The 60,948-nt window shown below is 38.1% G+C and overlaps 1 protein-coding gene across 1 annotated transcript; it reads left to right on the forward strand.

Annotated features, from left to right (window-relative positions):
* Positions 1-18,850: 18,850 nt before the first annotated feature.
* Positions 18,851-59,581, forward strand: RRP15 (ribosomal RNA processing 15 homolog). The gene is made up of 5 exons (XM_036096181.2): positions 18,851-19,046; positions 31,231-31,505; positions 34,041-34,138; positions 37,006-37,207; positions 58,369-59,581. Exons 1-5 carry the CDS (start codon positions 18,902-18,904, stop codon positions 58,510-58,512), a joined length of 864 nt encoding a protein of 287 aa, XP_035952074.1. The 5' UTR covers positions 18,851-18,901; the 3' UTR covers positions 58,513-59,581.
* Positions 59,582-60,948: the final 1,367 nt, after the last annotated feature.

Below are 60,948 nucleotides of genomic sequence, written 5' to 3' on the forward strand. Positions count from 1 at the left end.
TGCTAAGTTCTATTACAGATCTTAACATTTTCCATCCATTTATCTTTTCTCCTGTGCAATGACAAGGCCCTAGTGCAGTGAATTTGGTGAAAGTGAAACCCCTAGTGATCATTTTCTGTCCAGATCCAGGATCATTCTGAAAATGGAAATGTTTTTCTCACACCACTAGGCACCAAGTATTCAGACCAAGATTGGTAGGCTAGACAAATCTCTCCACTGTCTAAACTTCAAGCTTCCTGTTATTACCCATCTGTGAATATTGTCTAGTTTCCTTCTTAAGAAAATTGAATTTCATGTTTTCCACATTGATATGAGTAAGTCCATTTGAAATGACAAAATGAAAAAAGCTTGAAAGAAAAATTAGAAAAGCAAGGAGGCAATGTGCTGTAGCTGACTTCAAAAGTATTTGTTATAATAATGGCCATTTTTTCATTTCTGGTGATAATGACTATAACTGGGTTTGATCAAACACATGACCATACCCATTTTTTTAAAAAAGAAAAGTTCTATCAATACCACAACAACTCCCCAAGGTAGTGGAGTACAAGGAACTGGAAAGTTAACATTTAATTAGAGACTGAAAAAGGCGACCTTGTTAGCCATGGGGAAGCAACAGGGCACAGAAGGAAGAACACAGAGCTAGAAGTCAGTCAAGCACATGAGTGCTGGACAGTTCCTCCTCCTGAGTGGCCTTGGGAGTATCTCAACCAACCTGAGTCTCTTTTATCGAATGCCTTGTCAAGCGTTAAAATTCTATGACTGTGGTGAGCGCTGTGAATTGTGTAAGACTGTTGAATCACAGACCTGTACCACTGAAACAAATAATACATTATATGTTTAAAAAAAAAAAAGAAGATAGTAGGAAGGGAAAAATGAAGGGGGGATCAGAGGGGGAGATGGACCATGAGAGACGATGGACTCTGAGAAACAAACTGAGGGTTCTAGAGGGGAGGGGGGTGGGGGGATGGGTTAGCCTGGTGATGGATATTAAAGAGGGCACGTTCTGCATGGAGCACTGGGTGTTATACACAAACAATGAATCATGGAACACTACATCAAACACTAATGATGTAATGTATGGTGATTAACATAACGTAATAAAATTTTAAAAAAAAGAAAAAAATTCTATGATTAAAAAGAAATAGAATCCCAAGGTTGCCTGTTGTTTTTTTAACCCCCTATGACTTCATATGGTTGTGAGAGGCAACAGAAAAATAAACTCTTTTGCCACGAATGAACCATTTGTCTTTTGGTTGATTTGTTCCTTAATCTCTTTCTCAACTTGGGAGCTCCCTCACCTGACTCACTACATATGGTGATTATTTTTTTTTCTTTCTTTATTTTTTTCAAGATTTTTATTTTTTGACAGAGAGAGACACAGCGAGAGAAAGAACACAAGCCCGGGGAGTGGGAGAAGGAGAAGCAGGATTCCCGCTGAACAGGGAGCCCGCATCGGGGCGGGTGAGCCGAAGGCAGACAGTTAACCACTGAAACACCCAGGCACCCCTAGTGATCATTTTCTGTCCAGATCCAGGATCATTCCGAAAATGGAAATGTTTTTCTCACACCACTAGGCACCAAGTATTCAGACCAAGATTGGTAGGCTAGACAAATCTCTCCACTGTCTAAACTTCAAGCTTCCTGTTATTACCCATCTGTGAAGCAGAGATTCAGAAAACAGAATCCCTGTTTTCTTAGACAAAAAAGCCTGAGGGTGGAACGGTGCATTGGGCTGCATGCTGAGCCCATGTTTTGATCCCAGCAAGCGTAAATAATACCCGTAAATTCAATAAGAAATAAATCACTGAAAACTCTGTAGGGTAACAGCTTCGGTGTTGAGTGCTTAGCATCCCCAGGTGCTGAAGGGAAAGAAGGTTTCAGTGCTAGCGGAGTGCAGTGAAATGGCAGAAAATCTCATGACCAAAATCCTCATATCATAATGTTTAGTAGAGAAGAGTACACACAGCTATGATCCAAATTATATTTAAATATAAATAAATGTATTTTTTTTAAAGATTTTATTTATTTAAGAAAGAGAGAGAGCATGAGCATGGGCAGGGTTGCAGAGGGAAAGGGAGAAGCAGGCTCCCCGCTGAGCAGAGAGCCTGTTGCAGGGCTCAATTCCAGAGCCCAGAGATCGTGACCTGAGCTGAAGACAGAGGTTTAACTGATTGAGTCACCCAGGAGCCTCGGTATTTTTTCTTTAAATGTATCTTTTTCAAAATTCTTACAGTGAAAATTTATTAATTCGTTGTAAAGAATAAACAAATTAAAAAAATGAAAATTAAAAGAGAATACAACAAATTTGATTTTGAAAAACAGAAATATTTAGCAAATCTGGGTAAGTTGAGAAGTGATTCCAGTTTTAATTTGTATTTTTATTTTATTTATTTATTTATTTTAAAATTGTATCCGTATATTGATGACTTTATCTTGTTGTGCCAAAAATTTACATACTTTAGCTAAGCACAGAAGAAGAGATGGGTATTATTGTATTCAAATGGTCCCTCTCTTCATTTTGGTGGGGAGCGAGGGATTTTGTGACACAACAGGGCTAATTAGAAGCAAGAACCTCAGTATCCCTACCATCAGTTTCATAGTACTTAGCATTATTTGAGCGTTCATCTCAGCGCTTTATTGTGCAATTAACAAAAATGGGGGGGCGTGGCTTCGAAATAACTAGTTTACAAACATTATGTCTTTGCAGATAAAGCTGAACATGGTTATCATTCCTGAATCAATGGGATGGTGTTAATGAAATGACAACTACAGAGTCAATAAAAGCAGAACAAATATAAAAGTCTATGTATGGTACAATTCTATTGATAAGAAATTCTAGAAAAGGCAACACTCTCTGTCAGAAAGTGTATCAGTTGTTGCCAGGGGCTGGTGGTGGGCTAAGGGAGTCTAATACAAAGGGTCACAAAGAAGCTTTAGGATGAGGAGATTATTCTATATCCTGATGATTGTGGTGGTAATACAGGTTTATAAAATTACAAGCATTCAAAAACTAGAATGGGTGCATCTAGAATTGGTCATAGTGTAGTGTATGTAAATAATATTTTAATAAACATGAAAGAGGGAGAGAATGGGCAAGACTTGCCTAGACCTGTTCATTTGAGGCAACACCTTAGTAAGGTTCTAGAAAGAAGGCAAATGGCAGCATTTACTATACATGGTAAGAGTTCCATAAGAGGACACCTAAGAGGATCGTTACCTGACATTTTTCTGGTTTATTTCTTGGTTGGTCAATAGGATTTTTTGTCTATCCATTCCCACAAAAATATAATCTCTATAAGAAGAATGCCTTCATTTGTCTTGTTCTTAGTTGTATCTTAAATATCTTAAATATATAGAATACTGTCTGGCATAAAAAGGTAGCCCAAAGTATTTTCTGACTGAATAAAATAAATGAATATATAAGATAATTTCAGGTCCCAGTTGGGCTATGGAGATTCCTTATGATAACTATGGTTTTCAGGTAACGTTTGTCTGAACTAAGTATTTCTTGTAAGTTGAGTATGGAGAATAATTTTGAGACATTAATTTGTGTTTTGCTCTCTACTCCCTCCTTCTTTTCCAGTTGTGGGCAGACAACTAGGCTTTTGTATTTATATTCACCCTGGGACTCTTGCAGGATGGTAAACAAGATGTTTGAAATATGTTGCTCCTCAAGTCTTTGTAAAATCATGCGTTTATTCTAAGAGATTTTGTGTCCCAGGAGTGTTGGGAAAAGTAGGGAATACCTCTAAGAATAACAAAGGAGGGAAGAGGAATATCCTGGGAACCGGGAGCAGGGGAGGTGGGTTACTCCAAGACGGCAGCACAGGAAGGCCATACCGTGTGGAAAACAGTCACCATCAGACCATCAGACCAACTTTCCCAGTTGGGATCATCCCTCCTCGACTGCCATGGGATGTCATACTTGTACAGTGATCTCAGATCTACCAAAGCAGTCTTTGTACAGATACAACTTTGGGTTGTATCTGACTTTTGCTCACCTTCCATAACTGATGATCAGATGAATTCCATCATTATTCATCTCCTTGTTTCCCTCAGTTACCACCTCCAGATCATCCATTTTCACCCAGATACTTGTCCAGTGCTTCTTGGAAGATCCCTTAACTGATCCAGTCTCTCTATTCCCTGTCCTTTCAAACCCTTTTACTCTGCTCTATATCAACCATTAGCTGTCATCAGCAAACTCTCTACATCTTTAACCTCTTCTCTCAGGATTCTTTCCACATGCTATTTAACTGGAACTTGGCTGACCTTAGAAGTTTCTCAGGAATGCTGGTTTTTCTTTTTCCATCTATACCTAAAGTAGCCCAAGAGTTCTTCATGTTCCTCTTTGCCACCCTTGCTTTTCATCTTTTAAAAATACATCTTCCTGAAATGTCTGCTCCCTACTCACCTTACTGTGTCAACCCCAACCCCCAATATCAGCACCTTATTAGTTACTTCAGCCTCCACATCAAACTGTGGCTCTCACTCTCACTGTGTATCAGAATCAACTGGGGGGGGGGGGAACACGTTGGGCTTTTAAAAAATACCAGTGCTGACACCCTATCCCCAGAGATTTGGATGTAGTAACTCTGTAATAAGATTTGACTCTTAGTAGGAAGCAGATCTTCCATCTCAGCCCACTCCTATCCACCCCACAGAAGGAGGCAAAAGTGCTCCAACTCCCCTGCCCAAAGAGATGGAAAACAGATTTAACTCTAGACCTGAGCTTTTAATGAAATCATGAGGGTTGCCAAAAAGGAGCTAGAACATTAGATGGTATGTTTATTTGGAGACATTGGGGGAGCCTGGAGCATTCATTTATTCACTTAATAAGTAGTTATGAAGCATCTAAAAAAAAAAAAAAACCTATGCAATTATTTTTAGGTGCTCCATACTGGGAGGCATTTCTCTGCACATATGATCTGCCATACTGCTGGAAACTGGAGTCTTTGTTTATTTGCTAGCCCTTCCTCTGCCAGGGCTTTTTTCCTAGTCATTCCACTGACCTCTTGACAAATTCCCTCGTAATCACCTCTTTGAAAATATCTAATAGACACATTCCTGACCTCACCTAGCTTGACCTCACAAAAGTATCTAACAAAGGTGATGCTTGCTTCCTTTTTGAAATACTTTCTTCTCTTGCTTTCCTAATTTCCTAATTCTTTCTACTTTCTGGCTATTCATTTTCATGCATTCCCTACTTACCTCTAAATACCAGAGTTCCTGCCAACTGGAGTGGGCCTCTTTTTTCTCCTCTTCCTGGAAAACCTTATTCATTCCTGAGCATTAAAAACCACCAAGATGATATTGTCAAATTTTATACCCCAAATCTCGAGCCCTGGCCTCTCTTTTGAGATCCAGCTATTTAGTCAACATTTTTACCTAGATGTCTAGATCTTAAACCTAACAAGTCCAAATAGAAACAATCTTTCCCACAAAGCTGGTCTTCCCCAGCCTTCCCCATATCAGCAAATGGCATCATCAACCACCCAGCTGTTAAATAAAAAAATCTAGGCATAATATTTTATTCCCTTACTTCATGTGTTCATCCAATCCATCAACAACTGTTTGTTTCCACATCTAAAATATACTCTTAATATATCCATTTAAATTTATCTCCACCCCATTCTTAGCCACCATGATCTCTCACATAGAATTTACAGTAACCTCCTAACTGGTCTGAGCATTTATACTCTGACCCCGACAGTTTCCAACAGAACTAAAAGGGTCATTGAGAAATGAGCTCTGATCCTGTTATTACAGTGTCAGATGGTACCATGATGGGGTGGCTGGATGGCTCCATTGGTTAAGCGTCTGCCTTTGGCTCAGGTCATGATCTCAGGGTCCTGGGATTGAGCCCCATGTGGGGCTCCCTGCTTAGTGGGAAGTCTGCTTGTCTCCCTGCCTTTGCCATTCCCCCTGCCCCTGCTCTCTCTCTCTCTCAAATAAATAAATAAAATCTTTTAAAAAATGGTACCATGGAGATGTATCTTGAAAGAAGTTGCTGTGGCCGATGTCAAAGAGGTTACTGCCTATGTTCTCCTCTAGGATTTTGATGGATTCCTGTCTCACATTGAGGTCTTTCATCCATTTTGAGTTTATCTTTGTGTATGGTGTTAGAGAATGGTCGAGTTTCATTCTTCTGCATGTGGCTGTCCAATCTTCCCAGCACCATTTTTGAAGAGACGGTCTTTTATCCAATGCATATTTTTTCCCGCTTTGTCGAAGATTATTTGAGTTGAGGGTCCATATCTGGGTTCTCTATTCTGTTCCATTGGTCTATATGTCTGTTTTTGTGTCAGTACCATGCTGTCTTAGTCATCACTGCTTTGTAATATAGCTTGAAATTGGGCAGCGTGATGCCCCCAGCTTTGTTTTTCTTTTTCAACATTTCCTTGGCAATTCGGGGTCTTTTCTTATTCCATACAAATTTTAGGATTGTTTGTTCCAGCACTTTGAAAAATGTCATTGGAATTTTGATCATGATGGCATTGAAGGTATAGATTGCTCTGGGTAGCATAGACATTTTAACAATGTTTCTTCTTCTGATCCATGAGCATGGAATGTTTTCCCATCTTTTTGTGTCTCCAAAGGCTAGTGAAACAAAAGCAAAAATGAACTTCTGGGACTTCATCAAGATAAAAGCCTTCTGCACAGTAAAGGAAACAGTCAACAAAACAAAGAGGCAACCCACAGAATGGGAGAAGGTATTTGCAAATGACACTACAGATAAAGGGCTGGTAGCCAAGATCTATAAAGAACTTCTCAAACTCAACACCCAAAACACAAATAATCAAGTCAAAAAATGGGCAGAAGACATGAACAGACACTTCTCCAAAGAAGACATATAAATGGCTAACAGACACATGAAAAAGTGTTCATCATCATTAGCCATCAGGGAAATTCAAATCAAAACCACACTGAGGTACCACCTTACACCAGTTAGAATGGCAAAAATTGACAAGGCAAGAAACAACAAATGTTGGAGAGGTTGTGGAGGAAGGGGAACCCTCTTACACTGTTTCTGGGAATGCAAGTTGGTACAGCCACTTTAGAAAACAGTGTGGAGGTGCCTCAGAAAATTAAAAATAAAGCTACCCTATGACCCAGCAATTGCACTACTGGGCATTTACCCCAAAGACACAGATGTAAAGGCCCATATGCACCCCAATGTTCATAGCAGCAATGTCCGCAATAGCCAAACTGTGGAAAGAGCCGAGATGCCCTTCAACAGATGAATGGATAAAGAAGATGTGGTCCATATATACAATGGAATGTTACTCAGCCATCAGAAAGGATGAGTACCCAACTTTTGCATCAACATGGATGGGACTGGAGGAGACTATGCTAAGTGAAATAAGTCAAGCAGAGAAAGTCAATTATCATAAGGTTTCACTTATTTGTGGAACATAAGGAATAGCATGGAGGACATTAGGAGAAGGAAGGGAAAAATGAAGGGGGGGAAATTGGAGGGAGAGATGAACCATGAGAGACTATGGACCCTGAGAAACAAACTGAGGGTTTTAGAGGGGAGGGGGGTAGGGTGAGGGGTTAGCCCAGTGATGGGTATTAAGGAGGGCACGTACTGCATGGAGCACTGGGTGTTATACGAAAACAATGAATCGTGGATCACTACATCAAAAACTAACGATGTATTGTATGGTGACTAACATAACATAATAAAATAAAATTTAAAAAAAATGGTACCATGGCTCCTCATTTCTCTTGGGATAAAGTTGAATATTTGCCATGACCTACACGGATATGCTTGATCTGGCCCCTTCTTACTGCTGTTACCTTAGTATATGCTACACCTCTCCGGTTCACTATGCTCTACTCCTGCTGGCTTTGTTTCTCAAAGGAGCTTGTTGCCTTCTTATGAAAATATTTCCCCCAGATTGTCACCATCTCAATCACAGCATTCATATCCCAGCTCAAATGTCATCTTCTGAGAGTTTCTCTGACCTCTCTCTAAAGTATCTCACTTTAGCCATCCCCTTATTCCAAACCATTCTCTATTACATTACCACATTTTATTATCTTCCTGATACTTTTCACTAGCTGCAGCTGTTTATTTTATTTTTCATTTACCTATTACTTATGTTTCATTCACACAGAAGGTAAGCATCATAAGAACAAGGAACTTGTCCATCTCATTAGGAATCCCTAGTGCCTAATGCAGAACATGGCACATAGTAAGTCCTCATTAAATATTTGGTGAATAAATAATATGTCTAGGAAGCCTTAACCCTAGGACTTTACCATTGCACAAATAATCACCTATCTTGGATGATGTGGCTGTCCAACATTGGAAGGATGAAAGAAAAAGGCCCAGCTCTTAAGCCCTCTTTCAGCTGTGTCACTGGTCTACTAGGGACACAGGCCAAGTTCGACTGTCATAATGGGAAAGAAGTTAGGATACAATTAGGATGCACTTTCTTAGCAGAAATGAGAATCTAAAAGTCTGGAAAGATCAAAGTAGCCCACTTTTCTCTTCTGCTTGCTTGATCATTCAGAAATGCTGGGCAGATCTTGTCACTGTTGATGAATACTGCCTAAGAAACTGTTAACTCCCATAGTGAGGTGAATTTTTAATGGAAAGGTTTTATGCAAGGTAGAATATGTCTCCTTGATGTATGATAGTACCTGTCTCACTAATGCAGGCTCGGAGACCAAGAGTCCAAGAGCAATTTGTTCAAATGAAATAAAGCATATTACTCTTGCCAGTACTCACCTGTTCTGTTGTTTAACACCAGCCAGATGATGTAATCTGTCCCTTTCTTGTTTACAGGGATGTTTCTAAAAAGGCAATCAAACATTGCCTCAGTCTGGTTAGAAATAAAAAGGTTACTGCCTGGGTCTTAATTGTATCATAAGCAGACGTTCAGTGCTAGAGGAGAGTAAAGATAAAGAGGAAAGCTGTCCTCTTTTGAAGGATGTTCCAAAGGATTCAAAAACATGTATCCTTAAAAATACAGATTGTAAGATTCCGAAGCAGCTATAGGAACAAAAGGAGTCTAGAATACTTGAACTTTGGAGGTAGTTCCACATTTCCTTAAGAGAGCAAAATTCCCTGGTCTGTGAGAAAATGGAGTTCTAGTTACTTGCTCTCTAATGAATTTCAGAAGTCTTAAGACACACATGAAAGATTATTACTAGTAATTTCTTCTGTCCTAAGGGTCAATTTCTGGAGGAGACGCAAATGCCATGCACTCACAAGCATCTAAAATCTCTGAGTCCTCATTTCCCACAAAGGAAGGTTATCAACCTTGCTGTGTTCATAACCTGTCGGCACATAAAAATTTATGTTCATCTTTATATTCTCCCCACTCTGTTACTACTTTAAAAAAATAGCAGAGTTAAGAAAAAAAAACACATTATATTATTGGCATTAGTATTATTAATTTTAGATTATTAATGCTACTAGATAGCTTTGCATTTTAATCTTGAATCACGGATTTCAGATCAAAGGGGAATGATTTGGAAAAACAAAGTCTACTTGGAAATTGATTCCACAATAGCCTAGAAATGTAGGCTGAAAATATTTTTTAGGTTTATTTAGTCCAGCCCCCTCATCTTTAAGTCTGAGAAAACAGAAACACCTTTACCTTTTTAAAAGTAAAGCAAGTTGGCAAAAGTCACATAGTGTATTGCGTGCAAAGATTTTTGGATGCAAGGAACAGAAAACCTGACTTATTACAAACTGACCGAAATGATGATCTAAGTTATGTTACTAATAGTAAGAGGAAGGACATATAGGATGGGAGTACTAGTTTTCTAAGTCTGTCATGACAAAATAACACAGATTGGGTGGCTTAGACAACATAAATTTATTTTCTCATAGTTCTGGAGGCTGCAAGGTGCCAGGAGGGTGGGTTTCTCCTGAGGCTTCTCTTTGGCTCATGGATGGCCACCTTCTCATTTGTCCTCATGGGGTCTTTTCTCCATGTACTTGCCTCTCTCGTGTCTCTTCCTCTTCTTTTAAAAACACCAGTCCTATTGGATTGAGACCCACCCATAGGATCTCATTTAACTTTAAATATCTCTTTTAAGGCCCTATCTCCAAATAGAGTCACACTGCAGTTAGGGCTTCAACATAAGAACTTAGAGGAGCACAATTCAGTCCATAACGTGGTTTTTAGCCTCTGGTTATTTGGCAGCTCAATGATATTATTAAAGTTTAAGAAACTGCCAACTTGTTGGGGCGCCTGGGTGGCTCAGTCATTAAGCGTCTGCCTTCGGCTCAGGTCATGATCTGATTCTGGAATCGAGCCCCTCATCCAGCCCCACATTGAGCCCTGTATCGGGCTCCCTGCTCAGCAGGAAGACTGCTTCTCCTTCTCCCACTCCCCCTGCTTGTGTTCGCTCTCTCGCTGTGTCTCTTTCTGTCAAATAAATAAATAAAATCTTAAAAAAAAAAGTTTAAGAAATTGCTAAGTGGTTTGATCATTTTACATTCTCCTAAGCAGTGTATGAGAGTTCCAGTTGCTCCACATTTTCACCAATATTTGGTATGGTCAGTCTTCTTAATGTTTTCTCTGAAAGGTGTGTGCTCATTGGGGCTTTAATTTATATTTCTTTAGTGACTAATGATGCTGAACACCTCATGTGTTTATTAGTTATTGGTATATCTTCTTTGATGAAGTGTCAGTTTAAATCTTATCCCATTTTAAAATTGGTGGTTGTTGTTGTTTTTTAAGATGGAGTTTTGAGAATTCTTTATATATTCTGGGCACAATCCTTTATCAGATATATGCTTTTTAAATATTTTCTCCAAGTGGCTTGCCTCTTCCTCCCTTCCTTCCTTTCATCCTCCCCCCCTTCCTTTCTTTCTTCCTTCCTTTCTTTCTTCCTTTCTTTCTTTCTTTCTTTCTTTCTTTCTTTCTTTCTTTCTTTCTTTCTTTCTTTCTTTCTTGTCAAATTAACTTTATTTTTAGAGCAGTTCTGGGTTCATAGCAAACATGAAGAGAAGGTACAGAGAGTTCCCATATACTCTCTTCCCCACACATGTATAGCCTCCCCTATCATCAACTAGCTGGCAACAGAGTGCTACATTTGTTGCAATTGATAAACTACACTGACACATCAAAATCACCCAAAGGCCATAGTTCACATTATGGTTCTTCATTTTTGATGTTATACAGTGTATGGATTTGGACAAATGTATAATGACGTGTGTACGTCTTTATGGCATCAGACAGAGTATTCTCACTGCCCTAAAAATCTCCCCTGTGTTCTATTCATCTCCCTCTACCATGCGCATCCCCCAAACCCTGGTGACCACTGTCTTCATAGTTTTGCGTTTTCCAGAAAATCATGAAGTTAGAATCATACGGTATGTAGCTTTTTCACAATGGTTTGCTCTTCTGCTTTCTGATAGAAACTTTATGGTTGTATGTTCTATGTTTAGATCTATTTCATTTTGAGTCTGTTTTTATATATGGTGTGAGGTATGAATTGAATTACAGTTTTTTGCATATGGATATACAATTGATCTAAAAACATTGGCTGGAAATACTATTCTTTCTCTGCTGAATTGACTTTGTATCTTTGTTGAAAATCAGTTTTCCATATATATCTGTGTCTATTTCTTGACTTTCTGTCCTGCTCATTTCATCTATTTGTCTATCTTGACGGCAATACTATACTGTTTTGATTATTATAGGCTTATGGTAATAAGTTTTGAAATCAGATAGTGCTAGTCCTTCAACTTTGCTCTGCTTTTCATAGTTTTTTATTTTCCTATTCTAGGTCCTTTGAATTTTCATATGAATTTTAAGATCAACTTGTCGATTTCTACATAAGAGTTCACTAGAATTTTGATTGGGATTGCACTGAATCTGTATACCAATTTGGGAAGAATTGATAACAATATTGAGTCTTCTGACCCATGAATGTGGTATAAGTTTCCAATTTGGGGGTCTTCTTTAAATTTGCTCAGCAATGCTCAGTAGTCTTCAGCACAGAGGTCTTCCACATCTTTTATACCTAAATATTTAATATTTCTTGATGTTATTGCAAATAGCTTAAGTTCCTCTCCTGTAAGGCAGCCCGCTGTATGTGCAAGCGTCCCGTAGTCTTCCTTGAGTCACCGTGTGGGAACTGGGGCTCAGAGAATTGTCAGGAAAAATAGCAGACACTCTTGCTACTGTGATTGTTCTGGATAATCAATACACTGTCCTTCCTCTTGTACTCAGGAGTCTTGTGTCTTTTACCAGCATTCATGAAACTTTGGCAGGCTACTTGTTAGCTTGCAAATAAAATAAAATCTCATATCCTTCACAGATTTTGACATGAACTGCAACAAACACTCTGTGAACCATGAGGTTTTTCGAATCTGGTTGGTGGAAATATGCACTATTCCTGACCTATGTGTGCACAGGTAACTGTTGCCTCTACTACTTTGGGGTGGTTCTTCCCCTGGTCGTGGGTAGTTTATCACATGCATGCATTGATCAGTAGTCACCAGGATTCTTGAGGGAGGCTCTTCTCAGATCTCCTGAGTTCTCTCTCTTCTTTCTGGTACCCTGCCCTGCCAACTTCAGTTGCCTTGACTCCCTGACTCTTAGCTACATCTTTTCAACTTGGAAAGTCTTCCAGGCTGAGCTTAAATTTTCCCTCCTGGTGGCATGGTTTCGGAACTTTCTCAAAGCAGTATGCTGGGGTCATCATGGGGCTCACCTAGGTTGTTTCCCATCTCTCAGTGATCATTACCTTTCATTATCCGATGTCCAGTTCTTGCAAACCATTGCTCTCTTTATTTTGTCTGTTGTTTGGTTGTTTCAAATGGGAGGATAAATTTGATTCCTGTTACTCCATCTTCACCAGATACAGAAAGCATATGAATTCTTTTATGTAATCACCTTAAAATTGATTTTCTCTCTCATTCACATTCTATTTACTTTTAAATTTTGGCTATTTGTTAAGATATATAGTTTTTGGTTTTTATGTATTAGATCTATTGTTTTTGTTTTCAGAACTCATCCTTATTGATTTTTAAATTTGGACAGTTGTTTCTATAATCCCAATAAATCAGATATTTTTCTCTTTTTTTTTACATTTTGTTTCATATTTAATTATGGAATTAATTTTAGTGTAAGATATGAGCCCCTTATTTTTCTCTGCAAATTGTTAATGTTGCTGAAATAGTGTTGCATAATACCCCTTTTTTATTCTTGATACTTCCTGTATAATATTTTGCATTTTTATATATTCTAGAATTTGTTTCATTTATACTTACTTTTTCTTTTGATTTGTAAATTTTAATTACTGTAACTTTATAATATATTCTAATACCTGAACAGAGAAGCTTTGCCTCAAGACTTCTCTTTTTAAAAAAATATTATTCTCATTTACTTATTCTGAACCTTAGAATTATTTTATCTGGGGTACCTGGGTGGCTCAGTTGGTTAAGTGTCCAATTCTTGGTTTTGGCTCAGGTGGTGATCTCAGGGTCATGGGATTGAGCACACACACCCCCCCCCCCCCCGCCCTAGGGCTCTGTGCTCAGTGGGGAGTCTGCTTGAGATTCTCTCCCTCTGCCCCTCCCCCACTCTCTCTCTCTCAAATAGATAAATAAATCTTTTAAAAAAGAATTATTTTATCTAGATTTCACTCTCTGCCTCTCCTCTCCCAAAGTTAATTCCAATGGGATTTTGGTTGGCATAAATAAATAACTTCAGAATACTTGATCTCTCTTTTAGGAGTATGGTATATCATTTCAATTTTTAAAGTTTTCCTTTATATCTCTCATTAAAGTGACACATCGATTAAATGTTTGTGATTTCTTTTCCTCTGAGACCACAACAGAATTTAACATCGGTGACACTCTCGTCTTTGGGGAAATTTATCCCACCACTGCTCTTCTCATAACTCTATCTTGATCCCTCTTTTTTTTTTTAAGATTTTATTTATTTTTCTGATAGAGAGAGAGCACAAGTAGGCAGAGAGGCAAGCAGAGGGAGAGAGAAAGAGAGAAGCAGGGAGCCTGACATGAGGCTCGATCCCAGGACCCTGGGATCATGACCTGGGCCGAAGGCAGCCACTTAACTGACTGAGCCACCCAGGCGCCCCCTGATCCCTCTTTCTTATGTCTTCTCAAGTAGCAACTCTGATATTCATTAAGATATCTTCTTTCTCTTTATGGACTCCCTTCATAGATTTTTCCCTATGCAGAGAACCATGAACTATCAACCAGAATCTCTTTCCAGAGCCCCTGTCCAAACATTTTTACATTCAGACCTTGCCAACCAGCAGCATCCCTGCTCTGGATACACTGTGCAATTACCCTTCCCTCTTATCTGTTCCATGTCCATTAGTTTAGAGCTCTTCAATGTACTCACATCAGCTAGGCTGCAACAAACCATCCAGAAGAAATTATTTTATTTGTTATCTTCCTATAAATATTGGTGTTTTAACAAGGAATCCTTGTTTTACTTCCCCTGACTCTTCCAAAATTGAGTAACCCTCCATGGAACTTTCTAATAGTGCTGTAGGTAGGCAGCGACAGGATGTGGGTGCTGATAATATTTTCATCACATCACTCATTCTAGCTCTGTATCAGTCGGGGCCAATCAGGAGATGGAAACTACTTAATAATTGGAATATTTGGAAAGTTTAATATAAAGAATGGTTAACTATAACAGAGCATTGCAGTAACAAGGGATTGGCTAGTCAGAAATGAAGAGAACTCTAGGGAATATAGTAATAGCAGATAAAAGGAACAGAGAATACCCCCGGAACTGAAATAAAGTGCCCAAGGAAGGAGTCCCTCACCAATCTCACACACATAACTGAGGTCCAGACCTTGTTGGAAAGGGCATAGCAATGGCTCACTGCTGCTGAGCCGGCAAAACTTGCTGGAAATCTACCCTCCAGAACTTTCTGGAAATTGATGGCCTTTAAGGTGCCAGAGAAAGCTGTTCGTGGGCAGGTGTCCTGCTAGCAGTCCTCTGCTATGACCCTGCATAAGGGGGTTGGCCAGGGAGAGCTGTTGGCGGCTGGGTGCTACTGACCACTGTGCATTGCAGATAGCAGAGGCTGGAGAAGCTACCTGTACTAGAGGAGTTGGGGGCTGGAGACACTACCTGTACTAGAGGAGTTTGGGGGCTGGAGACGCTACCTGTACTAGAGGAGTTTGGGGGCTGGAGCAGCTACCTGTACTAGAGGAGTTTGGGGGCTGGAGACGCTACCTGTACTAGAGGAGTTTGGGGGCTGGAGACGCTACCTGTACTAGAGGAGTTTGGGGGCTGGAGACGCTACCTGTACTAGATGAGTTTGGGGGCTGGAGACGCTACCTGTACTAGAGGAGTTTGGGGGCTGGAGACGCTACCTGTACTAGATGAGTTTGGGGGCTGGAGACGCTACCTGTACTAGAGGAGTTTGGGGGCTGGAGACGCTACCTGTACTAGAGGAGTTTGGGGGCTGGAGCAGCTACCTGTACTAGAGGAGTTTGGGGGCTGGAGACGCTACCTGTACTAGATGAGTTTGGGGGCTGGAGACGCTACCTGTACTAGAGGAGTTTGGGGGCTGGAGACGCTACCTGTACTAGAGGAGTTTGGGGGCTGGAGACGCTACCTGTACTAGATGAGTTTGGGGGCTGGAGACACTACCTGTACTAGAGGAGTTTGGGGGCTGGAGACGCTACCTGTACTAGATGAGTTTGGGGGCTGGAGACGCTACCTGTACTAGAGGAGTTTGGGGGCTGGAGACGCTACCTGTACTAGAGGAGTTTGGGGGCTGGAGACGCTACCTGTACTAGAGGAGTTTGGGGGCTGGAGACGCTACCTGTACTAGAGGAGTTTGGGGGCTGGAGACGCTACCTGTACTAGAGGAGTTTGGGGGCTGGAGAAGCTACCTGTACTAGAGGAGTTTGGGGGCTGGAGCAGCTACCTGTACTAGAGGAGTTGGGGGCTGGAGAAGCTATGGCAGGAGTCTGTAGGGAGACGCACACTAGAACCAGGAAGACAGCTCCTCCTTCTTACAATGTCATTCTAGTGCCCTCTACTGACAAAGCTTAACAACCTGTTGGTAGGCAAAAGATAAGTATTTAAAGGATCCACCTGTTTTTTCACAGAGCAGCCAAAAAGGGTGAAGGTGGAACTGAGAGGTAATAAGCTGACAGCTATCATGGGTATGTTTCTACACATGCTCAAATAAGGGCGCCTGGATGGCTCAGTCAGTTAAGCATCTGACTCTTGATTTCAGCTCTGGTCATGATCTCAGGGTCATGACATCAAACCCCATATCGGCTTCCATGCTGGCTGTGGAGCCTGCTTAAGATTCTCTCTCTCTGTCTCTCTCTCCCCCTCTAACCCTCCCCCTCCCTCTCTTAAAAAAATACTCATAAATATTTAGATGACTTTGGTTATTTCCACCATACCCGGACATTCTACTTGCAAACCTTTCAATTATCTTAGTTCATTGTAAGGGCAGAGATTTTTTTTTTTCTAATTTATGTATTCTAGTGCTTGCCAGAAATTTCCATTGTCTGTTCTCAGCACATATACGTTAAATGCTCAAGGGCAACGGTCTGAGTAGGCAATATAGCTCAGTGGTTGAACAGACCCAGGAGCAGACTACTTAGGTTTGAACGTGATTCTGCCATTTACTGGCTATGACCTTGAGCAAGTATTCCATCTCTTGTGTGCCTCAGCTTCCTCATCTTTATAATAGGAACAATAGTACCTAACTCACTGGCTTATTGTGAAGATTAAATGCGTTAGTACAGGAATCTCCCACTTAATAGTAACAATCCCTTGGGGCACCTGGGTGGCTCAGTTGGTTAAGCGACTGCCTTCGGCTTAGGTCATGATCCTGGAGTCCCAGGATCGAGTCCCGCATCGGGATCCTTGCTCAGCAGGGAGCCTGCTTCTCCCTCTGACCCTCCCCCTTCTCATGTGCTCATTCTCTCTCTCAAATAAATAAATAAAATCTTTAAAAAAAAATAGTAGCAATCCCTTTAGGAAAATGAGATTTCTGCAGGAAAATCTGGAGCCTATTGTATGTTACTTTGAAAAGGAAAAATTTGAATGAATAATAATCAACCAATTCTACCCCTCCAGCAATTTCTTAAATTGCAGCTAAACATAGTAAGTCTCTACTTATAAATAAAACATCATTTTTTTTTTAAGGGGGGGCGGATTGAGGGAGAGACAGAGGGAGAGAGAGTACCTTAAGCAGGCTCCAATGCCCAGTGAAGAGCCTGAGGCTGGGCTGGATCTCACCACCCTGGGTCAAGATCTGAGCCCCTATCAAGAGTCCTACGCTTAACCGACTGAGCCACCCAGACTCTCCAAAATAAACCATCGTATTAAGATGTAAAATGCTCAGAACACCGCTTCTGATCTTCAATAATCTTAACAAATGGTACCTCCTATGCCAGAAGCCCTCCTTACACTGTCATATTTCTCTCTCACCTTTGCTTCCTTCTCTACAATTTTCTTCAATGCTTTCCCAACTTTGTTTTGAACTCAGTGTATAACACTAGGCCAAAACAAGGGTTAAGTATGAAAGTCAGCAGGGCACAGGTTCAACACTAAGTGGCAGGGGAGGATGAACACTGAGCAGGATTGTGAGACCTTCTAACCCCGCCCGTCCCCCCCCCCCCCCAATATCCTAAGGGGCATCTCTAGACACACTTCTTGTGTTGATAATAACTGCACTTTTCAAAAGATTTATGCTGGCATTTGATCTTTACCACTTGTATTTGGAATGTAACTTTTCCTGAACTGTTAAAAAACAAAACAGTTGTTTTGTTTTAAAATGTATTGAGTTTGGTTTATGTAAATATAATCCCCCCCCCCCCCCCCCCGCCAGCAGCTGGAATGTGTGGGATTGAGAAATCCGTACTCCTTTACAGATTTTATATATTAAAAACCAAGAAACATTCTACCAGGAAAACACCAAGCTTAGGGAAAGCCTTTAGAATACTTCTGGCCGACAGAATATGATATAAAGGTTTGCTGAGTCTGACTTACTAAATTTGTCAATAGTTGTATTGTCGTTCCTTAATTCACTCCTTGCAAAAATATTTTTTGATTTCCTACTCTGGGCCAGCTTTGCCAGCCTTAGGGGTAGAATGGTGAATGAGATCTGGTCCCTACTTTCAAGGAGTCAACAATTTAGGAGGAAAATGGAAGGGGCAGATTGCGGTAGCTGCCTGGAGGGGCTGCCGGGGAGGGAGGCAGCAGCACCGCGTGGAAGCCAGAGATCCGCCCACCAGGTCGGCCCCGCGCCGCAGGGCCCAGAGCTAGGTCCGCGGTTCTATAGAAGCAGCGGGGCCGGACGCGTTACACCCCGAACCCAGAGGAAGAAAGCGACAGTCTATTCGTTTTGCGATTGGAAGCCACGGAAAGCGTTAATCAGAGGGAGATTATGTGATAAAATTTTTGAGAAAGATCTTGTGTGTTACGTTGTGAATCTCTGATGCTTTGGTACTTTGCGGAGAGAGGATGACATTGTCGTATTCTCATTAGAGACGCCGCACTCGCTTTCCTGGCCTCCCAGCTGCAGGTGCGGCTGTGGGCCAGTAAGGGATCTTGGAGGAACACCCTAAACCCACATTCAATAAGGCAGCACAGAAGGGAAGCGGCCGTAGGGAGGAAATCAAAGTGGACCGCTCCGGGTTGCGGCAGTGGTCCGGGGGCAAGAGCGAGCGGGCCGGGGAGTCTGCTGAGAACGTAAGTTCACTAATTCCCACCCCCGCACTGGAGCGGATTTCAGGTAGAGACACGGACCACTCCGACCTCCCTCCAATTCACAGTCTGAGGCTCCGGGCCCGGAACTCCGGGCTAGACGGCCCCGCCCCGGAACCTTGTGTCACCGGAACTAAATGCCGAAGTTCCTTTTGTTACCACCGGTCGCAACTCTTACGGGTCGCTTCCGGTGAGGAAACATGGCCGCGGCCGTTCGGGACTCACGTGTGGGTGCAGGGAAAAAGCTGAAAAATTCACTGAAGAAGAAGAAGAAGATGAAAATGGTAGCCAGAGCAGTATCTTCGGAGTTGGAAGATGAGGGCAAAGACACTGCCAACAGTGGAGGTAACGTACTAGGGTTGAGCTGAAAAGAAAGGCCGGGTTGAATTCGCGGGAAGCAGGGAATGCGATTGGCTTTGCTGCAAGTTTTATCTCGGGTGGCATCCAAGGGGCGACTTTGGCCCAGTGAGAAGGCTTGGAGGTGGTGTTTGGGGAAGGGACGCTTTGAACTTCCACATTCTTTTACTAGACATTGTCACCGTCACTGTTACTGATTAAAAGGGATGAAAGCAGCAAAAAGGTTACAATGATAGAAGGCAAAATGAGAGGGTATATTTAAAATTACAAGAGTGGGAAAAGTTTCTTAGGGAACGAGGAGCAAAAGGCCAAAAGAGCTGAGAGGAAGATGAATGGTATACTTGACTTTTCTTGTGTGGTACGTTCGTGACTCTGGGAGTCAGAGACCTGATAGCAGTGAATGAAAGAAGAGGACGTGGTTAAAGTAGAATAAATAAAAGTATCAGTTGATCTCTCAGATGCTTGTTAAAGGAAGGAAAGATATTTTGAGGCCTTCGGCCATGATGTGACCATGCTGCTCCTCTTTACCATCATTCTTGGCATTAGCTTCTTAGGTTATAAGGAATTTGAGATGACCCCTGACCTTCTAATGTTCCAGTTATTGCTCCTTAATACTAGCTAGAGCTTTGTAACAGCCAGAACTATTCTTTTATAATGGACCTCAGATCATGAGAGTTATCTGCTCAAGATGGTCCAGTGGCTTCCCATCTCAGATTAACATCCAGAATCCTTAGACTGTATGATGTAGCTCATAGCTCAGGTCGTTTTTTCTCTCATAGTTTTCTACTCTGCCCCCTACTAACTACTAACTGTAATCTAACCACACTGATATCCTTGGGGTTTAACACATCAAACAGGCTCCCACACCAGGGTTTCATCACTTGCTGGCTTCACTGCCTAGAGTATTTTTCAAATACTTGCATGGCTCTCTCTTCCTGACTTCCTTCAATCTCGGATCTAGTGCTTTATCTGCAAGACTTGACCCTCATCACCCTATGTAATGTACCATCACTACTCTTCTTGCCTCCCTACCTTCACTTTTGACTAATCCTGCTATATTTTTCTCAGTGTTTCCCAAATCATCTGGCATGTTATATAATTGCTGTGTGTTTCTCCCAGCTGAAATGTAAGTTACGTAAGAGTAGAGATGGCTGTATCCCAGTATCTAAAACAGTTCCTGCTGCATAGTGGATTTTTCACAGAAATTTAAGTAAATGAATGGGTAAATCTGGACTTCCAGAACCAAGAAGAAACTGTCATGTGCTAGCTACTGCAGTCCCTAGGTAATTACAGTCCTCATCCGCTTCCAGAGTAATTAAGCAACACAGTCAATTTGTTGAGCAGGAATTAGAACTTCTGATTCTGCTATTTCTTGAACTGAATAGACTAGTTCATGTGGGGTTGTCAGGGAAAGAAGCAGTACTACATTTGAAGCAAAATACCAGTACTGCTTACAAATTTAAGTGGAAATTAGATTTCTCTCTTTAAGTACTGAATAATTCCAAGTTAGAGCTGTTCTGACTTTTCAATGCAGTGTTGTCAGTGCTGACCAGGTTCTAAGGTTCTCTTGCTATTATAGATAAGTTACATTGTGGATTAAGGGTTTTGGGTACTATGGAAACCTAATTATCCTTTAGGTGGATAATTTACCCTGTGTTGAGGAACAAAGGATAAATAAATTTCCGCCCTAGAATTATAGTCTTAGGGAAGATAGATATTCAGCACAGGACTGTAAAAGTAGTTATTACAATCATGGTCCAGTTAAAATGGTACAAATGGAAACAGAGAAATCCATATCCTGTAGAACCCAGCTTAGGCATTGCTTTCTTCTGTCTTACATATATTACTCATAGTATGCTATGTTATTATTTTATTTTAACATACCTTTCTTCTTATAGATATAGATTCCCCAAATGCTGGAACTGTGTCTTATTTATTTCCATAGGGCCTTCCTTGCACATTTTAGTATTAAGTACATTTTCTTGCTGAATAAATGAATGAGGTGGCATTTCATCTAGGCCTTAGAAGGGTGAATAATTTTCTAAGTCTGGGGGTTCGAGAAGACAGGTTTCTCAGACGTCCAGAGAAAAGCACCTACAATGGCATGCAGCCTCTTAAAATGCATGGGGTATTTAGGACACCATGAATTATCTGCTGTGGCTCTAGCTTCCAGAGAAGTTACTGACGTGAAACCAGGAACAGAGGGTAAAGCCAGATTGTGAAGAGTCTTGTGTGCCGTATGAAAGAGATCGGCGTCTCCATTTGTAGACAGTAGGGAACAGTTGAGAACTTTTAAGGAAGAGAGAGACACATGTTTATTCATACCGCTGGCGGCTGTATGGCGGCTGGCGCACGGTGCCAGACCGCTGGTGGGCCCTGGCAAACCTGTGTCCGCGCTGGCACCAGTGCAGGACTGGGGGGGTCGGGGGGGCACAAGGGCTCCACCTGAAATGTTTTTCAGAAGAAAAACATTCAGTTTTCCAAATAACCAACTTAGAAAAAAACTCATAGCACCATAAATTTTGGGTGTGCTCTACTGTTAGAGGAATTCGATAATAAGAGCTATATTTTTTGAGCTTTGTATGTACTGTGTGCTGTTCTAAGCTCCTCATATGTGTGCCATTTCAATTCTGACAACAACCCTATGAGATAGATTCTGTTATTGTCATTTTACTTATGGGAAGCTGAGGTCCAAAAAGGTTATAACTTGCTCGCCCCAATACAGAAGCTGCTCAGCAGGTTGATAAATGACACAGCCATTATTGAGGTTTGGCTGTAGCACCTGTACTCCTGACCACTCCCTTTTTCTGTTCACTTTCTTGTCTGTATCCTTTAGGTTCTGACTTCGTTGTCTCCATCCACCTTTTCCTGCAGGATTTAGACTGTAGCTCTGCGAGAGATAAATTATAAAGGGCCTTTTATTTAATAAATTAAATAATGTAGGTCCGTTGGTTATAAGATGGGACATCCTCCTTTTATTTAATTCAGAATTTGTTATTTAATATAAGAATCTGCTGTTTTCCTCTTATGAAATCAGTTATTTGAAACGTGACCGATGGAAACAGCTTTTGTAGTTCAGAATTTGTGTATATGTGGCCTTGACAGAACTAATACATTTTCAGAAAATTTCAGAGAATGGATGCTGAGAAACTATAAAGGCAGAAGATTAAATCTGGTTCAGACACATCAGTGAATCAGTGTGCAAATTACAGGCTTATTATTAAAGTGAAGTGTACTGGCTCGTTTTATCAGGAAATTGAATCAGAGGCTTCTCTTTGAATTTTAATTGGATCCTAAAAATTGATAGGGATGTACCTTATCATATGATCATTTGAAAGCAAATTCTTTTAGCAAAATATTACTTAAATTTCATAGAAAACACACAGGTTAAACCCATGCATTGTTTGAACTTTTCCTCTTGGCTTTAATTTTTATTTTGATACATTATGTAAGAAAGATGTAAAAAATGATGCTTTTACGAGTGTAAAACTCTCAATTACTGTTTGTCAGACTTTGCAGAAATTTCCTAGTTCTTAGGACGTCTGGGTGGCTCAGTCAGTTAAGTGTCTGCCTTCAGCTTAGGTCATGGTCCCGGGGTCCTGGGATCCAGTCCCGCATCAGGCTCCTTGCTCAGCGGGGGGCCTGCTTCTCCCTCTGCCTCCCACTCCCCCTGCTTGTGCGCGCGCTCTCTCTGACAAATAAATAAAATCTTTAAAAAAAAGGAAATTTCCTAGTTCTGTTAAGAAAGACTTTGTCAGCTTTGCTAACAGCTGTATCAGAATTTGGCGTAGAACCTGATACATGGTATAGTACTCTATCCATTTAGTCATTGAATAAATTGGAAATTGCTCTTAATGTGATTTTTACACTTTTCTCATGTACTAGGTATTGTTGAGGGTAAAATTAACAGAACTTGTATATAATGTAAACTTACATGATAGTGAAATGGTTCAGACTGAATTTTAGTAAATTGTAATACTCTTCAGTAGGATTTGAAATTTGGTCATAGTAATATCACAAGTGATCACAGATCAGAGATATGTGGAAGGTAAAATGCTACAGTTAGCATTTTATTTTTTTCTTTAAAGATTTTATTTATTTATTTGACAGAGAGAGACACAGTGAGAGAAGGAACACAGGCAGGGGGAGTGGGAGAGGGAGAAGTAGGCTTCCCGCAGAGCAGGGAGCCCGATGCGGGGCTCGATCCCAGAACCCTGGGACCATGACCTGAGCCGAAGGCAGATGCTCAACGACTGAGCCACCCAGGCGCCCCTACAGTTAGCATTTTAAGTAACAGATAAATATCAGGGGTTATGAAGAGGATGATGACACCCCTATTTGAGTTAACCTTGAACTGCTCAGATTTATTGAATTGATACCTTGTTGCAGGTTTTGATACAATGTGTAATTGGTTCTTAAGTTTGTATTTTTTTTAAGATTTTATTTATTTATTTGACAGAGAGAGAGAGCACAAGCAGGGGAAGCAGGCAGAGGGAGAGGGAGAAGCAGGCTCCCCAGTGAGCAGGGAGCCAGATGCAGGGCTCTATCCTAGGACCCTGGGATCATGACCTGAGCCGGAACTTAACCTACTGAGCCACCCAGGTGCCCCTTAAGTTTGTATTCTTAAAGCATACACAGGCACACATAGCCTCCCTAGTCAGTAAATCAACTCAGGTGAGGAAGTAAACAGTGGTTGATGGTATCAAGTATTATGAAAGAGAGGCTGATAACCTCTACCTCTGAGTTATCCTTGAACTACTCAGATTTATTGAATTGATGCAGTGTTGAAGGTTTAGACACAATGCTGACTTTATTCTTAAGCTTGTAGTCTTAAAAAAAAACCTGTAGTCAGTAAATCAACCCAGATGGAAAAAGCCTTGGTCATTATCCAATGCCATGATGTGACCAACCCTTTCCTCATAGCTTGTGCCCATATGACTGTAAACTGGTAGAGAAGAATGGTAATTTCATGTTTTCTGAATCGTTCTTTTCACATACATGAAAAATGGCCATATGCTTCTAACATAAGACTTGATAACAATCCAGTTTAGAGGGTCCTATGAGCTATCACTTTGTTTTGATAAACTACAAAGCTGTGTTTTAGATATAATAATGCAGCAGATAAATATGCTTTTCATCAAACTGTAGCTTATAGCCTCTTTCATCATTTAAGTTACTTAAAATAGCAAAGGAACATGTCTAAGAAATGAAATATATCATAGTCCTACTTGAGTGGTTTAGCAATTTATAGGACAGACTCAGGAAACAGAGTACTTTCAGGCTCTATGCTTTGGCTTGCCTAGATGGCACATGTAGCCACATCTTTTAATTTGTCTCATAGTAGCACTTTAATTTTCATTGTGAGTATTTTTATGGAAAGCTGGGATAACTTCATTTTTTTCAAAGGTAAGTGCTTTTAAATAAAATTTAGAACATCAATTTTGATTATTCTAAATTTTTTTTTATTTTTATTTTTTTAAAGATGTATTTATTTAGGGGCGCCTGGGTGGCTCAGTCGGTTAAGCATCTGCCTTCGGTTCAGGTTGTGATCCCAGGGTCCTGGGATCGAGCCTCATGTCAGGCTCTCTGCTCAGTAGGGAGCCTGCTTCTCCCTCTCCCTCTGCCTGCCGCTCCCCCTGCTGGTGTGCGCATGCACTCTTTCTCTGTCAAAATCTTAAAAAAAAAAAGATACCTTTATTTAAGAGAGAGAGAGGGAGGGAGCACAAGCAGGAGGGGCAGAGGGAGAGGGAGAGAGAATCTCAAGCAGACTCTGCATTGAGTGTGGAGCGTGACATGGGGCTTGATCTTACAACCCTGAAATCACAACCTCGGCTGAAACTAAGAGTTGGACGTTCAACCTACTGTGACACTCAGACACCCCAGAATATTCTAAATTTAGTAGTAATGGGCAGGAAAGATCATGTGGCTTGAGCAGAACAAGTGATTTATAACTGGAATGGGGAACAGTAGTTTCAGAGCTCTTGATAACTAGGGCAATGTGCATTCTTAGGCAAAATCAGAATGGGGGTGAGGAATGGGCTCTTCTGGTTAACTGAGGCTTACATAGAAATTTCTTTTTAATTCAAGCTTTCTTAAACTATTAATGACTATTTTCTGCATTCATTCAGTACATGTTAATCTTAGTTGAATCCTTGATTCAAAGCTTTCTAGTGCCTCAGAGGTCAGACAGCCTTATTGCTCTGCTCTGTTAACTTTGTGACTTTGGGCATATTTCTTTAACTTTTTTAAGCTTCAGAATTGTTACCTGTGTAAATAAATAAGAGCAACTCATAGAGTGTTGTGAGGATTAAATGATAATGCATAAAAAGTGTTTTATATAGTAGCTTGCTCTAACTACATGTTAGCTAGTTAGTATTGTCAATATTTTAGAGTACTTTGAAAAGTTGTGGGACACAGAGCACCTCACTGGCTCAGCTGGTAGAGCATGTGACTCTTGATCTTGGCATCATGAGTTCAAGCCCCACATTGGGTGAGGAGCTTACTTTAAAAAAAAAAAAAAAAAATTGTGGTGCAGTATCATTGATCACTTCTAAAATAAAGTCAAAGGTAGCCTACCTGCACTTGATGATTCCCTGGACATGCATTATAGGCTATAACCAAGACTGTAGATAGAATTACAATGGAAGTGAAATTCCTTTTACCACCTTTATTTTGGCGTCCTTTTTTAGTCTTTTGTGATCTCCCATCCCTGGTCTGTCATCTGGGTTCTCAGCATCCTTGTCTGTCGTTTATTTCATGTCTAATATGTACAAAGTCTGTGTTAAGTTCTTTTCATGTGTTATCTGATTTAATCATCATAACAACCCAGTGAGGTAGATAACTATTTTCATGCCTATTTTGCTACAAAGAAACTGAGACAAAGCAGAATTAGGTAACTCACCCAAGCTAATACTGTTGGAAAGTAGTGGAATCAGGACGTAATGCCAAGTCTGTCTGATTTTATAATCTGAGCTCTTCACCCTTCTGCTCTAACTAGCTGGTCAACTAAAGCTTCCCATACAGCACCTCACACTTCTTGCAGATTCCAACTACCAGAGGTATTCCTTATTCATTTCGCCTCCACAATGACATTAAAATTCTTATCGTGTGTGTCTCTGTGTGGTATGTAATCAGCACGTAAATGTTTACTATGGGCTAGGCACTCTTTTAAGAACTTTAATATAAACTCATTTAATTATCACAAAACCACAGTGAAGTTAATACTATTTTATTGCCATTTTTACAGATGGGGATTTTGTATCTGGAGGTGAGATTGGATTCAGGCAGCCTGACTTCTGTGTTCATACTCTTTACTACTAGCTGATCTCTACCAATTTTTTATGAGGAATTCTGTTTCAGTTAGAGTTATTCTGAAGGTGTGAAATAAGTTAAATGTTAACCAATAACCTTAATGCTCCCAGATGGTATTTGTATTTTAAAAGAACAACCTTCTTAATCCAGTAGAGAAACTTTTTAAAAGTAAGGGCCTAAGGTAAGAGAAAAGCACTAGCAGTTTGGCCTCTTACTGGAAACACACACCTATAGTGCTGTAATTTTAAACCACTTGGTTTTAATTTGGGGGTTAATGTGCATATTTTATTTCTTGGATCGTAAATCAAACCAGCATTTTTATAAACCAGCCAGCTTTTTAAACTCAGTTCTTACTATCCAGTTTCCAGATCCGGTTTCAGCCAGTCTGAACTTCTTGTCATTTCATAAACATCTCACCTTCTTTCATATTTCCATGCCTTTGGACATACTGGTTTATTCTGCCTGGAATGCCCATCATAATGATGATTATCATAATTTTAATTTTTATACAGGGCATTGACTCAGTCAGATCTAGGGAGTTTTTGGTTGTAGATTTAGTGATCATCCCCACCTGTGTCTTTCAATTCACTTGGGTTGTGGAATCTTACTTCTTTGGCCTCCTCCCTTCTCTTGTCATTCAAATCCCTGCTTTACCTAAGAAACAACTTTAATATCATCTCTGTAAAAGATACCCCCAAACAGTCACCCTTTCTTCGTTGCCTTTTTTTTTTTTTTTTTTTAGAAGAGCACTGACAAATTTTGCATATTGTAAAACCAAATTTTGTGGTTGGTTAACTGATTTATCTACCCTACTAAACATAGGACCATCTTCAAGGAGAGAAACCTAGACTTAGATTTTTTGTTTTCCCCTTCCCCATCATTCATGAGTGCTCAGTAAATATTGAAGGACTGTGAGTCTTAAAACTTTATCCCACTTTCTAGCCAACAGCTAACTATATCTGGGACAGATAATAAATTTGAAAGGGAGCTGGAAGTTTGGGGAAAAGGCAGCGGGAGATGGGAAATGCCTACATCTACCACAGAATCTTAGAAGTCTAACCCTGCCCTGCCAGTATGGTAGCTGGTAGCACTAGCCACATGTGGCCTTTTTTTTTTTTTTTTTTTAAGTAGGCTCCACAACCAGCGTGGAGTCCAATGCGGGGCTTAAACTCAAGACCCTGAGATTAAAAGTCAGACTCTTAACCGACTGAGCCATCCACGTGACCCCCCATGGAGCTTTTTAAATTTAAAGTAATTAAAGTGAAAAATTCAGTTCCTTGGTTGTACTGGCTGCATTTGAAGTATTCAGTAGGCTCTGATACCCAGTGGCTAGTGGGCAGCTTTGATAATAGAACATTTCCATGAATGCGGAAAGTTATATTGGAACCATTAGTTACTGCTTCCAGTAAGTGTTCTTTGTAGCCCTTCCTTAATTTCCAGATTCCAAAAATAGAATGCAAACTTAGAGTTAATATTTAAGATAACACAGAAGGCTTCAAAGGAATCTTTTACTTATCTGGTGCCCTGGATATATGCACTTAACTTCTGTTGTTAAAGATCAGTTAGTAGAAAATTTTTAAAAAATCTCATCTTCATAGGATACAGTAAAATTTCAAAAACCAGTTCTGCTTTCTGATTGGTTTTATCTTTGGTATCCTAGAAGTAAATCCTGGTTTTTAGTACGCTGGAGGACCTCATTACATTGGCATTTTTTATTTATATAAAATGTGATCATTTCCATTTGCAGTGAATGTCAGACTCCTCTGAGCTAGAACTTCTTTAAAAAAGTCAAATAAAAATTAGGAATTTAGTGGATTCTTTTCGAATTTGTTGAATTGGTTTATGCAGGTTGTATAAAATGGTATTCTAAGACTTTTCACAGATTTTTTATGTGCCTATAATATGCATATTGTGGTAGTCAGTCTGGGTAAGAAACATACCAAGAAAAAGAGCCAAAGTCTGGAAGTGGAGAATTGGGGTAGCTCATACAGTTGTAAAGTCTCGTGGCTGCCTCTACAGTGCAACTGAGAAAGTGAAATTGTTGCCATTTGTGTGCAAATGCATCAGGACAGAACACTAGATGTCAGTATTGTAGTTCTGACATTTTACCAGGGACTGGTGAAACCTTCTGTTTTTGATCAGCCAGGTATTCTTCATTCACACAAACATTTAAGCTGTTATGCCTCTTTACATTTAGAAAAATTCTTACTACAAAAAGCACTTGTCAAATAATTGTTTATTTTGTTATTAATACGTGTGCAATGCTGCTGACTCTGAGAAATAAGATGTATAATATTAACATCTTTATTTTTCAGATAATTACATTCTCCAAACTTTGCTTCTCAGTGTACTTTCCAGAAATCCTGGTCTGAGGAGGTGCTTCTGAGGGAAAAATTGTGTGACTCTGAAATCTGGTATATAGCAGACACTCAGATTCATTGAATTGAATGATAGTGCTAACAGCTTTTGTTTGGCAAAATCTGGATTTTTTTTTTTAAGATTTTATTTATTTATTTGACAGAGACAGAGAGAGAGAGGGAACACAAACAGGGGGAGTGGGAGAGGGAGAAGCAGGCTTCCCGTGGAGCAGGGAGCCTGATGTGGGGCTCGATCCCAGGACCCTGGGATTATGACCTGAGCCGAAGGCAGACACTTAAGGACTGAGCCCCACCCAGGCACCCCAAAATCTAGATACTTTTAAAAAATACTTTATAAATAATAAAGTTCTTAAATCACCTATATTTGCATGTCAAAGCCTAGAATCATGTGTCCTCAGATTTCTTAAATTTACCCAGCATGCAGGATATAGAGAAGGCTTCAAATTAAATATGTGGCAAATGAGTTTCTGTTTAAAACTTTTTTCTCTTTACTGAGAAATGTGCAGCACATTAGAGCAGTGGAATTATTAGCAATTTCCTTTATTATTTCCCTTTTTGATAACACTGACACACTTTTATCACACTTTGAAGATACTTTATTTTTACTTATTTGCTTGAGGTTCATTTTTTCTATATCTATAAAATGTTTTATATGTTTTTATTTGCTGTTTTCTAAGGTTATAAATTTTTATCTTAAATGTATTAAATATTAAGTTTTACATATTTTTCATTTCATGAATTTCCAACACTTAAAGGTATTGTGCAAAAGTAATAGCAAAATTGCAGGTTTATAATGATTAGCTAAGTCAGATCTTTCTGGCAGTTCTCTCTTACTTCATGATTTACAGTTGAGAGACTAGAGAGGATCACTCCGACATTAACAGCCGACTGTACATTCAGCTCCTTTCTTTTTTTTTTTTTTTTAAAGATTTTTATTTATTTATTTGTCAGAGAGAGAGAGAGCACAAGTGGGGGGAGCAGCAGAGGGAGAGGGAGAGGGAGAAGCAGGCTCCCCACTGAGCAGGGAGCCCGATGTGGGACTCGATCCCAGGACCCCGGGATCATGACCTGAGCCGAAGGCAGACGCCCAACGACTGAGCCACCCAGGCGTCCCTCATTCAGCTCCTTTCATTTTGGTCATGGCAGTAAGCTGAATTAAGGGGAAGAAAAGGCTGAAATGTTATTTGAAAGCAGAATATGTACATTTCATTGAAATTATTTAAAGAAGAAAGGGGGCCTTAGAGCTGACGAGCAGGTACATTATTTTGAAGTAACAACAAAAAAAACCATCAGACTTCTTAGAGGTAGAAGCAGAGGTTGTGGTTATAATGCTTAGCTTTGGTATGCACAGCTGGGCCCAGCACTGGCTCCCTGAGGGCAGTGCTTCGTTAGCTCCTCTGTTGCTCAGTGAGAAACATTCCAAGTTACTAAGCTATTGGACGATTTTCTCCTTTGAAGTAGTTCCTAATAAGTTCCATCGGCTTCTGAAGAACAAAACAGAAGCTGTCCAGAAGGCTCTGGACCATATAGATGTACGCAGACTCTGCTGGCTGCTTGTGGTCTTGTTGGTAAAGTACAGTGAACTTCAGAAGTGGAGAAAAGCCACAAAACTTAAACTACAAAAGCTTCTCAACGAGTTGATTTTCAAGCAAGGCCCCTGACTAGACTCTTATTTCTGCCAAGCCGCTGACCCCAGCTATTTGAACCTTATAAGATGAACTAGCTGGCAAATAACCTGTATATGCTTTTTTCGGAGGTTGTGCAGGATGCAATTCCAACAGTACACTTTTGTATCTGCAACTCAGAACTTGATAGTGTCATTCGGTCACCCAGCTGTGCAATTGAATCTTTAGTATCTTGGGCAGATATTACTTGATTATTTTTCAAGAATGGTAAATACCTAATTTTATAATGTTATATGCAAATTCTATAAAAGGGGGCCGGTTTTTTTGTTTGTTTTGTTTTCTAGACTTTTCTGTACACAAATTCAGAGTTTTAAATATCTGGGTCAAATCCCTAGAGAGGTTATTCTGACTTCTCTGTACCATGGAAACATTTTCTTGATGGATTAAAGTTTTTTGTTAATCGTTTTAAAAATAATTTTCATTAGTCTCTTATTAAGTAGTTTAATGGCACAAGTAAGGCCCATGGACTTGAACACACACTACACTGCTCCCATGTTGGCATCTGCTGCCCCCTTGACAATAGGAGTAGGTGTGGGCTGTTGGATTTGTTTCTGCTGCTTGGGTCCTGGGTGCTGAAGCCCAGCATGGCTGGGCCAGGTCTATGGGGGCTGATGGCAGTAGGATGGAGGGCCGTCTTGCTCTCTGCTATTACTGTAGCTGTGGAATTCACAAAGTTCCCCTCTTGTGAAAATGAAGACAGATGGAGAACTGTTAGCTTTTTGACGGGTCCTGGGGGTCTGGCATGGCCTTGACAGCCTCTTCCTCCAGTGTTAAAGTTTAATTTGTTTCTACTCTTAGGTTCTGTAAGAAGCTGTGGATCAGAAAAGGATGACTTTTCTTCAGATGATGAAGCAGTGGAAGCTGACAATGAAGATGAAGTTGAACCGTGTGGCAATGGAAATGAACATGCAGCTGAAGCTAGTGTTGGAACTAACGTGGGCTGGGCGGATGCCATGGCTAAAATTCTTAACAAAAAAACTCCTAAAAGTAAACCCACTATTCTGGTCAAAAACAGAGAGCTGGAAAAGGAAAAAGAAAAGTTAAAGCAAGAGAGACTAGAGAAGAGAAAACAGGTGTGTCTTACCAGTTGTTTTGTAGATTAGATTGTTTGCCTAGTCTAGTCAAGTTCCTATCTGTACCAAATTGTTCCTGGCAGTGTTTGTCCAATTAACATTCCAGTTTTTAACTTGCTTTTTTACATAGGGGTGAATAACCAAGCTTTTGTACAGAGGCCTAGTCTAAATTACTCCATTGAGCATGTTCACTTTTTAATCATCTAAGCAAAGAAATAGAAATTAAACTACTGAGAAATTTAGCCTTTTAAAATCAAGTAAATTATACATGTGGCCGTGACTCCTGGGTCTAAATATTCAATTTAGCTGTCCATATGCTAACATTATTAGATTCTGAACCAATAGAATCATGTTAGTTACTTTTTACTAACAACCTATTTTGTAATACAAATCTGTGAAGATGTCAGGGATTGGTTGCAGTTCTGAAAATGGACTGTTTTCACTGCTGGATAAACTCGAATTCATTATACCTTTTAAATCACGGATAGAAGTTAGACTAGGACAGTCTGCTGATTCAAGGCTAAAAGTTGGACTTCAGTTTGCTGTTGTGTTTTATAAGAATAAAGAAACAATAATAGGGTTTTTAAATCCCTTATACTTGATGAAGCATTTCTATGTCTAAAAAAAAATAAATAAAAATAAAATAAAATACTTGGTTAGTGAAATAAATGCCATTTTTTAATGAAAGAAAAATAACTTTCTATGATCATACTGACAATATAAAAGTACTGATTTCCAAGAGGTACTTTATAGGTAAAATGAAAGGAAAATAGATTTAGATTGACATATATTTCCTTTTAAGGAATATATTTCCTTTTTATATATGAGGCATATATTTCCTTTTAATTTCATCATCCCCTTATCTTGTTTCAAGGTGAATTATTTTCTTTGTTCCAAATACTAGTACTCTGTGCAAAAGGCTGTATGAAGATGGAACTTTTTAAGTGTTGCTTTTAGAAACAGAACATACTGTACTACTCAGTTATTCTCATTTTACTTTTTTTTTTTTTTTTTTTTTTTTTTTTTTTTTTAAAGATTTTATTTATTTATTTGAGAGAGAGAGAATGAGAGAGAGCGAGTACATGAGAGGGGGGAGGGTCAGAGGGAGAAGCAGACTCCCTGCCGAGCAGGGAGCCCGATGCGGGACTCGATCCAGGGACTCCAGGATCATGACCTGAGCCGAAGGCAGTCGCTTAACCAACTGAGCCACCCAGGCGCCCTCATTTTACTTTAAGATAAATCTTACTGATAGCTTTTCAACTGAAAATTTGAATCTTTATCATCTGGCAAAAGCTGACGGAAGCTTTAAAAATATCAGAATCCTTAATTACCTCTAGTCCCAGTGTTCTAGTCAAAGTAAGAACATTTTGAAGCCAAGAAAAATGAGTCTGTAACTCTAGGGCAGTCCTTTGAGTGCTGGGGATGATACTGTTCACATAATGCATGAAAACACACATGTTGATACCAGAAACAGGACACAGTCGCTACAAACGCTATTATATATTCCTGAGTAGAGTCTGTGTAAATTATCATTGTTTTTTTACTGTTAAATATTATCAGTTTCCAGAATATCAAGTACTTATTTCTGATCATAAGTATAAAAATATACTTCAAAGTTAAAAATTATTTTGGGATTGTGCATGCCTTGGGTATTACAGATAATGAAGAATCAACTGTTTTAAACTTAAAGTAAGATTTCTAAATTTCTGGCATAATCTGATAGTGAATTTCATGACAAAAGTAAATTATCTGATTTGGGGAGGAGTCTATTCTTTTTAGAAAGGAATCAGGCTAATCTTTATAGTGAGCAGGAATTTGATTTTACTGTGATTAAACATTTTCATTAATACAAAAATAAGAGATTAGATGGATGCAGAAAAGGAATAGATAAAAGGTGATTTTTTTTCCCCCATTGATTCTTATTACTGCCTTTGATGCTCACTAGATTCCTGGCGATCAGTTCCTCATATTCAGTATATTTGATCTTAGGTGATATTTTGGCCTGAGACAGCAGTATATACTGATGCGGTGTATTGGTGTGTCAAGTCAGGTGCCTAGGACCAGAGTACTACTGGATACAATGCTATGATTTTAAAAGCGGATACAAATTTTTAATATTCTGACTGCTGAGAAAGACAGTTTCTGAAAAATAAACACTGTTTAAACTTGTGGTTATTAAAGACAGTAGTTTGGGATCTTCCTGATGCTTACCTCTGATCTGGTGGTGGCAGGCCAGCATGTGGCTCTCTCACACCTTACCTTGTCCTGCCTGCCTCAGTATCCTGGCAGCCCTCCAGGCCCCTGCTGTCAGAGAGCCTGACGGAAACTCACTTTGTGCTTCTCACATGACATGCTGAGTGTTAACCACAGGCCTCCTGAGCTGAACCCCTAAAAGTGTGGGGTTTTTCCAGTCCCTGTGACAAACTAAGCCAGAATGATTTATTACCTTTGTCCTTTCACAGAGTATCATATCAAAGTATGCTGCACTTTCAAAAATGCCTAATATTCTTTCACATAACAATATTTATAACACAGCTTGATAAGAAGCGGGAATGGGAAATGATGTGCAGAGTAAAGCCAGATGTTGTCAAAGACAAAGAAACAGAGAGAAATCTTCAGAGAATTGCAACAAGGTAAGATTGTTTTTGCCCTTTAAAAAATAAGTATATTAAAGCTTTGATAGTGATCCATTTCTGACTTGACCTGATTCTTAAACTCTGCCTTCCCAGAGCCAAGTGATTTATATCAAAACCTGCCTATTTAATCCTGAATTCAACCAAAGATTTTATAGATCTCAGGAGGCAAGAATATAACGTCCTGAGTGTATATTTGGTTTGAACCTATTGCAAACCATATTGTTTTTGTAGTCAGGAAAACAGTGTAATTAGACATGCATTTCTCTTCTCATGGTTGTCTGAGTTTATGGCAATAGATTATTTTTGTTATCTTACATTGTACTTAGGGCATAACCAGTTTTGCATTACAGTAGCTTTATGCTGTCCTTTCACTCTGCATTTTTTTTTTTTTATCATTGGTACCAAATGTTTATTTGATGCCCTCTGTGTCCAAAGATAAATAGAATCTGGTGGCTGCCAGGTGGTCCTTGCCTACTCACAGGTAGGAATTACAGTCTCTTTGAGATTAGAGGTACATCCTGTGTGTTGGGAACTTAAAGCAGGAGATTGTCAGGGGAGTTGGGGAAGATTTCACAGAGGAGAGAACATTTGAGCTGCTACTTCAAGAATATAGCAGTTCTGCTTAGTGGAATTATTTTTTATTTTCTAGTTAAATACATTATTTGGGTCATTTTTTAATCCATATGGGTGTTCTATAGTGAGATACATAGAGCCAGACTGCTAGGTTCAAATCCCAGCACTGACTTATTACCTGTGTGTCCTTGGGCATGCTACCTAATTTTTCCGTTTCAGTTTATTTACATATAAAAACAGCAGAATATTATATCTACCCTGCAGGATTTCTCTGAGAATTAAATAAATTAAAAACATATAAAGAATTTAGAAAAGTACATGGTTGGTGCATGAGAGTAAGTGCCTCCTTAAATTTTATACTTGAGGCACCTCCCTTTCCTCACTTTGGTCCCAGCCCTGCTCTGAAGGGTATGGAATTTTACCCTCCGTATAAGCTAATAAGCTAGCCTGTTAGTTTCCTGGATACTGCCAGAAGACAAGAGACTTTTGGGTCAGAGACAAAGGACTTTATTACTCTTGGCAAAGCAGTAGCCATAGCGTCACATTTCCACTGGCTCCCTTTATCCCTCAGTGGTAACACAGGTGCCCTGTGTGGATGCTTGAGCGTGCAGTGGGTTGTGTTACAGAAGAACACTCTACTTGGGAATCTATTGCTTTTTTGGTGAATGGTAGCAAGCCTGCTCTTTGCCTGGGGGGAGACGTTACCTCATCTCTCAAGGTTGCATCCTACAAACTCAACTCTCAGAAATGACCTGTGTAAAGAACAGTCAGGGCCTTGCATCCTTGAAAAACCTAGCAAGAATGTGCAGGGATACTCAGGGTCCATGGCAGAGTGCCTCTCCCAGTGATAGAATTTTAGAGCTGGGAAGGATGGTAATGGTTTATATCAGTATTGTCCAGTAGAAATATAATGGGAGCTACATATATAATGTAAAACTTTTTTGTAGCCACATTGAATACAGTCAAAAAAAAAAAAAAAAGATAAAATTAATTGTACTAATGTGTTTTATTGAACCTAAAATATTCAAATTATTTTTTATTTTATCATATAATCAGTATAAAACAATTACCAATGAGATTTTAAAATTCTCTTTTTTCATATTAAATCTTCAATATATTCAGTCTGTATTTTAAACTTGGAGCATATTGCGATTTGGACTAGCCAGCCACATTTCATGGCTCACTAGCTACATGTGGCTCATGGCTACTGTGGTGGACACTGCAGGTCTTAATCTTCAGAATTCTTCTTGGAATGAACTTAACTATAGACCAAAGTATTTAAATAAGTATTTCATTTTAAAATAGGATTTTAAAATTCGTTTTATATTGGGGCGCCTGGGTGGCTCAGTTAGGTGTCTGCCTTTGGCTTGGGTCATGACCCCAGGGTCCTGGGATTGAGAACCCCATATTGGGCTCCCCCCTCGGTGGGGAGCCTGCTTCGCCCTCTGTCTGCTGCTCCCCTGGCTTGTGCTTGCGCACACTCTCTCTGTCAAATAAAGAAATAATTTTTTTAAAAATTCGTTTTATATCATAGGAGTTGCAGATAATATAACAATACTTTTTAAGCTACTTGAGTATTATTTCCATTTATAGATGAAACTGAAATCTAGAAAACCTTTCCTAGGGTCAAATGGTTAGACAGCTAACTGTAGAGGCTGTTCTCTTTCCATTGCATTGTGATGTCTTCAATTACTGCGGGAAGCCTGCTTCTCCCTCTCCCACTCCCCCTGCTTGTGTTCCCTCTCTCGCTGTGTTTCTCTCTGTCAAATAAATAAAATCTTAAAAAAAAAAAAGGTAATTTTTAGTTCTAATTGCACAAAAGTTGATTTAGAAAGATGAAAACTGGGCGCCTGGGTGGCTCAGTTGGTTAAGCAACTGCCTTCGGCTCAGGTCATGATCCTGGAGTCCCGGGATCGAGTCCCACATCGGGCTCTCTGCTCGGCAGGGAGTCTGCTTCTCCCTCTGACCCTCCTCCTCTCATGCTCTCTCTCTCTCTCATTCTCTCTCTCAAATAAATAAATAAAATCTTTAAAAAAAAAAAAAAAGAAAGATGAAAACTGAAAAGAAAAATCACATTATCAGTCCACATATATTTATTTTCTAGTCAGAAATTTGTATTCATTCGTTGAAATATATATTCATTTTTTAGATTCAACTCTTTTCATTTGAGTGCCTATTAAATGCTTGCCTCTTTCCTAAGCAGTAAAAATACATTGTTCTTATCCTCACAGTTTGTATCCTAGTGTAACTGTTACTTAACTGTGTTATTCTGGTCATTTTATATTCTATAGAGGTGTGGTACAGTTATTTAATGCTGTTCAGAAGCACCAAAAGAACGTTGATGAAAAGGTTAAAGAAGCTGGAAGCTCTATTAGAAAACGTGCTAAGTTGATATCGACGGTTTCCAAGAAAGATTTCATCAGTGTTCTGAGAGGGATGGATGCAAGTACAAGTGAGAAAAGTTCGACTGGAAAGAACTTGAAAGCCAAACAGGTGAGACTTTTATATAGGATTCAGTGCATCAGACTTTCAGTTCTTAAAATAAAGTTTTGGGGTGAAAAAGCACACTATAAATTTACAAGTTTGTATTCTTAAGTTTCATGATGATTTATTCAGTATGGAAGTTGCCAGTTATAAGTGACATACACACCCCTGCTGTTAGAACTCAGGAACCAGTGGATTCGGGTAAATCTTTTAGAGATACTAGGTCTCTCCCATCTGAAATCCTGCCTTTTGTGCATTTTGGAGACTAGAAACCTAAGTGTGGGATACAGCTTCAGTTTGCGACTTTGACCCACAGAGGTCATCGTGATGGCATATAACTTCTAAAATGTGAAGGATCAGAGCTTTGGGGAACATAATGGAAGGTCATTCTTGCATGAGCTTGCTTGGTGATGTTTGACTAGTTGGAAGATGAAGAGTATAAATACTCCTCATGATCTTTGGCATGATAACTTTGCTTCTGCAGTCCTTTTGACCTGTGGACTCCAGTAGTTGCCTTTCTAAAGGTACCAGGTAAAAGGTTTTGAAATGTGCTTTATTCTCAAAAGGGCTGTTTTGTTTTGTTTTTTAATTAAAGTAAAGTACTGGTGTGTTTGATGGCTTAATTTCTATTGCCAACAAAAAGTACTTCAATTAGGAGTCTCTGTTGTAAGTTTTTTGTTTGTCTTTTGGTTTGCCAGTTGAAACTCTGGCAAGAAGAGCATTTAGGAATTTCATGCTAACCTAGAGCTGAAGTATTTTTCAAGTTCTTTGATTGAGTTGCCATTTTACCTAAATTTGACAAAAGGTTTCTAGCTACTTAACTTTGTCTATCTCTTGCATATTAAAGGACCCAAATTGTTATTTATTTATTTATTTATTTATTTATTCAAAGATTTTATTTATTTATTTGAGGGAGAGAGATGGTGACAGAGAGAGCACGAGCAGGGAAGAGAGGGAAAAGTGGGCTCCCCACCCGAAGGGAGCCCAATGCGGGGCTCGATCCCAGGACCCTGGGATCATGACCTGAGCCAAAGACAGATGCTTAACTGACTGAGCCACCCAGGTGCCCCCTCAAATTATTTTTTAATTATCTACATAATACTGCTGCTCACTGGTGCAGCTATTTTAAAGTGTTAGAATTAATTATAAACACATGAATACTACGTTTGGGGGTCATTACTTTTTAGTTAAAAGATCTAACCTGCTGTGTTCTCATGAGGGACATTTTACTCTAAAAATTGGAGAAAGATCTAGCAGCATTAAATGAGAGAGTTAGTAGGAAGATGGAAAAAGAAAGACTTATTTTTTTCTTTTTTCTATTCATTTCAGAACGACTTTAATAGAAGCATTTGTTTTTGCTTTGGTATTATTTTTTTCATGAGTTATGAAAATATATGAAGGGTTCTTTCCAGTACCATTGTTGCCTTTTTTTCTTACCATTTGCACTTTTGCCCTTGACTTTCCTTTTTTCTACTTCACTGTCAAACCGAAGTGGCTTTGCTCTAAAAGTAATTTGTTTCTAGAACTTCTTACCCCATACTTAACAACATCTTGCTACATTTCTTTTAAAAACGTTGCTTTCACTTTGATTTCATATTTATAGAAAAACCACCAGACTCTTTTTTTATTGGACTTGATTTTGTATCTGAATAATATAAAAGTACTATAATATTTGTAATTGGGTCAGTTATTAATATCAAAAATATCTGCCTAGTTGTACCTGGTGCTATCCTTGTTATCTTTTAAAAAAGTCTTGCAATTCAGATAGATAGATGACTTCAATTAAATAAGTAAGATTAAAAAATTCTAAATTACTGTGTCTAGACTGCACGTTATCATCAGTTACATTAGGTACAATAAGAGATAAATTAAGTGGCTGCCCTATTTGTGGGGGGATTGTGATGTGACTGTCATATTCGTTTAGGACACAGATCAGTAAACCGGTGTAAGTTACTGGGACTAGGTGGACTTTTAAAGCAGTTGAAGAGAAGGAGGGAAGGGAAAGTTGGGAGTAGTATGCCAAAACATGATTCAGAAATGAGACATAGATTAATGAAATGGATAGAGAAGGATAGTAATTAAGAACAAAAATAAAATTTTCTTTTTTTCTCATATTTTACCTTTTCCTAGCACCATTGCTATTGCACCTTTTCCATGCTCCTTCCCTTCTCAGACAATCAGAGAGAAGAGCTTTAGGGAAATTCTTGTCCCTTTCCTGGGCATAAAGGGTCAGAACATAGCCTTTTTATCCCGTATTCCTAATATTATGAAATCTTTACAATTAGAGTCCATCCACATATGAACTGGATTCACTGGCAGCCGTCTATCAGGATACCAATCTGGAGATACCTTCATTATGTCTTCTGCTCCTTTACCCTGTTACACCTGTTATTTGTAGTTGTGACATTAATGTCTTATGTTCAAAAACAAAAAAGAGCCATTAGTTTTATATTAAGAAAGCTGGATAAAATTGTAGTAATATAAACTAGAGGTTGGATCCATTATATGAACATACATTAGGGGTGCTTTTGGTTGTGTCTGGTTTTTGTTTTTGTTTTTTTATTCCTTAGGAACACTCAGAACTTGGAAATTTGTTTTTAAGAGCCCCTTTTCAAGAATTTCTATACTCCTGCAAGATATAAGAAGTTTTAAGGCATTGTGACAGATGTTTCTTAACTATGTTATAATCCTGAACAAGATACTTTTCTGAGAACCTTTTCTTTTCTTTTTTTTGGCATTAAATGCATTTTATTTTCAAAGCAATAGGAGCATGGTTTCAAAAGGGAACTTGTGACTAAAAAAAATTGCCAGTACTCTTCCCCATCCCTCTCTGCCCCTTGCTATGCTCCCTTCCAAGGTAACCATTTTCAGTTCTTAGATCTTTGTTGTGGTATTTACCTCTGTATCTTAAATAATATTTAGACTGTTTTTTTAATCAATATTAGATACCTTTTATGGAAGACAAAGAATTGTCATTCTTTCCTTTGCTGCCACACCTCCCATACTGTGTCCTTCCAATATAAGCATATTAATACTTTTAGCTAAATCAGTATTCAGTGTAAACATCATTTACTCCTGAACAAAGTAATATAAGGTAATACTTCTTTATTCTTCAGCTTAGCTTCCTTACAGTTTTTGTTTTCCTAGAGGTAACAGTTGCCTCTTTTTTAAACCCTTCTCAGTACTATTTTCTCCGTGGTCATTGTGCTACAATCTAGACTGGTGGTTCTTTACCCTGGTATGCACTTGGACTTTGCTTTATCACTGTCCTGGGAATTCCCTTTGCTTCTTCCCTTTGCAGTAGCCTCTGTTTCTTGGACTGTCTTATTATCTCTTGGCTTTCACTCTCATTTTGATAAGGTCACATTTACCAGTTGCTCTCTGGAAAAGAGTATAGGATATCTTCATTTTTAGTTGATGTGTTGGCTGAATTACATGCAGTAGATGGAACAGTGGCCCCTAAAATCCTGAGTTTGTGTTCTAATTCCTAGAACCTATAAAATGTACCTTAGTTAGAGAAGGGCTCTTTGCAGATGTAATTAACTTAAGGATTTTGAGGTGAAGAGATTATCCCGGATTATCTGGGTGGGTTCTAAATCCAGTGTTCAGTATCCTCACAAGAGACACACAGGGGAGATTCGACAGAAGTGGAAAGGCAAAGTAGCCACAGAGGCAGAGGTTGGGGTGATATGGCCACAAGTCAAACAGCGTTCAGTATGTAGGCTTACTCAATACAGTCTCTATGTATTAATCAACGTTCCTGAGTTCAAGACTTTTCTGGTTTAATGTCTTCAGAGACTAAACTAGTGTCCAGGGTAATGTCTGTCACCTGCCTCCATAAGCCAGGAAGGGAAATTAAAAGTCTATGTGCTTCTTACACAGACTGTCAGCCAATCTGTATTTTTATCCCACCCCTCACGTCCACCTCCCCCCTTGCCTCCAGTTCCTGAGCATGGACCCAGTTTCTCACGTAAACATTAGCTTCCCTTCTCTCCAATTGGTTTTCACTGCTCTATCCAGTTTTCATTTATCTCCCCAAACTTGTTGGCATATTGTATCTGTAGTTATTTTCCCATCTGATTTTTTCCTTGTTTGTTTTTAACTTTTTTTTTTTTAAAGATTTTATTTATTCATTTGCAAGAGAGACAGAGAGAGAACAAGCAGGGGGAGAGGCAGAGGGAGAGGGAGAAGCAGACTCCCGGCTGAGCAAGGAGCCCGATGCGGGACTCGATCCCAGGACCCTGGGATCATGACCTGAGCCGAAGGCAGACGCTTAACCATCTGAGCCACCCAGGCGCCCTTGTTTTTAACTTTTGATACTTTTAATTTTAGTGGGCTTTCCATAAGAATTAGAGATAAATGCATGTCTGCTGTTTAATTGGAAGACTTCCTTTTTATTTTAAAAGCAAAAAGGTTAATCTTATTGTAACTTCTTATTGCTTTAATGGAATTATTGGGAGTCTTTAATTATAAGGTATTTCACAAACAGTCAATCTTTAAGTATTTGAAAGTGGACATTTTTAATGTTTTGAAGTGGATTATTTAAAAAAATACTTGTTTATAAACATTTTTCTAAAATTTTAGCCTTATAAAGAGGAAGATGTCCGCTGAAAGCAGATATATGCCCCTCCTGTATTTATCTGGATTTGTGTCTTCTTGGAAACCAGCTTTGTGATCATCTCTATCCTTTAAGGATCTTTAGATATTTAGATTCATGTTCTGGCATATCTGTGATTAACATTGTTTCTTAGAAAGTAAAGAAGAAAAGAGAGTACCTGATCTTTTAAAAATTTGTCTAGTATGTTGATTTATTTTTAATCTCATAGATAAGCAGAATTACTAAATCATTTCTTTATACAACACGTAGCTATGATTTCTAAGTCTGTTTTAAGGGTCATATATATTGTGCCCTACATATCTACATTTGATTTATTTCATTTTATATTTCTGTATTTACTATTTTTGTGAGCTACAATTTCAGCTGTTCAAAGTCTGCTGGTTCCATTTAAAAACCATAATCTTCTTCAAAGGCTTTTGGTGCCTGGATTGGAGCAAAGTTTTTGTATGTTCCAAAGACTGCCTTTCACATGATTAGCTGTTTATCAAAGTATTTTTAACTTTCTGATTCTGCTGACTTGGATAATATTGTTGCCCTTAGAATTTTTTTTATCTGTTTTGTCTTAATTTTATTGTATGCAATCATTATTTCTGGAGTAAAGTAGTTGGGAAACCCTTCCTTAGAGGCAAAAAAGGTATAATTGCTTTATAAAGATCATTTTTAGGGCAAGAGATTTTTGAAAAGACGTAATAAGTATTTGTCAGACTGATATATTAAATTACATTTGAATCATTAATTACTATACTTTATTTTTTGGAGCTGAACCCAAATACTGCAAAGTAAAACAAAAACAAAAAAGTACTTGATGGGCTCATTTCAGAAGAGATAATAGCTAATATTTGTAAATCAAAAAGCCTTCACTAGAACTTAGGGGGAGTAGTATTCTAAGTATTTTTGTCCATTAAAAAATGAGCTGTTTCTTCTGTTACATAGGTAAGGGTTAACTTTTTTTCTTAACAGCAGTTGCACATCTCTTTCATCATGGGAAATCAGGTCATTTGTACAGTGGATGTACATCACTTTAATAAATGTACAAATTATATCTCTGTCATTCACAAATTTAACGATCTGGTTTTTTCTTTTAAATTCCTTATATTGCAAAGCTTATGTGCAGAAGTAAGTCATTTATTTGTGAGTTCACTGCCCAATAGCTACTTCTCAATAATGCCCATTGTTTTCTCAATTCACGAACATGTCATGTCACAATAAATCTTGTTAAATCAATATTAGAGACTTAGTTAATTTTTGTTTTTTTATTTTATGTATATTTTTGTGAAATAGGGCCATGACAAAGAATGCTGTTAGTGGAAGTGAGAAAGCCTAAGAAAAGAGTGATTCTTATCCAAAAAATAGAAATTTGGGTTAAAGTATTAAATGTTAAATTCAGTAGAGGTTTGGTTCTTGGGAATAAAGCAGTCCACTAAATATTTCATATGGAAACAAGAAGAGAAACCACTTGACAATTGTTTAAGCAAGTGTTCCAGGTAGTATAGATGGTATGTTGCTTATGAAATTAGAAGGTAGTGAGGTTGGAAAAATTATGATGGGAGGATGTTCATAGAAAACATGACTCTCAAGAGGAATGTGCTTCAGGAGAATACAAGACACTTAGCTTTAGTTTTAAAAAGTTATGAAGCAAACATAGTGAAGGCACTTGTTCATTCACTGGACTAACCCAATCTGTGGGTAAAGGTGCTTTGAGTATCTAAAGAAGCATTTTCATTTTATAATATGAATTCTGATGATAAACAGGAAAAGAAGGACCCTTTCTGAGTGGCAGTTCTGTTAAATTTTTACCTTCAAGCTAAAAAATTTCATGAAGAAAGTCATAAATTAGAACAAGTGTTCAGTGCTATTGAAACTAGCCTATTTTGAAATAGAATCTTTGAAAACACTTAAAAAAATGAAATAAGTGTCAGAGAATGAAGTCATAATAAGTAGGCATTTTCACAAGTAGTGAAATCCAAGGGAAAGCAATGGGCAGTCATTGTGCATAGGGGAAGAAAGCCTACCAGTTCTCAATTTTTCACATCCTTTATAATTTCCTTTCCTTTTTCTTCTTTCATAGAGGTTGGGATATCGGGTGTTTGCTGATGGGTGGGAGTCTGGCAAAAGGGATCCTGAGGAAGTAGGTTGGGCTCACATGGTTAAGTCTTCAGTCTTCTGTGAAGGCATTTGGACCTTACCCCTTAGGCATTTGGGAGCCAGTTGTAATTTTTCATCAGGTAAGTGACATGATCAGATTTGATTATTTTTAAGGAAAAGAAGGCTGAAGGATGGAGAGGCTATCAGAAGACCAACCAGTGGGAGGCTGTTGCCATAAAGCAAGAGGGGAAAACCTGAACTAAGGTGTGGGGGGGGTGGGGATTGATGGAAAAGAAGAACCAGGTTGGAGAGGTAGTTTTAAGGTATAGATTGATTTGATTTGGAACTAATACGACTCGGAGGGGTCGGGGAGAGGGGAATTGTGATGACTGCGAGGTTTACAGCTTGGGAGATGCAGAAATGGTGACAGCTTTCACAAAATTGAAACTGTAAAAGGTGGAACATGTTTGGGGGATAAAGGCTTATTTTATTTTATATCCCAGTATAGTTAAACTACAGTATGATATTAGCTTCAGGTGTACGATACAGTGATTCAGCACATCTATACATCACCCAGTGCTCATCACAAGTACACTTCTTAATCCCCATCTCCTATTTCACCTACCTCCCCTCGAGAGATGAAGACTTGTATAAGATGAAGTTGTAATCAGAAATGAGAATGACCGTAAAGAGCAGGTTAAACACAGCAAGTGTGGGGTGAGGCACTTGGTCAGTGCAGGAGACCTGACACAGAGGAGCGGGCTCCCAGAATAGCAGTGTGTATGAAGCCCCTTGTTGCCGAAGCTCATGAGTCCTGTATGTCTTTGTAGGGCCCTAAAATAATTTACTTGTTTACCTAGTCAGGGAAGGTGCATAGTGTATTTTAGAGTTTTTTTCACGTAATTAAATTTAAATGTTTCTAAGTTTAAAGAATTAATTTTCAGTTATTTGGAGAGAATTCTATAATCCAGAACCTGTAAATCCCACTCCTGGGCCAAATAAATGGAAGGCCCATATCGGCTACATACCAACATGTAAGAAGGCACATTGACGGATTCTGTGATGTTGACCCTGAGTGGTTTTTAAAAAGATTAAATTGTATTTAGGACACTTTGTTTAAGGAAGCAACAACAATTTATATTTTATATAAGAAAGGTTCTCATAAAAAATTTCAGTTTTAATCCCTCAGGAATAGTTCTTTCCTTACCCCATTCAGAACACGTAGAGAGATATATTTTCCCGATATGTTGAATAATCAGGATTTAATGTAGAGCCATTATTTTTTCCCCTTACTTTCCAAAGTTGTGGTTATTCCTTTTGCTCTTTTCTTGAAAAGTTGACTAAATCCAGTCAAACTTCTTGGAATTTAAGAGTCTGTTTCCTTAAAGGTGGGACTGAAGCAAATATGATGCATATGATGCATTTTAAATCTGAATCTCAAAAGAGACTATATTAACTGCTGTTAGGAAAGCATTGACTATATGTTACGCAAACTCTTGAATTACAGACTTGCACGGTTTTCATTGATTTGAAATTGCCAATGTATCACATTCACCTTCGGTTATAATGAAGCCACAATAATAATTTTGTAGTAAGGGAAAATGTTAGCTAGTTTCTGTTAGAAAGTAATTTTCTTAGTGATTGCTGGACAACAAATTTCAGTGAAAAATCCCCAGGAGAACAAGTTACTGGGGAAGAAAGGTATATTTTTTTTTCCTGAATTTTGTGATAATGAGCACTTACTTGCAATGTCAAACATAGAGGTAAGTTAGGGGGCTTTGTTTCTCATACATTTTTCATTAATGGCCATCACACAATTCCTTTATAGCTGGGTATTTAGTGGTGGAAATACTTTTGAAATACGTGGCTTCTTTGGTATGTTAGTAACTTAGACCTAGACTCTGCACTGCTGTCTTCTGTTAAAACTACGTTCTGTAGGGTTCAGAAACCTACTGAATTCCTGCTCCTGAAGAAGGAAACCTAGGAATGGAGGGACTCCGCACACAGCTCCCTAGGTGGTCCCCTGGCAGTTTTCAGGATTTAGTTTTTAGCTGGTGTTGGGGAAATGGAAGGCAGGCAACGGGGTAGAGAACGATACTGTCCTTAAATTGCCCCTGCATTGCACGCCAACAGTGTTTTACTCTCACATAAAAGCGGCTCTGGCTGGAATGTGTGGAATTCTAACTTTGTAAATAATTCAGCTTAATGTTTGTTTACTGAAAAGGCCTAAATAGATTAGAGTTTAGACAAAAGAGAGACTCCAAAGTTTGAAATGAGAACGAGCATGATTCTACACATTGCTATTGATGGGAACAGCTTAAAGTCCGTTTCTCAACTCCTTTTAAAATAGGCTGTTTAGCTTTAATGTCGCGTGGTTTCGGATTTGGACAGCAGTTGTAATCAAAGCAAACTTATGTTTGGCACTGTGGTACATACACCATTTTGACATGGGGGAAATATGGGTATAAGGGAAGCATAAGAACTAATTACGGAGCTTCTGTAGAAATCTTAGTTGCTGTTAAAATTACTAATGGTGCCATAGGTCTCCTGGCTCTATCTGAAGAAGTGTTCTATTTGAAGTTGCTGAAGTGGATGTGTGTATAGGATTTTCATCAGTGAGGCTCAGGCTTTTTTTTTTTTTTTTTTTTTTTGTTCGCAGAGTCTTATACTGCATGCTTACACTTTGATGGTGCATTTTTAAAAATTGAAAGAATATGAGTTGGTTGGTCTTTCTTGTTTGAGTTGTGGGCAGATGAGAATGTTGATGGGGGATGTATGAAATATTATATAGTTAGAAAAGGCCACAGACTCTGGAACCAGACTGCCTAGGTTGAAAACGCTTGGTCTGCCATTTACTGCATTTGGGTTACTTACCCACACCGTGCCTCAAGTTTCTTAGTGTTTAAGATAATCATTCTGGTAGCAATAACCACCTCACAGAGATAACTGTAAGAGTCAAGGGAGTTAGTACAGGTGAAGTACTTAGAACAGTGCCTGGCACAGTGCTTTGTAAATGTTTGCAGTTATTTTTATTTTGTGTTCCTTATATTTAGTTCTATTTTTCCTAACAGATAGTAGTCAAAGATGAATCTAAAGTTGGAAACCAATTTGAAAAGAACCTGTTACTATTTATGAATTACTGGATAATCCAAAAAATATCCAATAATTTAATAAAAATTACGCTTAGATTTGGAAAATTCTCATTTTAGGTGCATCTAGCCTAGTGATGCAAATTGTCACACAATAATGAACCTAGATTTTGAGGACCTAGAAATTTGTCCACTTTCTCTTCCCCATTTTAAGCTATGCTTAAGCTAACTCTGTTACTTACAAGATTTTACTTACCAAGGAAAGTTTGGTTTCTCAATGGTTGCTTTCATACTACAATATTTGAATGTTCTCATCTTTGTGATAGTGTGTAGAAACATCTTTAGAAGATTCCAGATGTCCCTAGTTGGGGATTCTGTGCATATACGTGACGACTCGGGGCATTAGTAAGTAGGAGTGGTGGTAGAGGGACTGGGAGGGGCCTTGCTAGTGTTTGCTTTGTGCCAGGTACTCTGAGAGGTGTTTTTATATAGTTACCATTTTAAGAAATACTAGAATTCTCATTTTAGAGGTGAGAAACCCCAAATCAGAAATACTAAGTGACTTGCCCCAGGTCACATTGATAGTAGTTGGTGGAATCTGGATTAAATCCCAATCCACATTGCTCCAAAATCACTATCAGCCATTTGTGCCTGCTACTTAAAAAGATCCTTCATGAGAAGCAGAACTGAAAACTGGGTTTCCCTTCTCTCACCTCTGAGCTAGAAGAGGTGGGGCTGGCTAATGAGCCACAGTGTCACCCTCGGAGGCTCAAAGGAGAATGGTGAGAGAGGTGGCTTGCAGTCTGAGTTTCCCTGGGTCTCACAGCCCCTTCATTGGAGCAGCGCGTGGAGACTGATAAATTTTTGAATCTCATTTCTCAAAACTGTTTAGGAAGATAAAATATTACCATAGTAAAACATTTCAGAATCATGAAACAAACTCATTAAACTCATTTAAGGAATTCTTTATAAGTTCACTGTTAGAATTGTCTTTCTATTCTTTTATCAAGGACTTAATTAAAATTTATTGGATATCAAATGCATCCTGTATTTAATCATGCTTGCCTAATAGAAATTTTAGAATCCTTGTTTTTTTTCCCCAGTTACTTTATAGGAATTTTTGAACAGGAAGAAAGTATGAAAGACCAGTATTTCTATCACCTAGGTTCTAGAATTGTTGACACTTGTCCATGTGTTTGTTTTACAGAGCAGTCTGCCTGTCTTCATCTCCATCTAGTTTTTGTTTGTTTGGGGGTGATGATTTGAAGGTGCTAATACCCATACTGTCCAGGAAATTCTTTTTTTTAAAACAGCTTTATTGAGATAAAATTCACATATCATACAGTTCCGAAGATTCATTTATAACTACACCAGTTGTCGTGAAGAATGAGTCCAGTTCTGAATCTGTCTGATTGTTTCATCATGATTTTCAGCTTGCTCCTCTGTGCCCTTTTACTGTAAGTGGAAAGTTAGGACGAAAGGTTAGGATTTAGGTTAAACTTTTTTTGGCATAAACTGTTTCATAGGTATAATACTTGTATGCTATCACATCAGGAGACACATTATCAGAATGTCCCATGTTAGTGATGGGGGTTTTTCATTTGGTTAAAGTGGTAATAAATGTTTCCTTAGTAAAGGTGCATTTTCCTCTCTACAGTTAGGAAGTAATTTCCTGGGATGAATAATTTGAAAGGAGCAAATACACCTTTCCTCATCTATCTTTTGCCTTTTAGCATCAATTGATGATCCTTGTTTAAAACAGTTAAATGTTATTGGAATTTACAGAATGGTGTTTTTTCATTTATTTTCTATTTTTCTAGGGTTAAATTTAAGTTCCAAAAGATGGGGGTTAATGTACCTTTCCTTTTAATTACCACTTTCCAGAGTAAGGAGTTGTCTTAACAGTCATCTCCAGTGCTGGCAAGTGAACCTTCCCCCCGCCCACCCCCACCTTTTTGTCTTTGTCTTTGTTTAATATCATGGACGTAGGAATGTCTAGTTGTTCAATATTTTAGAGTCATTGTGCTTTTTTTTTGATGCTTAAATTCACAAATGTGACGACAGGAACCAATGCAAAGTAGCTTCTTGTGCCCTTTTGACATGACCTCATTTTTCTTGGGGTACTTTCTTGCTTTCTGGGACACAAGCTTTCAGACTGAACCTTGTACTTTCTGTGGCCCAGACCTGGATTCACCCATTTTTCCAGGGAACTCTAGTGAGGACAGTCCATTTATTTTTAGATCTTTTGTTGATTTTCATAGGTAGATTGATGGTATGCATATTTTTACTAGATACAACAATTTTGTTTATGTAACATTTCATAGTTTTACAGAGAACTTTTACATGTTTTCTCACTTAAGCTTTTTAACAAATTTATATTAAAACATCAGTGTCTATTTTCTAGATGAATTTACAGCTCTACTAATTTGTTTATAAGTCTGAATTCTCATCTGTGTACTATATAACGAGGTTGATAAAAGAACAAAGATATGCTTTAAGAGTTGAACTGGCAGAGTGTATTCTCAATGTTTCAAGCTCCTAATTGAGTCTAAAAATATATAGAGCACTTGTGTCAAAAGGCTCCTTGAGGTGTTACATTTGACTTTTAGGCAGTTTAGTCAACTTTAACTTACTAACAATTCGTAAGAGATTATAAACAATGAGGAACATCTGGATTGCTTGAATGTTTCCTCAAACTTAACTCTGTGAATTCAGATGTATAGATAGCAAGTTAGAATGGAAGCCGCCAGATAGATCCACGTTGAGCAAAGGCATAAGTATTTAGTACATGGTAAAATCCAGGGCAGCATTGAAATTAAAACAAAAAATAGTGCAGCAGATAAAAAAAAAACATCGAAGAAGCGTATTTTTTAGGAGTGTTAGGCCTGAATTCTTGGAAAGCTACACAGAATTAGGTTTTCTTAGAGAACTCTCTACATTTAACAAGTGCTTGGACTATAACTAAAGGTGACAAAATTTCAGCATCTTAATCATTTTTCCTTAGATAGCCTACTAAATGCTTTTCTAGCTTGTTTGGATCTTATAAGTTACCCATTTAAGTTTGTAAACTGTACAGGAATCTGGATACTATACAATAGTTAACAAAAACAAAGCCCAAATGGGCTTGTTGCCTGGAATACTGTCCTAGTAAAACAGTTACAATGAACTAAAACAAGTGTGTGAAGAAATGAAGAAGGCACAAATTGATCGAGACAATTAGGAATTGCTTATTAAGAATTCTTTGAGAATCAGAGAGAAGTTGAATTTGTACTGATATGGGATCTTCCATATAACCTTGAATCTGTACGTTCTTCATTAGAACTCTTGTACATTCCAGATTGAAAATTTCAACCCTTTCTGATTAAATTTTCAATCCATAGGGCACCTGGGTGGCTCAACTGGTTAAGCGTCTGCTTTTGGCTTAGGTCATGATCCCAGCGTCCTGGTATCGAGTCCTGCATCAGGCTCCCTGCTGAGTGGGGAGTCTACTTCTCCCTCTTCCTCTGCCTTTCCACCCCCTGCTCGTGCTCTCTCTCTTGCTCTCTCTCAAATGAATAAATAAAATCTTTAAAAAATAAATAAATATAAAAACTCCTACAGAGTTACAGAAAGGTGAAAAGAATAAGCATCTACCCGCTCTCTCTGCTTTCTCTTTCAAACAAACAAACAAACAAAAATAAATAAATAAATAAATAAATTTCAATCCTTTATGGTTAGTGGGATGCTTTAATGTCTGGCATGATGACAAAATCATAGATGTTCTTATTCAAATTCTAAAAATATGGGGCTGTAGTTCAGTTCTGTTGCTTTCTACCAGAATAAATCTTTTTATAAAGGGATTTCCCATACATCCTTCATTTCTCTGGCAGAACTTTCAGATAGGCTTTAATCAGTTGGAGGGGAGATTACTAACTACAACTATAAATAGCTTTATAAAAAATTTGCAACAATAAAGGTATTAAGATGAATTTAGCCAGTGTGTTAAGAACCTTTTTTAATTTAGGTGAAACTAAATTAAAATGAAAACTGAACGTTCTTAGGGAAAGCAATGAAATCACAACTATTGCTGATTGCTAAATATAGATGTGATTATACTGTTTATTGTTTTAGGATTTGACTTTAATTTTCCCCTTCAGAATTGAAATGAGGTTAAGCTCTTAATTATTTGGTATTAGACTAATGAATAATTCCAAACCTCTGTTTTCAGTTTTCTTTTCAGTAGCTGCCAATGTATGTTTGAACCTTGAAATGGAAGCTGATTAACATTTTTAAGGGTTGTCTTCCTCTTCAGAATTGACACAGACTGCTTCTGTATGATCTTGATTAAATATTTGTATAAAACCAGGCCAATGAGGGTAGGGACTATATTATTTCCTTGCATCATGTGGTTTTCATTAAGTTTTTGCATTTAATCAGTTTTACTTTTCATTTGATGTAGGCCCAGAGAGTTATCTTGTAGGTTGCTTTAGGTCATTGAATTAGTACTGCTTTGCAACAACACTGACAGGCTTCACAAGCTGCTCAATTTTGATCGTTCCAATCTATGCTTAACGTTAATACAACTTCCATCTGATGATGGTAAATATCTGTGCGTAACCTATATAGTATGGTTAACTGTATCTTGCAGTATATCTATACCAAGGTTAAGGGGAGTATCTTTAATTTATTCTTTCAAGACCTGGACCTCTGAACTTTCTGATTTTCAGTGTTGTAATCAATAGTTAACTGTGATTCAAATCCAGAACTCTGTTGGTTTTCATTCCTTTTATAAAAGTAATGCATCAAATTACCACTACCTCCATTTTACAAGCAAGACAAAAAATCCTAATTCTCACGATGTCTTAACATGTAATGAAATCTATTTAGGAATCGCCCTAGGCAAGTGTTTCCAGTGAATGACACATTTAGAATTTCCCTCAGCCTTCTTCTTTTCTTATATTAATTTCTGATCCACCTTTTCTTTGTGGATGGTCCAAGTATTCAGAAAATTTTTATACTTAATGATAAATCATCTTTATAGAAAAGATACAGTAAATTGATATTATGTAAATCTGTTTAATGTAATTTTCCCAAGTTCTGACTTTTATTTATTTATTTTTAAGTTTTATTTATTTATTTGAGAGAGAGTGAGAGAGAGCATGAGCAGAGGGAGAGGGAGAAGCAGACTCCCTGCTGAGCAGGGAGCCCAGTATGGGAGCCCAGGACCCTAGAATCATGACCTGAGCCAAAGGCAGACACTTAACTGACTGAGCCACCCAGGCACCGCCCCCCCAAGTTCTGACTTTTATAGAAATTATCTTAAACATATTCAGTCATTTTCAGTGTATTTTAGTACTCATTCTCCTGTGTAATTTATAGGTTATAACAGGTGATGTAGTAATATATAGTATTCTTACTAAGTTTTAGAGCAGTATCGTATTATGGAAAGAACTTAGACATTGGGATCATGGATTTGGGTTTGAGTATTGACTCAGCCATTTATTAACTGAAGTTGAGTAAGTTGCTTCACTTCTTTGAGCCTTAGTTTCCTTCTATAAGATGAGAAAGATTGTTGCTTTCTGGCTAGGAATCTTGAGAGGATTAGAAATAAGGCAGTATTATGTAAACTCTGGTACATAATAGTTTCATATTATAATTCATGTTTTTAACATTTTTTTCATTTGAATAAATTGGAAAGGGAAACAGAATCATAGTTAATAAAACCGGAAGGGTATCTTGGGGGAGATTTTTTGGGAAGATCTTAGAGGAGGCTTACAAAACTTAGAATTTGTGGAAATGATCAAGGAATAGTTTGTTTTCTCATTACTTGCTGTCCTCCTTTTCCCTATTTAAATCAATTTTTACTTATCCATGTGGTTTAAAAGGCCAGATTTTGCCAAAAGGATTATTAATAAATGGTTTTCTGCCTTATTCTGCCTATTCTTCATGGCTCCTACCCCAGGACAACCACTTTTTACTCCTTTAGCTGGTTATATTGGCATTTATGCATCTCTGTATTCTTAACTTGTTTCCTTTCTATTTGTTTTTCCTTGAGTTAATAATTGCCTTGATTTTCATATGTAACTTCCTTAGTTTATTTAGTTTTTCAAAATCAAATTACCTCAGGTAATATATTTTTGAGATATTCTCTCCTAGAGTCCCCCATTCTCCTTTTTCTGGGCTGATTGCTCTCTTGGCCTGCTTCACAGTTGTCATCCTGGGATTTATATTTTTTGTGATCCTTGGAATTTCTCCTGGATTGGATTTCATATTTACTGGATCTCATTTCTTCTTTCTTGGTTTATTCCCACTGTTTTGGTAAAGCATATCTTCCAGTGTTTTTCTCAGGTTAAAACGATGGTGCCATGTTCCAGAATGTCTATATGCCCAATGCTCAGTTACCATGCTGGAGTCTCCATTTCTCTCATCCTGGAAATCCCCTTCTCTTTCCTGTGTTGGATTGCCTACTTTGTCTATCCTGTGTCTTTCTCTTCTTGGTTTATTCTTCGTTTTTGTGGAGGACATTCTCAGTAGTTTCCCAAGATAGGCTTAATTAGAAGTAAACTTTTGGGTACCTTATATGTATGAAAGTACCTCTGTTCTGTCCTCGTACTTGAATAATGGTGTATCTGAGTATTGAATTTTAAACTGGAAATTATTTTTCTTCAGCATTTTGAAAGAATGGGTCTCATGCTTTCTTGCTTCTAGGGTTGCTCATAGGAAAATCAGTATCTCTTTTGATTCCTGGTCATCTCTAAGTATGTGACTTGTTTGTTCTCTTTCTGAAAGCTTAGGATATTCTTTTAGTACCTATTATTCTGAAATTTTACACGATGTCCTTGATGTGACTTGGTTTTTCTTTTGTGTTTTGGACATTCAGGAGGGCTCTTTTTATTCTGGAAGTGTGTATCCTTTACTTTTGGGAAATTTTCTTGAAGTATTTCATTGATTTTCCTCCCCTCCATATTTGCATTCTCTCTGCATAATTGTTATTGTATGTTGAACCTCCTGGACTGGTCCTGCAGTTATCTTACTTCTATTTTCCATCACTTGTTTCTTTTTACTCTATTTTCTGGGTGATTTCCTCAGCTTTACCTTCTCACCCTTGTATTGATGTTTTATTTCTGCCATAATGTTTTTAATTTCAAGCTCCTTGTTATTCTTTTAATGTTTCTTTTTAAATAGCAAGTGCTTTTGTTTTGTGGGTGCACTATAATCTCCTAACTCTTTGAGGATATTAATGGTATTTTTGCCTAAATTTTCTTCTCTTTGGACAGTTTTGTTTTCCTATAAGGTGCTTTCTAATATATAATTTCTAATATAATTTTGTGTTTGTTATTCTCTCTTTTCTTTCTGATAGTCCTTGGTTGTCTGTTCATGATTTAGAACAAATAATCCCAAAGAGACCATGAAGTTGTGAGCATGTGGATGTTGTCCATGTGACAGGAGCTTTAGTGTAGCATTCTCTCCATGGGTTATTAGCGACTGGCCAGATTTTCTCTAGAGTATTCCTGATCTCCTGCCTGAAGGAAAAGGTCTGCCTCCCAGCATTTTGGGGAGCCCAAAGTGAGAAGAGGGTTGGGACTTATTATCGGGGCGGGGGGATGGGGGTGTGTGACTTAACCTTCTGTTTCTGGTACTATGGCTGTGCCTTCATCGGTGCTTAGCCCACTACCTCTCCAGAGGCTAAACCTTCAGTCTTCCACCCAGCTGCTGTGGATGGGGAAGGGGATCCGGAGATCTGGTTGTTTCTCAACATAAGGTTCACCCAGTTCTCTTTAGTTTGATCCTTCTATTCCTACCCTCACTTCCAAAAGTACCCACTGAATGCTAGTTCCTGGGGGTTTGGTTTGTTCGTTCGTTTCTTGAAGATTCTGCCGTGTAAATTGGGTTGGTTACAGCTTGACAGTTGCAGTCTTAGGAGTCAGCTTTCTTGGGTTTGCCAAGACAGTCTCTTCTAGTCCATCTTGCTTCCACACTGTTGATGTTGGATCTTTTCCTTGTGGATTATATCTTTAAAATAATAAGTCACTTTTCTGTTGTTTTATTGAGTTTTGCAGTTGAGCAAGACTAGTTGTTTATGTTCAAACTGCCACCTTATGTGGACTCTCCCCCTTCCCCCACCTTTTTTCTTGGCTGTGTATTTCTTTAGCAAGTGTAGGCATAGAAAGTAAAGGGTCATCCTGTTGCCTTTAAAACAGAGTTTTTCTTGAGCTGCCATCAGGACAAATATTATAAAAAATACCTGTTTTTAAAATATATTAACCCATACTTGTTTGTACTGAGTTTTCTATTGTTTTTTTATCTCCATATTGTTGCTTCACAGTATAAAAATACCACTGTATCTTAATCTCAGGAAACAAACTGAGGGTTGCTGGAGTGGTGGGGGGTGGGAGGGATGGAGTGGCTGGGTGATAGACATTGGGGAGGGTATGTGCTATGGTGAGTGCTGTGAATTGTGTAAGATTGATGAATCACAGATCTGTACCTCTGAAACAAATAATATATTATATGTTAAAAAAAAAAGAAGATAGTAGGAAGGGAGAAATGAAGGGGGGGAAATCAGAGGGGGAGACGAACCATGAGAGACGATGGACTCTGAGAAACAAACTGAGGGTTCTAGAGGGGAGGGGGGTGGGGGGATGGGTTAGCCTGGTGATGGGTATTAAAGAGGGCACGTTCTGCATGGAGCACTGGGTGTTATACGCAAACAATGAATCATGGAACACTACTAATTTATGGTGATTAACATAACATAATAAAATTAAAAAAAAATTAAAAAAAATACCACTGTAATGTGAGAGCTTGGATGATGGCAATTGATAAAACATCCCGTGAGGTGTCTTAACATTGGATTTCCAGAATCTAAAATCTTTCCTCTCTCAGCCATAATGTGTACTTGGTCTTGTAGCAGTGAATGAAACTCACTAAGAAATATTTGTTCTTTTATAGACTGGTGGTTCTCAGACCGCGGCCAGTATCAGAAGCACTGGATGGCTTATTAAAAGAGATTGCTGGGCTCTAGCCCCCAGCGTTTCTGATTTAGGAGGTCTGGAATGGGGCCTGAGATTTTCATTTTCTAACAAGTGATACTAATGCTAGTGCTGCTGGTCTGGGGACCACACTTGGAAAATTACTGATACAGACAGTCGATTGCTGAAAAAACAAAAATGGTACCACCAGAATCCCCCAACAAAGCTTTACTTCATTGTTACTCTTCAAATCAGACCGTTGAGAGATGCTTCTCTTTGCCTGAGATACTAAACATGTAAACATCATAATTTGTCTTTCAAGACAAAGCGGGCCGGGCAGTTGGTCTCAATATTTTAATTAATGAGTCCTTTCCTTTGGTCCACTATGGATCTTTTCTTTCTTTCTGAACTACCTGTTGAAGGCTTTGTTCCTGTTCTACCCTTCTTCCCTCCCTCCTTTATTTTGGTGCTAACAGCTTTTATGGTGCTGCCTGGTAGAGGAGTAACTCAGAGTCCCGCGGAAGTGGGCTGTCAGGATGTGCTCTCATGTGGAAACAGTCTGCATTGAGCTCAGGCATGAGAGGTCTGCCTTCTGTGGTTGGCGGCATGTTGATAATAGCGCTTTGGGTGCAGGTGTCTGAACATGGAAGCTTACCACTGAGATGGTGCATATTCATATGTAAACACAAACGTTAATGTCAGGGTTAAGTCTTTACTAGTCAGTAACTTGCATATGACTATACCAGGAAGCATACACTTTTTAGAATTTACTTGAAAACTTTGATTAATTTGGCAGCAGAGGTGTTTTCATTATTGCATCTAAGTGGTTCTCTTCAAGGGAACAGCTCTTTCTCTTACTTAAGGTGAGGAGATTGGCAAAGAAAACTTGAGTTGAATCAAAGAAAATAGCCTTTTATCCAGTTACGTAACTAAATCTAACAGAAGCAAGAATAGTTTTAGGAAGGTAGGTTTGATATTGTAGAAATGAGGGATGAGAAGGTGTTAGCATACTCCATGAGGAGAGTTATAAATTCCCTTCTTACTTGCTTACTCCCATATCAGTGTGGCTGATGAGAAGCTTTGCAATTGTTTTACTGTTGGTTTTTAACTAACAGATATTTTTTCTTTCTTCACGTTGGTTAAATTATAGTACAAAGTGTGCTGTTTGACTTAAGTCAATTCTGAAATCTTTGCTCACATTTATATACTCTCCAGTCTTTAGATTATATTTAGGTACAAGCTTTGCTTGATTCTTTGATCCCAGGAAGACAGGGGTAATCCAATGGGATATTTTTTCTGTTTTGTAATAGTGTCCTTTTTTTTCTAAACGGAATGACTGTTTCAGGGCTCTGTTTTTTAAAAATAAAAGGTACCTTCAGCAGAATTAGATAAATAATCTCTTGTAACCTAGAAAATGTCTTTAATATCTTTTCTCTTTAAAATTGCTTTTTATATGGTTAATAGTTCCCATAAAGATAACACTTTCTGGCCAAATATCATGGGTTCTTGCATAATTAGGGAGTTTTCCAACATTGTCTTTTATGAATGATATAAATAGGAAGGCATAGACTGTTAGCTCCAGGAAGACAGGGACTTAGTTTTGTTCATGAATGTATTTCCAACACTAAGAACAGTGCTTGATACACAGTTCTCATATTTGTGGAATGAAGGAAAGAAATCCCGGAGCTTAAAAGTTCTGCATATATTGTATTACTTAATACCACAAGGTGGTGCTGTTGTACCATGAAATGCAAGGCTGTAATTCTTAGGCTGTCATATAGTTTTATGTAAATCCTATAGATAAGCAAAATGAATTGACTACCTAGTATGTTTATTGCCTCCTTCAGTTATTTATCGTTTTAGCATGTGATTAGTCTTTTGATTACATGATTAGGTCAGGCAGTGAGATCATAACCTAAATAAAGAACATTTGGTTCACATTTTTATCTAATGTTAAATGAGATAACATCTATAAAAACCTAGCACAGTACCAAGTTAGTCTCCTTTTCTCTCTTTTATTTTGTGTGATACGCCTTTGTTAAATATTTATTTGTTTTAAAATAATTTGCCAGAATTTTTCTAATAAATCATCACTAAATGTTATATTTAAGTCTGTATTGATTTCCAGATTTTAAAAATTGATAGCAAACCTAGATTTTACTATATTCCCTCCCCCTGCCAAAAAAAAAAATTTTTTTTTTTTTTTTTGCTTCCATGATTCTTTTATGGGGTTAAAAGTAGTTTATTAACATATAGCTCTAATACATATTTGTGTCTATATCAAAGTGTATAAATTAAACTATGATTTGTCTTGTTTTCATTCCTTTTATGAAATTAAGTGTTGATAAGTTTGTTTTGTAGCTTGGGCTTTTTTATTTCCTTATGATTAAATTGCCTTTTGATGTTTTTTTCTGTAATTGTCCTCAGGCTGAAATGAAATCAGAAGAGGGCCCTGGATGGACAATCTTACGTGATGATTTCATGATGGGAGCGTCCATGAAAGACTGGGACAAAGAAAGTGATGGTGCGGATAACAGTGAGCCAGGGTCTGGGAGCGACTCGGATACATAAGATTGTAGAGGAAACACAGCATACAATCATTCTTTTTTTCCTAGAAAAATACTTTGTGCTTTCAAAGGTCTGTGGCTAATGAAGCTATCATTTGTAGAAAGCCAAAAGACTTTTACTATTACCAACTTTGGTGTTTTCTCTTTTCATGAAAACTTTGTTAAATTAGGTTTCTCAAACCTTGTATAATTTTAAGCATTGTTTCTCAAACATTTGTAAAAAGAAGTATTTCTGCTTAACCAGCGAGATGCACATTTTGCCTGGATCATTATAAGTTTACGTATTGGTCATGGATATTGGTATTTTGTTTCAGTATCACCAGTTTCTAGAAATGCAGTGCTTTTCATAATTAAAATGAACTCCTTGAAGTTAATATTTTTCAGCTTTCCAACTTACTGGTCCTATGTGTTTGTGCTTTTGTGAGGGGAATTTTTGGTATTTGTTTTGGTGAGCTATTGAGAAACCTATGTAGTGAAATTTAAAATGATAGTATTTCTGATTCAGGGTGATAATTTCATTTTTAGAACTCCTGGTAAATAAGATTTAAGAAACACACCAAGTCTCTACTTTTCTATTATGTCCTTTTATATGCTAAAACATATATAAGTGTTACGTTATTTTTGTATGAGAAATTTACTGAGGTAGAAATTCTCATGTTTAACTTATGCAGTGAGGCATAATTTCTTAGAAAGCATATTTGACATGTTTTAGGCTCTCCCCTCCCCCAGCTTTTCCCTAATATTTGAGTTAGCTTAAATTCTCTTTTATGGTTTGACTGGCCAGTGAATTGATAAGAGTTTGACTGCAGGTGGTCTGCACCAGAATACTCCCATCTGTTTGTGGATTTGGTTCCTTATGTTCCCTTAAAGATGATTAAATTGGGTGACTTAGTATCTGGATGTTAAACAAAAAGAAGTAAGACTGTTGAATATAATTCCAAAATTTCTTTGCGACTAGGTCTAAGATCTAAAGTTTATAAAGGAATTGTTTAATAAATGTGATCTGTTCCTTTTAAAAAAGGGATCCATTCCTTTTCCCATCTTTCCATAATAAAAATCATTCCCTTCTACTACTCATTTGCACATACTTGCATCCTCCCCTCAAGCTTATGCTGGAGCAGAGATGTTTATATTTTCAAACCCATTTGAGTGTTAACAAGTATTACATATCCAAGGTTAAATTAGTCCATGGCCTGGTATTTGTTATCATAAAGGAAGATGCACACCTAAGATATCAAGTGATACATTTTTGTATTTATCCCAACTTTTGAACTTCAGTGTTTTATTAAATTATAGAACTACCATTTTGTCAGGGTAATATAAATAAATGTGAACAAATACTCCTTCAAATAATAAGAGTGCTAACTATCACGATATAACTTAACACAGGTGAATATTCCATTATAACTGAACATATACATAATTTTGAAAAAGAAAATTCTTTGAGCAGTTAAAAACTTTTTTCTCCCCAGAATTAAAGATTATACTTCTTTTTTGCTCTTAATCTTATTCTGGATCATGTTAAAGCTTTGCAAAATTCTTCTGAATAGTACATTTGAATGACAGAAATGGGTAAATAACTTTTTATTTACTAAAATGTTTTTGAAACATAAACTCACGTAGTTTTTGGTTTAATTTAGAAAAATTGGGCAAAATTTTTTAACTGAAAATAAGGAAGAGAACTTATGCAGATTTTCTTCTTTCAGAAATTATTTGATTCCAAAATAAAGACAAGTTGGCAGTATAAGAAAAAATTTTATCACTTATGTTAGAACACTATAAAGCATATTCAAAGTACATGAAATAATTTCTTTTATAAAAATGGGATGTTTTATATGTATTAGTATTGCTGCATCTTAGCTATACACTATGTAGGCAAAATGCCATCACATATTAATATAAATTCAAGGATGAGCCTATTATTTTAGAAACTAAATATGTATCTTGAGATGAATGTTTTAAATATTCTAGCTCTGTCACCTCTACCCTAAGTATTTTACCTACAGCATTTAAATTCTTCTCACATCAATCAGATAAATCTGCATCTATTCTATCTTCCTACATTGTCTTTGAGTTAGGGAGAGACAAGAAAAAGAACCACATTTCTAGATCCTCCCTGCTTTATCTCAATATAACAATATTTGGTTTTTATTTTTGTTAACTAGAATAATATAATAATAAAAAGGTTATTTTTATTTGTTTAGAAAGACTATGGGAAATGGTAACTAGTAACTAGGTATTATCCTGTCCCCTTATCTGGATATTTAGATGGCTGTGGTGAATGTTCTCAATATTTAGCATAGTTTAGTAACAGTTATTAATTGTTTTTAGGCATTGAACTCTCAAAGTCAAAATTAATACCTGTTTTCGGCTGAAAACACTTAGAATCATCTTAGTAGTTTAGCACTTTAGCTTGGAGTCAGAGTACTGAATTTATTTT

This window comes from Halichoerus grypus, chromosome 7, assembly GCF_964656455.1.
Source record: "Halichoerus grypus chromosome 7, mHalGry1.hap1.1, whole genome shotgun sequence".
NCBI lineage: Eukaryota > Metazoa > Chordata > Mammalia > Carnivora > Phocidae > Halichoerus > Halichoerus grypus.

Bases quoted from the DNA above. Each gene is read 5' to 3' on its own strand.
- RRP15 (XM_036096181.2), top strand. From the start codon at position 18,902: ATGGCCGCGGCCGTTCGGGACTCACGTGTGGGTGCAGGGAAAAAGCTG. The intron at 31,506-34,040 runs GTGTGTCTTACC...TTTATAACACAG, and splicing joins GACTAGAGAAGAGAAAACAG to CTTGATAAGAAGCGGGAATG. The intron at 34,139-37,005 runs GTAAGATTGTTT...TATATTCTATAG, and splicing joins CTTCAGAGAATTGCAACAAG to AGGTGTGGTACAGTTATTTA.